General features: G+C 41.7%; 1 protein-coding gene across 1 annotated transcript; it reads left to right on the top strand.

Moving 5' to 3' along the window:
* Positions 1 to 35906: 35906 nt before the first annotated feature.
* On the top strand, positions 35907 to 37104 carry LOC138354976 (gastrula zinc finger protein XlCGF57.1-like). Its single transcript, XM_069309667.1, has one exon. It carries the CDS (start codon positions 35941 to 35943, stop codon positions 36982 to 36984), a length of 1044 nt encoding a protein of 347 aa, XP_069165768.1. The 5' UTR covers positions 35907 to 35940; the 3' UTR covers positions 36985 to 37104.
* The last annotated feature ends 34985 nt before the right edge of the window (positions 37105 to 72089 follow it).

The following is a 72089-nucleotide window of genomic DNA, read 5'->3' on the forward strand; positions in this document are numbered from 1 at the left end:
ATAGACACAGAGTTCCCCCATATTAACGGTAATTTGATGAAAGAATGTGAGTAGCCCCTCACTATGCTCTAGTTGCCCTTGGGAGATGGTGATCTCTGGAGGTGAAATACTCCGAAATTACCATCTCTTTTAAGGGTCTGAGCTGTAATGCAGAGGGTTGAAGGCGTACCAGTTATGCCGGTTGCTGTAAGGCTTCTGTGTTGGCTAGGGTTCGAATCTCCTGGTGGGAAAGTGTTCTAAGGTTGAATAATCTCTCTTGCGTGTTTAGGCAAGTTGTGCATTAGGCATTGACACAGAGTTCTCACATATTAACAGGAATTTGATGAAAGAACGTGAGTAGCCCCTCACTATGCTCTAGTTGCCCTTGGGAGGTGGTGATCTTTGGAGGTGAAATACTCCAAAATTACCATCTCTTTTAAGGGTCTGAGCTGTGGTGCAGTAGGTTGAAGGCGTACCAGTTATGTGGGTTGCTGTAAGGCTTCTGTGCTGGCTAGGGTTCGAATCTTCTGGTGGGAAAGTGTTCTACGGTTGAATAATCTCTCTTGCGTGTTTAGGCAAGTTGTGCATTAAGCACAGACACAGAGTTCTCCCATATTAACAGGAATTTGATGAAAGAATGTGAGTAGCCCCTCACTATGCTCTAGTTGCCCTTTGGAGGTGGTGATCTTTGGAGGTGAAATTCTCAAAAAATTACCATCTCTTTTAAGGGTCTGAGCTGTGCTGTAGTGGGTTGAAGGTGTACCAGTTATGCCGGTTGCTGTAAAACTTCTGTGCTGGCTAGGGTTCGTATCTCCTGGTGGGAAAGTGCACTAAGGTTAAATAATCTCTCTTGTTCGTTTAGGCAAGTTGTGCATTAAGCATAGACACAGAGTTCTCCCATATTAACAGGAATTTGATGAAAGAACGTGAGTAGCCCCTCACTATGCTCTAGTTGCCCTTGGGAGGTGGTGATCTTTTGAGGTGAAATACTCCGAAATTACCATCTCTTTTAAGGGTCTGAGCTGTGGTGCAGTGGGTGAAAGGCGTTCCAGTTATGCCGGTTGCTGTAAGGCTTCGGTTCTGGCTAGGGTTCGAATCTCCAGTTGGGAAAGTGTTCTAAGGTTTAATAATATCTCTTGTTCGTTTAGGCAAGTTGTGCATTAAGCATAGACACAGAGTTGTCCCATATTTACAGGAATTTGATGAAAGAACGTGAGTAGCCCCTCACTATGCTCTAGTTGCCCTTGGGAGGTGGTGATCTTTTGAGGTGAAATACTCCGAAATTACCATCTCCTTTAAGGGTCTGAGCTGTGGTGCAGTGGGTGAAAGGCTTACCAGTTATGCCGGTTGCTGTAAGGCTTCGGTGCTGGCTAGGGTTCGAATCTCCAGGTGAGAAAGTGTTCTAAGGTTTAATAATATCTCTTGTTCGTTTAGGCAAGTTGTGCATTAAGCATAGACACAGAGTTGTCCCATATTTACAGGAATTTGATGAAAGAATGTGAGTAGCCCCTCACTATGCTCTAGTTGCCCTTGGGAGGTGGTGATCTATGGAGGTAAAATACTCCGAAATTACCATCTCTTTTAAGGGTCTGAGCTGTGGTGCAGTGGGTTGAAGGCGTACCAGTTATGCCAGTTGCTGTAAGGCTTCTGTGCCGGCTAGGGTTCGCATCTCCAGGTGGGAAAGTGCTCTAAGGTTGAATAATCTCTCTTGCGCGTTTAGCCAAGTTGTGCATTAAGTATAGACACAGAGTTCCCCCATATTACCAGGAATTTGATGAAAGAACGTGAGTAGCCCCTCACTATGCTCTAGTTGCCCTTGGGATGTGGTGATCTTTGGAGGTGAAATACTCCGAAATTACCATCTCTTTTAAGGGTCTGAGCTGTGGTGCAGTGGGTTGAAGGCGTACCAGTTATGCCAGTTGCTGTAAGGCTTCTGTGCAGGCTAGGGTTCGCATCTCCTGGTGGGAAAGTGTTCTAAGGTTGTATAATCTCTCATGCGTGTTTAGGCAAGATGTGCATTAAGCATTGACACAGAGTTCTCACATATTAACAGGAATTTGATGAAAGAACATGAGTAGCCCCTCACTATGCTCTAGTTGTCCTTGGGAGGTGGTGATCTTTGGAGGTGAAATACTCCGAAATTACCATCTCTTTTAAGGGTCTGAGCTGTGTGAAGTGGGTTGAAGGTGTACCAGTTATGCCGGTTGCTGTAAGGCTTCTGTGCTGGCTAGGGTTCGAATCTCCTGGTGGGAAAGAGCTCTAAGGTTGAATAATCTCTCTTGCGTGTTTAGGCAAGTTGTGCATTAAGCATAGACACAGAGTTCTCCCATATTAACAGGAATTTGATGAAAGAACGTGAGTAGCCCCTCACTATGCTCTAGTTACCCTTGGGAGGTGGTGATCTTTTGAGGTGAAATACTCCGAAATTACCATCTCTTTTAAGGGTCTGAGCTGTGGTGCAGTGGGTGAAAGGCTTACCAGTTATGCCGGTTGCTGTAAGGCTTCGGTGCTGGCTAGGGTTCGAATCTCCAGGTGAGAAAGTGTTCTAAGGTTTAATAATATCTCTTGTTCGTTTAGGCAAGTTGTGCATTAAGCATAGACACAGAGTTGTCCCATATTTACAGGAATTTGATGAAAGAATGTGAGTAGCCCCTCACTATGCTCTAGTTGCCCTTGGGAGGTGGTGATCTTTGGAGGTAAAATACTCCAAAATTACCATCTCTTTTAAGGTTCTGAGCTGTGGTACAGTGGGTTATAGGCGTACCAGTTATGCCGGTTGCTGTAAGGCTTCGGTACTGGCTAGGGTTCGAATCTCCTGGTGGGAAAGTGTTCTAACATTGAATAATCTCTCTTGCGTGTTTAGGCAAGTTGTGCATTAGGCATAGACACAGAGTTCTTCCATATTAACAGGAATTTGATGAAAGAACGTGAGTAGCCCCTCACTATGCTCTAGTTGCCCTTGGGATGTGGTGATCTTTAGAGGTGAAATACTCCGAAATTACCATCTCTTTTAAGGGTCTGTGGTGTGGTGCAGTGGGTTGAAGGCGTATCAGTTATGCCAGTTGCTGTAAGGCTTCTGTGCTGGCTAGGGTTTGCATCTCCTGGTGGAAAAGTGTTCTAAGGTTATATAATCTCTCTTGCGTGTTTAGGCAAGTTGTGCATTAGGCATAGACACAGAGTTCTTCCATATTAACAGGAATTTGATGAAAGAACATGAGTAGCACCTCACTATGCTCTAGTTGCCCTTGGGAGGTGGTGATCTTTGGTGGTGAAATACCGTGAAATTACCATCTCTTTTAGGGGTCTGAGCTGTGGTGCAGTGGGTTGAAGGCGTACCAATTATGCCGGTTGCTGTAAGGCTTCTGTGCTGGCTAGGGTTCGAATCTCCTGGTGGGAAAGTGCTCTAAGGTTGAATAATCTCTCTGGCATGTTTAGGCAAGTTGTGCATTAAGCATAGACACAGAGTTCCCCCATATTAACAGGAATTTGATGTAAGAACGTGAGTAGCCCCTCACTATGCTCTAGTTGCCCTTGGGAGGTGGTGATCTTTGGAGGTGAAATACTCTGAAATTACCATTTCTCTTAAGGGTCTGAGCTGTGGTGCAGTGGGGTGAAGGCATACCAGTTATGCCGGTTGCTGTAAGGCTTCTGTTCTGCCTAGGGTTCGAATTTCCTGGTGGGAAAGTGTTCTAAGGTTGAACAATCTCTCTTGCGTGTTTAGGCAAGTTGTGCATTAGGCATTGACACAGAGTTCTCACATATTAAAAGGAATTTGATGAAAGCACGTGAGTAGCCCCTCACTATGCTCTAGTTGCCCTTGGGAGGTGGTGATCTTTGGAGGTGAAATACTCCGAAATTACTATCTCTTTTAAGGGTCTGAGCTGTGGTGCAGTGGGTTAAAGGTGTACCAGTTATGCCGGTTGCTGTAAGGCTTCTGTGCTGGCTAGGGTTCGAATCTCCTGGTGGGAAAGTGTTCTACGGTTTAATAATCTCTCTTGCGTGTTTAGGCAAGTTGTGCATTAAGCATAGACACAGAGTTCTCCTGTACTAACAGGAATTTGATGAAAGAACGTGAGTAGCCCCTCACTATGCTCTAGTTGCCCTTGTGAGGTGGTGATCTTTGGAGGTAAAATACTCCGAAATTACCATCTCTTTTAAGGGTCTTAGCTGTGGTGCAGTAGGTTGCAGGCGTACTAGTTATGCGGGTTGCTGTAAGGCTTCTGTGCTGGCTAGGGTTCGAATCTCCTGGTGGGAAAGTGCTCTAAGGTTGAATAATCTCTCTTGCGCGTTTAGCTAAGTTGTGCATTAAGTATAGACACAGAGTTCCCCCATATTAACAGGAATTTGATGAAAGAACGTGAGTAGCCCCTCACCATGCTCTAGTTGCCCTTGGGATGTTGTGATCTTTGGAGGTGAAATAATCCGAAATTACCATCTCTTTTAAGGGTCTGAGCTGTGGTGCAGTGGGTTGAAGGCGTACCAGTTATGCCAGTTGCTGTAAGGCTTCTGTGCTGGCTAGGGTTTGCATCTCCTGGTGGGAAAGTGTTCTAAGGTTGTATAATCTCTCTTGCGTGTTTAGGCAAGATGTGCATTAAGCATTGACACAGAGTTCTCACATATTAACAGGAATTTGATGAAAGAACATGAGTAGCCCCTCACTATGCTCAAGTTGTCCTTAGGAGGTGGTGATCTTTGGAGATGAAATACTCCGAAATTACCATCTCTTTTAAGGGTCTGAGCTGTGTGAAGTGGGTTGAAGGCGTACCAATTATGCCGGTTGCTGTAAGGCTTCTGTGCTGGCTAGGGTTCGAATCTCCTTGTGGGAAAGTGCTCTAAGGTTGAATAATCTCTCTTGCATGTTTAGGCAAGTTGTGCATTAAGCATAGACACAGAGTTCCCCCATATTAACAGGAATTTGATGTAAGAACGTGAGTAGCCCCGCACTATGCTCTTGTTGCCCTTGGGAGGTGGTGATCTTTGGAGGTGAAATACTCTGAAATTACCATTTCTCTTAAGGGTCTGAGCTGTGGTGCAGTGGGGTGAAGGCATACCAGTTATGCCGGTTGCTGTAAGGCTTCTGTGCTGCCTAGGGTTCGAATTTCCTGGTGGGAAAGTGTTCTAAGGTTGAACAATCTCTCTTGCGTGTTTAGGCAAGTTGTGCATTAGGCATTGACACAGAGTTCTCACATATTAAAAGGAATTTGATGAAAGAACGTGAGTAGCCCCTCACTATGCTCTAGTTGCCCTTGGGAGGTGGTGATCTTTGGAGGTGAAATACTCCGAAATTACTATCTCTTTTAAGGGTCTGAGCTGTGGTGCAGTGGGTTAAAGGTGTACCAGTTATGCCGGTTGCTGTAAGGCTTCTGTGCTGGCTAGGGTTCGAATCTCCTGTAGGGAAAGTGTTCTACGGTTGAATAATCTCTCTTGCGTGTTTAGGCAAGTTGTGCATTAAGCATAGACACAGAGTTCTCCTGTACTAACAGGAATTTGATGAAAGAACGTGAGTAGCCCCTCACTATGCTCTAGTTGCCCTTGTGAGGTGGTGATCTTTGGAGGTAAAATACTCCGAAATTACCATCTCTTTTAAGGGTCTTAGCTGTGGTGCAGTAGGTTGCAGGCGTACTAGTTATGCGGGTTGCTGTAAGGCTTCTGTGCTGGCTAGGGTTCGAATCTCCTGGTGGGAAAGTGCTCTAAGGTTGAATAATCTCTCTTGCACGTTTAGCTAAGTTGTGCATTAAGTATAGACACAGAGTTCCCCCATATTAACAGGAATTTGATGAAAGAACGTGAGTAGCCCCTCACCATGCTCTAGTTGCCCTTGGGATGTGGTGATCTTTGGAGGTGAAATACTCCGAAATTACCATCTCTTTTAAGGGTCTGAGCTGTGGTGCAGTGGGTTGAAGGCGTACCAGTTATGCCAGTTGCTGTAAGGCTTCTGTGCTGGCTAGGGTTTGCATCTCCTGGTGGGAAAGTGTTCTAAGGTTGTATAATCTCTCTTGCGTGTTTAGGCAAGATGTGCATTAAGCATTGACACAGAGTTCTCACATATTAACAGGAATTTGATGAAAGAACATGAGTAGCCCCTCACTATGCTCAAGTTGTCCTTAGGAGGTGGTGATCTTTGGAGATGAAATACTCCGAAATTACCATCTCTTTTAAGGGTCTGAGCTGTGTGAAGTGGGTTGAAGGCGTACCAGTTATGCCGGTTGCTGTAAGGCTTCTGTGCTGGCTAGGGTTCGAATCTCCTTGTGGGAAAGTGCTCTGAGGTTGAATAATCTCTCTTGCATGTTTAGGCAAGTTGTGCATTAAGCATAGACACAGAGTTCCCCCATATTAACAGGAATTTGATGTAAGAACGTGAGTAGCCCCTCACTATGCTCTAGTTGCCCTTGGGAGGTGGTGATCTTTGGAGGTGAAATACTCTGAAATTACCATTTCTCTTAAGGGTCTGAGCTATGGTGCAGTGGGGTGAAGGCATACCAGTTATGCCGGTTGCTGTAAGGCTTCTGTGCTGGCTAGGGTTCGAATCTCCTGGTGGGAAAGAACTCTAAGGTTGAATAATCTCTCTTGCGTGTTTAGGCAAGTTGTGCATTAAGCATAGACACAGAGTTCTCCCATATTAACAGGAATTTGATGAAAGAACGTGAGTAGCCCCTCACTATGCTCTAGTTACCCTTGGGAGGTGGTGATCTTTGGAGGTGAAATACTCCGAAATGACTATCACTTTTAAGGGTCTGAGCTGTGGTGCAGTGGGTTAAGGGCGTACCAGTTATGTCGGTTGCTGTAAGGCTGCTGTGCTGGCTAGGTTTCGAATCTCCTGATGGGAAAGTGTTCTAAGGTTGAATAATCTCTCTTGCATGTTTAGGCAAGTTGTGCATTAAGCATAGACACAGAGTTCTTCCATATTAACAGGAATTTGATGAAAGAACGTGAGTAGCCCTTCACTATGCTCTAGTTGCCCTTGGGATGTGGTGATCTTTGGAGGTGAAATACTCCGAAATTACCATCTCTTTTAAGGGTCTGAGCTGTGGTGCAGTGGGTTGAAGGCGTACCAGTTATGCCAGTTGCTGTAAGGCTTCTGTGCTGGCTAGGGTTTGCATCTCCTGGTGGGAAAGTGTTCTAAGGTTGTATAATCTCTCTTGCGTGTTTAGGCAAGATGTGCATTAAGCATTGACACAGAGTTCTCACATATTAACAGGAATTTGATGGAAGAACATGAGTAGCCCCTCACTATGCTCAAGTTGTCCTTGGGAGGTGGTGATCTTTGGAGGTGAAATACTCCGAAATTACCATCTCTTTTAAGGGTCTGAGCTGTGGTGCAGTGGGTTAAAGGCGTACCAGTTATTCCGGTTGCTGTAAGGCTTCTGTGCTGGCTATGTTTCAAATCTCCTGGTGGGAAAGTGTTCTAAGGTTCAATATACTCTCTTGCGTGTTTAGGCAATTTGTGCATTAAGCATAGACACAGAGTTCTCCCATATTAACAGGAATTTGATGAAAGAACGTGAGTAGCCCCTCATTATGCTCTAGTTGCCCTTGGGAGGTGGTGATCTTTGGAGGTGAAATACAACAAAATTACCATCTCTTTTAAGGGTCTGAGCTGTGGTGCAGTGGCTTAAAGGCGTACCAGTTATGCCGGTTGCTATAAGGCTTCTGTGCTGGCTAGGGTTCGAATCTCCTGGTGGGAAAGTGCTCTAAGGTTGAAAAATCTCTCTTCCATGTTTAGGCAAGTTGTGCATTAAGCATAGACACAGAGTTCTCCCATATTAACAGGAATTTGATGAAAGAATGTAAGTAGCCCCTCACTATGCTCTAGTTGCCCTTCGGAGGTGGTGATCTTTGGAGGTGAAATACAACAAAATTACCATCTCTTTTAAGGGTCTGAGCTGTGGTGCAGTGGCTTAAAGGCGTACCAGTTATGCCGGTTGCTATAAGGCTTCTGTGCTGGCTAGGGTTCGAATCTCCTGGTGGGAAAGTGCTCTAAGGTTCAATAATCTCTCTTGCGTGTTTAGGCAAGTTGTGCATTAAGCATAGAAAGAGAGTTCCCCCATATTAACAGGAATTTGATGAAAGAATGTGAGTGGCCCTTACTATGCTCTAGTTGCCCTTGGGAGGTGGAGATCTTTGGAGGTGAAATACTCCGAAATTACCATCTCTTTTAAGGGTCTGAGCTGTGCTGCAGTGGGTTGAAGGTGTACCAGTTATGCCGGTTGCTGTAAGGCTTCTGTGCTGGCTAGGGTTCGAATCTCCTGGTGAGAAAGAGCTCTAAAGTTGAATAATCTCTTTTGCGTGTTTAGGCAAGTTGTGCATTAAGCATAGACACAGAGTTCCCCCATATTAACAGGAATTTGATGAAAGAACGTGAGTAGCCCCTCACAATGCTCTAGTTGCCCTTAGGAGGTAGTGATCTTTGGAGGTGAAATACTCCGAAATGACCATCTCTTTTAAGGGTCTGAGCTGTGGTGCAGTGGGTTAAAGGCGTACCAGTTATGCCAGTTGCTGTAAGGCTTCTGTGCTGGCTAGGTTTCGAATCTCCTGGTGGGAAAGTGTTCTAAGGTTGAATAATCTCTCTTGCATGTTTAGGCAAGTTGTGCATTAAGCATAGACACAGAGTTCTCCCATATTAACAGGAATTTGATGAAAGAACGTGAGTAGCCCCTCACTATGCTCTAGTTGCCCTTGGGAGATGGTGATATCTGGAGGTGAAATACTCCGAAATTACCATCTCATTTAAGGGTCTGAGCTGTGGTGCAGTGGGTTGAAGGTGTACCAGTTATGCTGGTTGCTGTAAGGCTTCTGTGCTGGCTAGGGTTTGAATCTCCTGGTGGGAAAGTGTTCTAAGGTTGAATAATCTCTCTTGTGTGTTTAGGCAAGTTGTGCATTAAGCATAGACACAGAGTTCTTCCATATTAACAGGAATTTGATAAAACGTGAGTAGCCCCTCACTATGCTCTAGTTGCCCTTGGGAGGTGGTGATCTTTTGAGGTGAAATACTCCGAAATTACCATCTCTTTTAAGGGTCTGAACTGTGGTGCAGTCGGTTGAAGGCGTACCAGTTATGTGGGTTGCTGTAAGGCTTCTGTTCTGGCTAGGGTTCGAATCTTCTGGTGGGAAAGTGTTCTACGGTTGAATAATCTCTCTTGCGTGTTTAGGCAAGTTGTGCATTAAGCATAGACACAGAGTTCTCCCATATTAACAGGAATTTGATGAAAGAATGTGAGTAGCCCCTCACTATGCTCTAGTTGCCCTTTGGAGGTGAAATTCTCCAAAACTACCATCTCTTTTAAGGGTCTGAGCTGTGCTGTAGTGGGTTGAAGGTGTACCAGTTATGCCGGTTGCTGTAAGGCTTCTGTGCTGGCTATGGTTCGAATCTCCTGGTGGGAAAGTGCTCTAAGGTTGAATAATCTGTCTTGCGTGTTTAGGCAAGTTGTGCATTAAGCATGGACACAGAGTTCTCCCATATTAACAGGAATTTGATGAAAGAACGTGAGTAGCCCCTCACTATGCTCTAGTTGCCGTTGGGAGGTGGTGATCTTTGGAGGTGAAATACTCCAAAATTACCATCTCTTTTAAGGGTCTGAGTTGTGGTGAAGTGGGTTGAAGGCGTACCAGTTATGCCGGTTGCTGTAAGGCTTCTGTGCTGGCTAGGGTTTGCATCTCCTGGTGGGAAAGTGTTCTAAGGTTGTATAATCTCTCCTGTGTGTTTAGGCAAGTTGTGCATTAAGCATTGACACAGAGTTCTCACATATTAACAGGATTTTGATGAAAGAACATGAGTAGCCCCTCACTATGCTCTAGTTGCCCTTGGGAGGTGGTGATTTTTGGAGGTGAAATACTCCGAAATTACCATTTCTTTTAAGGGTCTGAGCTGTGGTGAAGTGGGTTGAAGGCGTACCAGTTATGCCGGTTGCTGTAAGGCTTCTGTACTGGCTAGGGTTCGAATCTCCTGGTGGGAAAGAGCTCTAAGGTTGAATAATCTCTCTTGCGTGTTTAGGCAAGTTGTGCATTAAGATTAGACACAGAGTTCTCCCATATTACACAGATACCTGAAGTCAGACATCTGCAGAAGCTGAAGGAGGCATTTGAGCAGAATTCTGTGTTGCGTTTCACTTACGAGATGGAGAAGAATGGGAAGCTGCCCTTTCTAGATGTAATAGTCATGGAAAGGAGCGGAGTTTTCCACACTTCAGTCTACACTAAGGAAACAAACATAGGAATGTGCCTGAATGCCAACGGTGACTGCCCGGACAGGTACAAGAGGAGTGTTGTTAACGCTTATGTTGACCGTGCTCTCAGCCACAGCTCAGAATGGAAGCAAGTCGACGAAGAACTCTGTAGGCTAAGGCAGGTCCTAGTCAACAACGGCTTCTCCAATGGTTTCGTGGAAGACATCATAAGAAGGAAAGTGAAACGCCATGCAACCTCTGAAGAGACAACTAACACAACACCTATACCCCCTATTAGACTATTTTACAGGAACTTCTTTTCCACAGCCCATAAAACGGAGGAAAGGGTCCTGAAAGATGTTGTCAGTATAAACGTTATCCCCACAGACAAAAATTAGAAGATACAACTGACGATTTACTATAAAACCAGAAAAACGGCCAGCCTACTCATGAGAAACTCTCCAGACACAAAGCAGAACGCTTTAAAAGAGACCAACGTCGTCTATGCCTTCAAATGCCTTCTTGGGGACTGTAAGCCTCAAAAAAAACAGTATATAGGCAAGACAACAACATCTCTTTCCAGGCGTTTAACGATGCATAAGCAACAGGGCTCCATTAAGGAACATATAATCTCTTCCCACAAACAAACCATCACCAGAGAAATCATCGATAGATACAGCGATAGCAGATGGCTGGACGTCGCCGAGGCACTACACATCAAGAAGTCAACACCAGCAATCAACAGCCAATTAATGCACAACTATATTCTACCCACTTCAAGACTCCGCTCCAATATAGAAGCATCAAGAAATATGGACCAATAGGCTTTCTACAATTACTTCCATTCAATACCCATTGTTTCGTGTTCTGTCTTGTGTTTGAATTTAATACCCATTGTTTCGTGTTCTGTCTTGTGTTGGAATTTAATACCCATTGAATACCCATTGTTGAAAGTTCGTTTTTTCACCTCATCCACCTCACCCAAATGTAGATATAAACCTCGAAGATGTGTAAGCTCTATTCAGTTTCAGTTGTGTGTTTGTAAACTAAAGTCTTTGAAAATGTAATAAGTTTGTAATAAGTATCCAAGAATGGCAGACTGTTATTTTCACTATTTTCATGTGTAAATCGGAGTACTGACTCTCTCTCTAGGTGTCTTTTCTTGGATGTACTAATAACAAAAACAGGAACCTCTTTAAGCACCAACGTATATACCAAGCCCACCAACATAGGATTATGCCTGAACGGTAGAAGTGAGTGCCCCCAAAGATACAAAGCCAGTGTTCTCAATGCTTATATTCGTCGAGCGCTTACCCACTGCTCTGAATGGAGCAACGTGAGTAGAGAGTTTGAAAGAGTAACTCAGGTATTGGTGAACAACGGATATAGCAACGCGGAAATAAACGCTGCTATAAGAAGACACTTGGACCGTTGGTATAATTCAGTACCTAGAACAGAAACCACAACACCCCCAATAAAATTATATTACAAATCAACCATGCACAGTGAACATATAAAAGAGGAAAGAATAATGAAAGAAATAATCCGTAAAGGAGTAAAAAGCACTACTCCTAACCAAAACATAAACCTGATAATATTCTACAAAACCAAGAAGACTTCCGAACTCCTTATCAAAAACAGCCCGAAGCCGACGGAGAACCCTCTACAGCAGTCAAGCGTTGTATACATGTACACTTGCCCCCACGAAGGATGTAACCTTCAATGTAAGTACATAGGTATGACGTCAACCAAGCTGACGAGGCGTTTGACATGCCGTCTTCAATCTGGTGCCCCTAGGAATCACATGAGACAAGCCCATGACATTACTCTGACAAGAGAAATGTTGAACAAGAATACTTGCATAATAGACAAAACCCAAGATTCAAGAAGATTACAAATTCTTGAGGCAATTCACATAAGAATAGAGCGACCTACCATGAACACCCAAATCACGGAACTATTTACTCTACCCACCATGAGAGTAAGGACAAGACAAGAACATATCGATGCCAACACAGAAGACAATGTCCAACATAACAGGCCAATTACACTGGATTAATTTTTGTGTTTAGATAGGAGATGCCTCGTATGGGCCAATAAGCCTTCTGCAGCCTCTATGTTTCACCTCACATTTATCCCTTATGTATCCCCCCATGTTTTCACCTTCATTGTATTATCACCTGACCAAATGCGGGTATAAAATCAACTAGTATTGTAAGATCTGTTCACTTGAGAATGAACCATGGAGGTTCGAAACGTCGTGCAAATTATACAAATAAGTGTAATACACTCTATAGTAAATCACTTCTTTTCTTCACCTTAAAAGTACGAAAATGAGTTTTGGAGAACTCCTATTTCAATTAAGCCCTGATGCTAAGAAAATAGTTAGAGGGATAGAAGCCCTAAACCAGAAAATAATAAATACAGAATATGCGGTCATATTCAATGAAACATGTTTGAAAGAAAACCTGCTGCCAGTATACACCATTATATATATATATATATATATATATATATATATATATATATATATATATATATATATATATATATATATATATATATATATATATTAAGAAAGTGAAGGAACAGTCTAGTGGGAATTAATGTGAATAGGAAATAGACCGAAATATGTTAGTATTAACAAATGAGCTGATGCGAGGGCTAGGTGGGTGTGTAACTATGTCTCCTTATGGCTGTAGTAACTGGACAGGATAATGACTCGCTAACTTCCATCTGTCGATAGGGAGGGGGGGGTGGTTGGACGTGTGGTCTCCTTAGCAGAGTGTTGAGCGGACTGGATAATGACTCGATGACCTCTGTCTGTCTGTCGCTCCCGACGATTGTGGTAAGGACTATATCCTATAATGGAAACATCAGTATTCAGCATGGATGTATGAGGGAAAATTATAATTATTATGTGAATACCTGCTTGCATGGATTTGATGAAAAAATGTAATACAGGTATGAGAAGTATATTGAGCTTACGTTTGTGCGATGCAACATTCCGACGATGTCCACCTCCAGGGTTAGACAGTTGTGCTGGTGTACAGTAAGGACACATCACTGTTATGTAAACAGAAATTGAAAAAGAAACATATTAATGTGTGGAATGTATTAGACTGGGTAATTAAAATAGTTTCCACATTTTATTTCACCTATGTGCATAAGTGTGGTTGCAATAAATGAACTGTTGAATAATAATAAAAATGATACCTACGGTTATCACAAAAAATCATCTGGCAGCGCTTACACTTGATGTCATAATGTCCTAGGGGTGGTTTTGCACGTCTCTCACATTCTAGACGACAGGGTTGATTAGGTGACGGTATATACAGCACCCCACACTTCATGCAAGCTTTTAAAGTTCGTCTTTCCATGACGTAGAGCGCTACCCGCCAAACACACACCGAAACTACGACGTTGGTACAACGTTCGAACAAGTTTTAACACTTCCTAACCAGTTATAACAACCAATATAGCAAGTTGTAACAACGTTCTAATACGTCCTAAACACGTTAAGCCAAGATGTAACAACTTTATTACAAGTTGTAACAAGCGGAAAATAGAGACAGTTTCGGTTTGTGTTTCCAGGGTATAGTGTGCAGAGATGTACACTCACAGTGAACCAACCTCTCGTTTATGGTGGACTGGGGAAATGTGAAGTGGGCAATTGTCGAGTGATTGATGACTCTCAGGTGCATGGGACGAGGGGAGGGTGTGACAGACTCCAGGTAGCAGTACTACTCCACTCTCACCCCCGCTCATCAAGTCGTCACACTGCTCCTGGCTGCTAGCCATGTGGTAAGGGCCTCATACCCTATGTGCTATGTGCCCCTCCCTATGCGTCTCTTCCTCCTCCTTTAGAGGTGAGCTGCAGGAGCAGGGATGGGGAGGGGGGACCTCCCCGTGTTTTCAAAATATCACACACCGCCCCCTTGTAGGTCATTTCCTCGCGACACGTGTCACTGGAAACACAGTTACTCAATGCTCTGTGTGTACGACATGAACTAATCGCATACCTTTTTAAACTATTTGATGTAAACCGGCTGGAACTCCTGCTGTGACATACAAATCTACCATCTCCTTTTGTTACGATTTAGGTGGTTGGCGCTGATATTGGTAAGATCCAACATTTATGGTAATATATACATGCAGTACTCCCCCATCTATCCTTTCTGCCAAACATCTTAACTCTCCTACAATATAACACCCCCACACTGCCAAAGGACTCCTGTCTGTCTGCTCTCCATCACCCAATTCTCGTGCCACCCCAACCACTTCACACCCCATTCACAAAAACTGCACACCTTAATACATCTCTCCCACATATGTGTTCTCACGATGTGTGGGAGGACCTCTCCTCCCTCAACATAGACCATCTTCTTCCCTACCTACTATGTTAATGATTATCTACTATTAATCTATATACACACACATACTAAACTCTACGCTGTCTATACATACTCATTCATCTTACACACCTGATCCTACACACCTGTTCCAATACTTATACCTTGTCAAACCCATTTCCCCCTTTTACCCCAGTGACGAGGCCCGTGCCACCCCTCGGGACATTGTCTGTCCCACCCCCCGCGACACTGCCCGTCCCACCCTCTCTTACTCTTTCACCTTTGATGATGTACACCTGACACCATACTTATCCCCCATCACCCTCTTACCCTTACACACACCTTTTACCCCCCTCCCCCCCGCAACACACAACGTCTCACGCGACGTCACCCGTCCCAACCCACACACTTTTGACTATGACCGAGTTCGATCCCTGAGCTTCCCGGCCCACACCTCGCTCACTTGCTCAGGTGTTTGGGACGGTCTACGTCTCAGTTTACCCTACTCACATCAGGTTCAAAAAGTTTGTCTGATGTTAAACAGTGTAGTTATTGCCACACGAAAGGACATGTAGTCCGTTATTGTTTCCAGTTGCATCCAGAATTAAGACCAAATGCCTTGATAGTGAATAAAAGATGGAAAGAGGATCAGAATTCTGAGAATTTTTGTAAGGGCAAGCAACAGTGGCTCGCTGGTTTCGCCCCTTTTATGTTCAAGGCCAAAATGAATGGAGTTTGGATAAATGGGTTCCAGTAGATATGTTCAGGGACACTGGAGCGTCACTATCTTCGATTACTTCTCATATGTTGTCTCAGGTCAAGAAAATTGACCTGAACGAGATAATGCTCATACAGGGAATTGCAGGAGTTGTTCAATGTGTTCCTCTTATGCAAATGTTCATTAAGTCCTCCTATATGCCTGGTTTGTGTACTGTAGGTGTGTGTGATACTTTGCCAATACTTGGAGTCGACATCATCCTAGGAAATGACATTGCTGGTAATGTGCGAAACAGTCATCTTCCCATAATGGTTGCAGATCCAAGTCGAGTTCTCTCAGAGGTGAGAGAGATTTCTCTCCCAAAATGTATCCCGCATGTGCCATCACCAGATCACAAGATGCTAAGCCCAAGTTTGATGATTCCAAACCTACAACCAGAGGGTTGGCTGGAATACCTCCAACGATAGAACCGGAAATCTACTTAGCAGATACTTTTTTAGTCCACTTGGATGAGGTTAGTGCAGTTGAGGAAATGTTGCTATGTAATGAAGCTGTACCACCTGTTAAATGTTACATTGGCCTAGTTAGAAAGGAAGTAGTTAAAAGGTACCCATCAATGCTTACCAGTATCATGAAAAAAAGCAAAACTTTAATATTATGAGACTAGATTCAAAGAAGAAAAGGCAACATGAAAAGCACATGGAAAACCATCTCTAATATCCTAGGAACTAAACAGCACTCACACAACCAGATAAATCTCTTTAAGGATGGCAATACATCGTCAACTGATTGTGAGATTTTTTTCTACGCCTACATCCCTTAGGAGGTGGACTACAAGTTTAAAGGCTGCTCACGGCAGTTAAGCATGAGTCCAATAGAAAAAGGAAAAGCGGGAGCAAACCGCCAGGCCTCCACCACTAGGGGTGAAAACCTGTCCACAATAGGCCGCTGGCTCCTCCTAGTTAAACAGGACTTTAAAACTAATAAAGGGTAACCGACGGGTTCTCACAATCAAATATTTATATTTGATGTGGCGCTATGAATTGGAATTCGAATTCCCAATGACAGCCGTCATATCAAAAGATCACCTCAACATTTAATCGTATAAAGCAGAACATAGGTGGAAAAGAATGGTTGAAGGGTTGACATCAAAGACCGTTTTCTATAACATAACAATTTATTAATAACAAGACACTAGCTACTACATTACCGAGTTTACGTTACGTCAATGTCCATCCAGTGGCACGATAACAAACAGCTAAATAGCAACCCTTGCTGTGCGGCTGCATACTGAACTAACTGAACAATGATACCCACTGATGACACAAGCTTGCCATCAATATTGTCACGGCTTCCCTGTAACAGATACTATAATCACAAGCTTAAGGGTCCTCCTTCCAAACAGGAGTGATCCCCCCGAAACTAGGCGGGTAGTCCAACTGTGACTCCCCCTATCACAACCAATGTGAACACTCTTTGCAACTCCCTACAAGAAGTTGCACTGTAAATAGTAAACAAAGTCAGGCAAGGTGGGATTCTAGGACACAGCTCCAGCAATCCCTAAGTTACTTTACTCTCATCACCAGACGATAAACAAAAGAAATTGCCTCAATCAATTACAAAATTGATTATGTGATTAATTACGTTAATTGACTGATCACAGCAGTCAGCAACAAAGTACTACGTTAATCACAACCACTTGTCTCTCATAGACAACAACATGATGGTACTCTACGTTAATCACTAACACTTGTCTCTCTTAACACAAACCATCTTGTTAACAATAACTCAAAACTCTCTTATATTACATCACACTTGACTCCTTGCAAGTATTCATTGAGTAATTCTTAATTAAGGTCAAACGGACCACTAATTACATCCCCATTGAGTTACGTTAACTAACCTTACCCTAACTTGGTAGCTTCTCAACGGTCTGTGTCAAAATTTACTTTACTAAGTGTTAATTACCCTAATTAACTCCGAGCAATTAATTAACTGTCACCAGGACCGATAATTAATCAAATACGTCTCACTCCGCACTGCCTAAGCAGGTCTCATCAAACACTGTGAATTCACGGAAGAGGAGTTAATTACCCTAATTAACAATGAGTGCATCTTAATCCACTGTCCTCAGACAGGATATGATTAATATAATGATTTAGGCTAGCTCCATGACCTCGCTTTACCGAGTCATCTGAGTCCTCACGACTCCAGACGTTAATTACTCCACTAATTATCATGAGCCACTAATTGCTATACCCCCGAAAGGTAATTAGTCCCGAGCAAATTACGTTAACACAAATACTGACAGACTCTAACAGATCCTCTCCCACTACGTGAATTCATGATGAGAAGGCTAATTACATAATTAGCTAGAGTGGTCAATTAGTAGTCACACGGACAATTAATTGCACCTGAGACGTATCTCACTCAAGTTCAACACTGTTCTCCTATAACAGCTCTCACTCACTCAACAGTAAATGTGCACCCCTTATCCAGTTAATTACCCCTTTAATTAACTCACTGAATTCTTAAGTCCTCAACACAACTTAAAGAAACAAAGTAATCCCAGTGTTACATAGGTCACACTTACTATGGCATGCATAACAACACAAATGCACTGCTCACATACGGTTGCGGCTACTGCAACTCGTTAATTACTGTAGCCCACACAGTAATGACACACGGTTGTGCAACAACAAGAGTATACCAATATTACTGCCCCCCCCTTATCTTGCAACCGTTGCAAAGGACTCCTTCAGCAAGACAATTTACGTTAATATAAAGCACCGTCGCTATGCGGACAGCTGGCACTAATTCTCTTAATTAGGCAATTAACAAATCAATTGCTTGCTCTCATTAAGTACTGTGATTTCCCCTGAATAATCAAAGAGGCCCCTTAAAGCCTCAATCACAGTTCCTAGGGCAGTAATATTGTATACCTGATAACAACACTGCACAAACCTACAGCATAATGATGCCGTCAGCATACCCCACATGCTAATGACATCATTAGGCAATCAGTCAGCAATCTCATCTACTGACTCACCACACAACACAGTACATAAAACCTGCAAATGAACACATAGAAATGACATTCACATAATCAATGAAAATTATATCACCAGATAAATGTATCCCTAACTACACAGACCTCAGGGTATCCACTGACATCCCTGCAACACTGGCCTGCCTACTTCTGCAATGGTATAATTTACATGCGGTACTCTATGGCATTAATCCAGTCTGACCGATTATATAGAATCGACAACTGGATCATTTATATGGTTGATCTCTACACTGACCGGTTACATACCCGAGTCAGTCTACACACTTATATATAGCTATATATATCTACAGTGTGGTACCGTGTACAACATCCATCTCCAGGTACCGCCCTACCAGTCACCTGGACGTGCCACTGACAGCTGTCTCTCAGCTGCTTCCCTAGCCTGGCAGGGCTATGAGACAACACAGCTTACTGTTACTCTATGACTATTGTATTCACGTTTACTCATTTCCTCACCAATCATTTCCCTGGTCACTACCTCACTGGTTGTCAACACTTAGCTTGCCCCTCGTGCGTCGACAAGATGTGGCTCTAGGATGTCCAGGGAAAGTGGCCAAAGCATGTGGCCAAAACATGTGGCCATCTCGTGGTCCTAAGTGGGTGGCCACGGGTAGCACGTGACGTCACAGCACCCCACCCGGGCTGAGCTGGTGCGCGGGGTGGGGTGGGGGTTTGGCCGGGGTGGCCTGGAGGGTGGCCCCCCCGGGCGGCTGGCCAAGGTGGGCGGCGCGGTTGGACATGGCGCTTGCCTCAGGCTGGCTGGCTGGCGCCCACCAGCATATACACGTGGATGGGAGATCACCTACACTCCCATCAAACCAGCATGCTCGCTCATACACTCGGGTGACAATGGTCGGCGGCGTCACCACATGGCAGACCAACTAGGTGGAATTCAAAGTCCAACAGGGGCCTGTAATAACACCTCACTTACACTGCCCTTATTCCACCAATTGTCCATTGTCCATTAACACTCGACAGGATACTCAGACATGAGGGATCAATCTGATACACTATGAGGCCAGCTGCCTCATGGGTTAACACTGTAACCATCTCTTAGTTTGTCTCATCGGCCTCAATTTCACGCAAATTGGGCCTTGACACAACCCAGGATGGTAGGAGTGCAATCCGCGATGAGTAACAAATGATAATACAGCGATTAACGGGGGGGTGGGGTTGGCAGCCCCACCCCCACCCAGCTACGTCTTTCTCAAGTCGCTGCCCAGCTCAAACTGAAGATTTGGCGGGCTAGGGGAACTCAAATGTCCCATCTCTCCCCCTTACCTATGTTGACCAATCAGCACTAAGCCGGCACTGTTCCCTCGTGCCGCTCCCAATCACAGCTGTTCGCGCCAAAACTTAGCTAGAGGCGGAGATGCCTAAACCAATCACAGACGGCCTCACCCTGCGGCGTCCCGTGATGTCACAAGGAGGGGGAGGCCTAGGACTGGCGCGATGTCTCACATGGTGTGGGGGGGCAACGTTCACCCCACTGCTCCCCCACCTCTAACGGTTTTAGTCAAGTATCCTCTCACACCACTTCATTCTCAACTCCCATCCTATTTTCACTGAAACAGGAAAAACTCTGTAACTCCTTTACAGAGTAATCACAGAATTCTGGCTAGTCCCAAATGATAGTCCTTAACAGGAGATTTCATCCAACACCCCACAAGTGTATGTTAGTTTGAAAACTTCTTGACTTGAGTCCCTAGAGCGACTAGTCTACTCTAGAAAACTAGGAAAACTAGCTGAGGAAATCTTCATTCCCTCACACTGATTTAGAAATGGCAAATGAATTTAATAGCTTCTTTTCATCGGTTAGTGCTAACCTTGCCAGAAAAATCCCACAGACTCAGACATATATTAACACATATCTCTCAGGCTGTGAGATTTTTTTCTATGCCTACCTTCCTTAGGAGGTGGACTACAAGTTTAAAGGCTGCTCACGGCAGTTAAGCATGAGTCCAATAGAAAAAGGAAAAGCGGGAGCAAACCACCAGGCCTCCACCACTAGGGGTGAAAACCTGTCCACAATAGGCCGCTGGCTCCTCCTAGTTAACCAGGACGTTAAAACTAATAAAGGGTAACCGACGGGTTCTCACAATCAAATATTTATATTTGATGTGGCGCTATGAATTGGAATTCGAATTCCCAACAACAGCCATCATATCAAGATCACATCAACATTTAATCGTAATATGCAGAAACATGTGTGGAATAATATGGTTGAAGGGTTGACAACAAAGACCGTTTTCTATAACATAACAGTATATTAATAACAAGAGACTAACTACTACATTACCGAGTTTACGTTACGTTAATGTCCATCCAGTGGCACGATAACAAACAGCTAAATAGCATCCCTTGCTGTGCGGCTGCATACTGAACTAACCTGAACACAGGTGTGCCCACTGATGACGCAATATTGCAAATCAAAGAAAAATATCACAGACTAAGTTACACCACAGCGAATGGTTACGTTATTGTCCATCAAGTGGCATTTGCAACACAGCTATTCAACAGTCCCTCGAGAGGTGACAGCAGGCTCCATCTTGCTGACACTTCGAGCTGACAACATGAACTAACTGAACAAATGAAGGATATCCACTGAAGACAAAGACACAAGCATGCAATCAATAGTGTCTCGGTTTCCTGGACAGCTACTATAATCACAAGCTTAGGGGTCCTCCCGCCCCCCAGGAGAGACCCACGTAACTAGGAGGGTAGTCCAACAGTGACCCCCCCCCCATCACAACCCAGTGTGAACACTCTTTGCAACTCCCTACAAGAAGTTGCCCTGTAAACAGTAACAAAGACAGGCAAGGTGGGATTCTGGGACACAGCTCCACAAATCCCTAGATTACTTTACTCTCGTCACCAGACGACAACCAAAAGAAATTGCCTTAAGTGATTAATTACGTTAATTGACTGATCGCAGCAGTCAGCAACAAAGTACTACGATAATCACAAACAATTGTCTCACACTAGACAACAACATGATGATACTCTACGTTAACCATTAACACTTGTCTCTCTTGTTAACAATAACTCAAACTTATATTACATCACACTTGACTCCTAGCAAGTATTCAGTGAGTAATCCTCAATTAAGGTCAAACAGACCACTAATTACATCCCCATTGAGTTACGTTAACTAAGCCTACCCTAACTTGGTAGCTTCTCAACAGTCTGTGTCAAAAAATTACTAGTGAGTGTTAATTACCCTAATTAACTCCGAGCATTTAATTAACTGTCACCAGGACCGATAATTAATCATCCATAAATACGTCTCACTCCGCACTGCCTAAGCAGGTCTCATCAAACACTGTGAATTCACGGGAAAGGAGTTAATTACCCCTAATTAACAAGAGTGCCATTAATCCACTGTCCTCAGACAGGATATGATTAATACAACGATTTATGCAAGTTCCATGATCTCGCTCTACCGAGTCATCTGAGCCCTCCAGACGTTAATTACTCCACTAATTAACATGAGCCACTAATTGCTATACCCCCAAAAGGTAATTAGTCTCGAGCAAATTACGTTAACACAAATACTGACAGATCCTCTCCCACTACGTGAATTCATGATGAGAAGGCTAATTACATAATTAGCTAGAGTGGTCAATTAGTTGTCACACGGACAATTAATTGCTCCCGAGACGTATCTCACTCAAGCTCAACGCTGTTTTCTCTCATAACAGCCCTCACTCACTCAACAATAAGTGTGCACCCCTTATCCAGTTAAAACTACCCCTTACTTAATTAACTCACTGAATTCTTAAGTCCTCAACACAACTTAAAGAAACAAAGTAACCCCAGTGTTACATAGGTCACACTACAATGGCATGCAACAACACAAATGCACTGCCCACATACGGTTGCGGCTACTGCAACTCGTTAATTACTGTGCCCACACAATAATGACATACGGTTATGCAACACACAGGAGTATACCAATATTACTGCCCCCCTTATCTTGCAACCGTTGCAAAGGACTACTGTGAACACACACTTACCTCAGCAAGGCAATTAACCAATCAACTGCCTGCTCTCATTAAGTACTGTGAATTTCCCTGAATAATCCTAGAGGTCCCTTAACCCTCAACACAGCTCCCAGGGCAATAATATCGTATAAACTGATAACAACACTGCACAAACCTGCAACATAATGATGCCGTCAGGATACCCCACATGCTAATGACATCATTAGGCAATCAGTCAGCAATCTCATCTACTGACTCACCACACAACACAGTACATAAAACATGCAAATGAACACATAGAAATGGCATTCACATAATCAATGAAATTTATATCATCAGGTAATTGTAACTCCAACTACACAGACCTCAGGGTATCCACTGACATCCCTGCAACATAATGATTATAATTATTCATGCTGGTACTCCATCGCACTAATCCAGTCTGACAGATTATATAGAATCGACAACTGGATCATTTATATGGTAAATCTCTACACTGACCGGTTACATACTCGAGTCAGTCTACACACTTATACATTATAATACTACAGTGTGGTCCCGTGTACAACATCCATCTCCAGGTACCGCCCTACCAGTCACCTGGACGTGCTACAGACAGCTGTCTCTCAGCTGCTTCCCTAGCCTGGCAGGGCTATGAGACAACTCATACCGGGAATTTCCACCAGTACTCATTACACTGTACACAATGATAATTGTACTCACGTCTACACCTCCTCATTTCACTCATTTCCCAGGTCATTACCTCTCTGGCTGTCAACACTTAGCTTGTTCCTCGTGCGTCGACAAGATGTGGCCCTAGGCTGTCCCGGGAAAGTGGCCAAGTGGCCCAAGGGGGTGGCCAAGGCATGTGGCCACCGCGTGGCCCACAGCGCCCCTCCCGAGCTGAGAAGGGCGGGGGGGGGGGGGGGGTAGCCGGCACGCGGGTGGCCTGGGGTAGCCGGCGCGCGGGCAGGCGGGGTGGCCGGGCCGGGCCAGGCGGGTGGGGTGGCCGGGCGGATGGGGTGGCCGGGCCGGGCGGCCGGGTGGGGTGGCCGGGCCGGGCAGCCGGGTGGCCCCTGGGCATACACACGTGGATGGGGAATCACCAACAACCCCATCAAACCAGAGCCTGCCTTGCTCTACACTGGGGTGACAATGGCCGGCGGCGTCCCCACACTGACGCCGCCTGGCGGAATTCAAAGTCCAACCGGGGCCTGTAATCTCACCACAATTACACTAGGAGGCCCTGCCCGTATTCCGCCAATTGTCCATCAACACTAGACAGGTTATTTGAACCACCTGCTACACCATGAGGCTCTGCCAGCTGCCTCATTGGTGCCCACTGTCTCTGAGGCTATTTTACTGGTCCTTCCGTACCTCATCGGCCCCAAATTTCACGAAAATTGGGCCTAGACACAACCCGGGATGGCAGGAGTGCCATCCCTGCTGGACAACATGGCAATGTCCGCGATTAACGGGGGTGGAGGGGGGAGACTCCCACCTCCACTCAGCTACATCCTCGTCCACCTGCTACCCCGCTCAAACTGACGATTTCGCGGGCTAAGGAAGCTCAAAATGCCCATACCTCCCCCCCCCCTACTCTGTCTTGACCAATCAGCACGAAGCCGGCACTGTTCCCTCGTGCTGCTTCCAATCACAGCCTGTTCGCGCCAAAACACAGCTCGGAGCATACGTGCCTAACCCAACCAGAAGCCTCACTCACGCTCAGGCGTCCCATGACGTCACAAGGAGGGGGAGGCCTAAAGACAGTGGCGCAATGTCTCACATGGTGGGGGGGGGCAACGTTCACCCCACTCTCCCCCACCTCTAATGGTTTTAGTCAAGTATCCTCTAGCACCGCTCACTTTCCACTCCCATCCTATTTCACAGAAACAGGAAAATCTCTGTAATTCTCTCTACAGAGCAATCACAGACTTCTGACTACTCACAAATGATAATCCATAGCAAGAGCTATCATCCAACACCCCACAAGTGTATGTTAGTTTGAAAGCTTCAGTCTCTAGAGTCCCTAGAGCGACTAGCCTAATCTAGAAACTAGGAAAACTAGCTGAGGGAATCTAGATTCCCTCACACAGGCAGCTATCCAAACTCTTCTCCTTTCACCAGTCAGCCCGACAGATGTTGTGTCCATCATACACTCACTAAGAACCAAAGCTGGGAACATCAGTGAAATCCCATCCATTGTATACAAGAGCGCCTCCCATGCCCTTGCGCCACCCATAGCTCTGCTGTTCAACAAATCTCTAGTGTCATACCTTCCCTGATATCCTTAAAAAAGCAAGAGTAACGCCAGTTTATAAAGGAGACTATCCGGCAGACATAAATAATTATAGACCAATATCAAACCTACCCATACTATCAAAAATATTTGAAAAATTATCTACAAACAGCTTTACTCCTACCTCGTAAAATTCGACATACTCAGCCCCTGTCAGCTTGGCTTCCGCTCTCAAAATAATATTAACGATGCAATTATTAGTCTCCTGGATATAATTTACTCAGCCCTTGACAAAAATGAGTTTCCGATTGGACTCTTCATTGACCTGAGAAAGGCCTTTGATACTGTTAATCACAACTACCTCTTACGTTATCTCCATCATTATGGAATCCGAGGCCTTGCCCTGGATCCAATCCTATTTTAGTGGCAAACACCAATGAGTAGCCATTAATGATATAACCTCTCCCACTCTACAAATTACCGTTGGAGTGCCACAGGGCAACATCTTGGAACCTCTCCTATTTCTTATATACCTCAGTGATCTGCCTAATGTCTCTAACATTCTTAAACCTATATTGTTTGCTTATGATACTACCCTCATCTACTCAGACCCCCAACCCACACACACTAAATAACGTTGTGAATAATTAATTAAAAAAGTCCACTTATGGATGTCAGTCAGCAAACTAACACTAAATACAGAAAAGACTTACTACATCTTATTTGGAAGCAAATCAACAAATGCAATTCTGCTTCAGATAGATAATGTTAACATCAGTAATAAAAGTGATGGAAAGTTTCTTGGCCTATTCCTAGACAACAAACTCGACTTCAGCACCCACATACAACACATAACTAAGAAAGTCTCTAAAACAGTTGGTATATTCTCCAAAATCTGATATTATGTACCTAACTCCGCTCTCACCTCACTATATTATGCACTAATCTATCCCTATCTTAATTATGGTATCTGTGCATGGGGTTCAACCACTGCAAATCACCTCAAGTCCATCATCACCCAGCCAAAATCTGCTATCAGAATAATAACAAACTCTGCTTTCAGACAACACTCAGCCCCCTTGTGTAAATCCCTAAACATTCTAAGCATAAACTCTCTCCACACATTCTCTTGTGTCAATTACATTTACAAAACCCTGTTCTTAAATGGAAACCCTACTCTGAAACTCTCCCTGGACAGATATAATAGGATCCATTATCACCACACCAGAAATAAATATCTTCTTGATATCACCAGAGTCGAACTTAATCTGTGAAAACACTCTATGCATATAAAGGGACATAATCTATGGAACTCACTCCCTAATGAAGTGAAAAGCTGTACAACTTTTGCCTCATTCAAAAACAAAACTAAAAAGTACCTAATTTCATTGTTACGAACCCGACTATCTGTCCAAGTATGGAGTAGCGATATCAGCGCCATCTGTGAGTCTGCTCTCTAACCCCACAGTGCGTGCATGCTGACCAAGATATTGACTAGACCGAGAATCTGTTCACTTAAAGATATAATCACTGGAGCACTAGCTCTGGACAGAAGAGCCTCCATTAGCAACAGGTGGACCCATTGTGCAATAAACACCATCAAGACATTCGATATAACAAACACAGTCACTGAGAGGGGTATCGACGACATACATGCAGACTTTGTTATGCAAGCCCCTTGGGAATCTCCTCCAGCAGACTTTAAGATTATGGTTATTGAAGGAAAAAAGAACCAGACAAATCCTCATCTGCTACGTAACATTGCACAGATGCATATAGGAGCAAACATGGCATCCGACAGCTTTACTTACTTCACAGATGGATCAGTAGACCAGCAGGGACAAGAAACCGGAGCTGCAGTTAAAGCAGGAAACTCTGTAAATAATTGGAGGCTCTCAAATGGGTGTTCGACTGTACAAACAGAGATGCTAGCCATTCAAAAGGCTTTGGAACATGTTCTTGCTGAACACCGACAACATGTTATCATACATACAGATTTGAGAACCGCCATTGAAACATTGCAACAAGAACACATATGTGATAACATACATCTGATCACAAATGTCATATCATTAATGCAAACAAACGACAAGGCCGACGGGTACTTATCAACTGGGTGCCAAGTCATGTGGGAATAATAAGAAATGACATTGCAGACAAAGCTGCAAAACTTGCAACTAAGAGAAGAAATGTAGACATTTACATACCAAAGAGTCTATCACAGATTAAGAAAGTAATTAGAAACAAAGCAATGCAAAAGATGTACAGTGACCACAACACAGCAGTTGCAACATCAGGATCTGTGGGTTGGTACAAGAATTCAACCAACTACGAACCACTTAGTTTAGTGAAAGGGAACAGTAGAGCAACAGAAGTACACTTACATCACATCAGGCTTGGATACCCATGTGCATGGGAAATAGGCTTACAGGTTCCAGAAGATGAGAGGAAATGTCAGCACTGTGCAGAAATGCCCGACAGACCACTGGAACATTATCTAACACAGTGCACAGTTACAAACCCATTAAGATTTCAACTTAGATTCAACAGAGCAGAAGAAGTTGTTAAACACATGTGGCAAAATCTTACTGAAGCGACCATACGAGTCATAAATACTCATACTCCGCCGAAGTAAAACAGAAACAAGCAACGCTTAGTGGGCCAGCCAGAGGTTTAGGTCCCGCGCAGGAATATCCCTGCAAAAAAAAAAAAAAATCGGACGTCATATGGACGACGCCATCTAGTGGTAACCGCCTGATTCCTGTAAATGGCTCAAGATTCCTGCCTTGGTTAACAAGTGAGGTCGTAGTGGGTGACCTCCGGTGATGTGGCGATTCAAGACCAGTGCCATCTGTTGTGCTACGAACATAATGTCAATGCCCGAGGGAGTAAGTCTTGCTTCCTGGTTTCTCCAGTAAAATAAAAATAAAAATAAAATGTTTATTCAGGTAAGGTACATACATACAAGAGATTTTACATAAATTGATCGATTTATAGATAGAACTAGTACATACAATGCCTAAAGCCACTATTACGCAAAGCGTTTCGGGAGGGAAAAACATTAATGACTAAAACTTAATACTAATTGAGTATAAAGAATAAAATGTGTTGAGAACAAATAAAAATAGAGATAAAAAAAGGGGAAAACATGGCTGAAAAAGCAGCACAAATACAATTAAGTCGACAAACAGCGTTGATTAAAAAAAAAAACAGACATGGGATGACAATAGAGGGGTAAGGTAGGTCAACCCGTTCTCGCAAATTTAATAAGTCAATATTGACTTATTAAATATGTGCATAGGTGACATACTTAACATAATAGATACCCTTAAAAAGATTCATAGAAAACACCGACCTTACCTAACCTTGTTAGTATCTTAAGATAAGCATCTTATTGCTTCGTAATTACAATTATTACCTAACCTATAATAGGTATAGGTTAAGTAATAATTGTAATTACGAAGCAATAAGATGCTTATCTTAAGATACTAACAAGGTTAGGTAAGGTTGGTGTTTTCTATGAATCTTTTTAAGGGTATCTATTATGTTTAGTATATCACCTATGCACGTAGTTAATAAGTCAATATTGACTTTACGAATTTGCGAGAACGGGTTGTACCGGTTACAGGGAATTTATTAGGTAGTGCTTCGGTTTTATCTTAAACTGGTTGAGAGAGGTACAGTCTTTAACATGGTTGGGAAGGTCATTCCACATTCTGGGTCCCTTTATTTGTAGAACATTTCTAGTTTGATTAAGTCGTACTCTTGGAATATCAAAACTGAATTTATTTCTGGTGTGGTGCTCATGGGTTCTGTTACAACCTTCAATGAATCTTTTGAGGTCAGGATTGGCATTACAGTTCAGCGTTTTATATATGTATAATACACATGAGAGAATGTGCAGTGACTTAATATCTAACATATTCAGAGATTTGAGTAGGGGTACCGAGTGATGTCTGGGGCCAGAGTTGGATATTGTCCTAATAGCAGCTTTGTGTTGAGTAATTAGAGGACGTAAATGATTTTGTGTAGTAGAGCTCCAAGCACAAATACCATAGTTGAGATATTGATAGATGAGGGAGTAATAGAGTCACCAGGGCAGGGCGGGGTACATAACATCTGATCTTAGAAAGAATGCCAACAGTTTTTGAAACTTTTTTTGATATATTTAGAATGTGTCCCTGGAAATTCAGCTTGTGGTCAATGAGAACGCCAAGTTCAAGTACCCTATAACTGATGACGTGTCTGTGTCCACAGAGGTGACGTGGGGCAGCAGTGGTAGTGAGGACGGCAGTCTACCTTGGGCAGCCTAAACCCTCGCAACTTAGTCCCGCCTGACGAGTAAGTGAGCCACCGCCGACCAGGAACAGTGTAGTTTCTGCTAGTTGAGCAGCAGTGGAAAAATTTGGCGTATCCCGGGACTGACTAAGGGAAGAGGTGACTGCCAGTGAGGTGCCTGTTGAGGAGCGTTACTAGCCCGTCGCTAGAGGCTCCTGCCAGGGGTGAGATACCCCTGTATTTGTCTGTGTGGTATGGTATCTGTGCATGGGGTTCAACCACTGCAAACCACCTCAAGTCCATCATCACCCAGCAAAAATCTGCTATCAGAATAATAACAAACTCTGCTTTCAGAGAACACTCAGCCCCCTTGTTTAAATCCCTAAACATTCTAACATCCACTCCCTTCAAAGAAAGGGAGTGGGAAATGAATGGATGTCGAGGGCACTTGGTGTCAATTGCCGGTTGGAAAGATATTGCAAATCAAATGCAATATCTTTCATAGACAACTGGGAACACTTCTATGGAAGAATTGAAATGTATGCTCGTGATGGGGTGCATCTATCAAGGGCTGGGGTTGTTGCTGTTGCGAATTCGTTGGAACCAGTGGTTAGAGGTGTTTGTTTGGGTTTAAACTGTTAGTAGATAGTGATATGGGAATTGATTTGGAGGAAGGAGGTAATAAAAGTATCTGTTTGTGGGAGAAAGGAATTGGCAAAATGATCAGGGAAAGAAAAGGGCCTCAAAATAACAATTCACTTAGGGTATATTACACTAACAGTAGAAGTCTAAGAAATAAAATTAACGAATTAAATGCTCTTGTATGCACAGAAAAAATAGATATTATTGCACTTACCGAAACGTGGATGAATGTAGAAAATAGAGAACTATTAGCTGAATATCAAATAAATGGATTTAAACTATTTCACCCAGATCGATATATTAGACGAGGAGGGGGGGAGTCGCCATATATGTTAGGGACAATTTGAAATGTAGTCTCAAAGAGGGAATGAAAACTGAGCCACACACAGAAACTATTTGGATAGAATTAAACGAAAAAGCAAATAATATTATAATAGGAGTTATATATAGGCCACCAAATTTAGACAGAATGGAGCAAAGCATCTTTGGGATGAAATATCTAGAGCATCTAGATCTAACAGTATTTATGTCATGGGTGACTTTAATTTTAATGGAGTAAACTGGTTGAACAAAACAGGGAATAGTGAAACAGAAGATTTTCTAGAATTAATTGACGATTGCTTTCTTACGCAACACATTAAGGAACCAACGCGGGAAAATAATATTTTAGATTTAGTGTTAACTAACAGGGAAACACAAATTAATGACATCGAAATAGGGAGTGAGCTAGGGAACAGTGATCACAAAGAAATCAGATTTAGCATAGAATGGAATAGACCTGTAGGAGAAAATTCTGTTAAAGTGCCAGATTTTCGAAAAGCTGATTTTAATAGCCTAAGAAATTTTTTGGCTCAAATAGATTGGAAAGTTTTGGGTATGGGGTGTGGGCCGGTCTTGGAGCGAGACATGAACCCAGTGATAGGTGACGTAAAAGGGGATTTTGATGTGGATTCAATATATAACTTATTTAAGAATATTCTAAACAAAGCACAGGAACGTAGTATACCATACAAATTGAATAGATCGAATACTAATGACCCAAAGTGGATAACAAAGAATTTGAAGAACCTTATAGGTAAAAAGAGAGCTTGGTACAAAAGGATTAAGAATGGGGAAGCCAGTTTAGAACAGGAATTCTTACAACTAGTTAGAAATGTTAAAAAAGAGATTAGGAAAGCAAAAAGAAACTATGAAGTTCGCATAGCAGAGCAAGCAAAAACAAATCCTAAAGGTTTTTTTCAGTTATATCGAACTAAGACTAGGGTAAGGATAGGTCCATTAAAAACTGAGACAGGTCAAATAACGGATAATGACAAGGAGATGAGTAGTATTTTTAACAAATATTTTATATCTGTATTTATTAAAGAAGAACTTAACAATATGCCTTCTGCCGAACAAGTCTATGTGGGTGTGGATGAGGACAGGTTGACTAATTTAGCAGTTACCAGGGAGGATGTAATTAAACAATTAGTAAAACCAAAAACCAAACAAATCCCCAGGGCCGGATGAAGTGTTTGCCAGGGTGCTTAAAGAATGCAAAGAGGAGCTTTCTGAGCCACTGTCTACCATATTTAATAAATCAATAGAGTTAGGCAGAGTGCCAGTCATGGAAGGTAGCTAATGTGGTACCAATTTTTAAGAAAGGAGATAGATCACTTGCGTCAAACTATCGGCCAATTAGCCTAACGTCTATTGTGGGAAAGTTACTTGAATCAATAATTGCAAATACAATTCGTCTTCATCTTGAAAAACATTAATTAATAAATGAGTCGCAACATGGTTTTACAAATGGCCGTTCATGTTTAACAAATTTGCTAACTTTTTATTCCAGCATAGTTGAGGCAGTTGATAGTGGTAAGGATTGTGATGTTGTGTACCTTGACTTTAGCAAAGCTTTTGATACAGTGCCACATGAAAGACTAATTAAAAAATAGAGGCTCATGGTATTGGGGGTGCTATATTAAGTTGGATTAGGGCATGACTATTCCAAAGGAAACAAAGAGTTAGTATAAATGGGGTTAAGTCAGAGTGGGATAATGTTGTTAGTGGAGTACCTCAGGGCTCTGTCCTGGGACCTCTGTTGTTTATAATATATGTAAATGATTTAGATTCAGGTTTGAGTAGCAACATCTGCAAATTTGCAGATGATACAAAAATCGGTAGGGAAATTAACACGAAAGAAGACTCGCTATCATCCCTAAATTTACTCTTTACCTCACCTCCGGTGATGTGGCGATTCAAGACCAGTGCCATCTGTTGTGCTACGAACATAATGTCAATGCCCGAGGGAGTAAGTGTTGCTTCCTGGTTTCTCCAGTAAAATAAAAATAAAAATAAAATGTTTATTCAGGTAAGGTACATTCATACAAGAGATTTTACATAAATTGATCGATTTATAGATAGAACTAGTACATACAATGCCTAAAGCCACTATTACGCAAAGCGTTTCGGGCAGGAAAAACATTAATGACTAAAACTTAATACTAAATTGAGTATAAAAATAAAATGTGTTGAGAACAAATTAAAATAAAGATAAAAAAGGGAGGAACATGGCTGAAAAAGCAGCACAAATACAATTAGGTCGACAAACAGCGTTGATTAAAAAAATAGACATGGGTTGACAATAGAGGGGTAAGGTAGGTTACAGGGAATTTATCAGGTAGTGCTTCGTTTTTATCTTAAACTGGTTGAGAGAGGTACAGTCTTTAACATGGTTGGGAAGGTCATTCCACATTCTGGGTCCCTTGATTTGTAGAGAATTTCTAGTTTCATTAAGTCGTACTCTTGGAATATCAAAACTGTATTTATTTCTGGTGTGGTGCTCATGGGCTCTGTTACAACCTTCAATGAAGCTTTTGAGGTCAGGATTGGCATTACAGTTCAGCGTTTTATATATAAATAAATAAATAAATAAATAAATAAATAAATGTTTATTTAGGTAAGGTACATACATACAAGAGATTTTACAAAGAATGATGGATTTATAGATAGAACTAGTACATACAATGCCAAAAGCCACTATTACGCAAAGCGTTTCGGGCATGAAAAACATTAATGACTAAAGCGTAATACTAATTGAGTATAAAGAATAAAATGTGTTGAGAACAAATTAAAATAAAGATTAAAAAAAGGGGGGAACATGGCTGAAAAAGCAGCACAAATACAATTAGGTCGATAAACAGCGCTGATTAAAAAAACAGACATGGGTTGGCAATAGAGGGGTAAGGTAGGTTACAGGGAATTTATAAGGTAGTGCTTCGATTTTATCTTAAACTGGTTGAGAGAGGTACAGTCTTTAACATGGTTATCTTCTTGAGGTTATCTTGAGATGATTTTGGGGCTTTTTAGTGTCAACACGGCCCGGTCCTCGACCAGGCCTCCACCCCCAGGAAGCAGCCCGTGACAGGTGACTAACACCCAGGTACCTATTTTTCTGCTAAGTAACAAGGGCATAGGGTGAAAGAAACTCTGCCCATTGTTTCTCAGCCGGCGCCTGGGATCGAACCCAGGACCACAGGATCACAAGTCCCGCGTGCTGTCCGCTCAGCCGACCGGCTCCCTGGTTGGTTGGTTGGTTGGTTGGGAAGGTCATTCCACATTCTGGGTCCCTTGATTTGTAGAGCATTTCTAGTTTCATTAAGTCGTTACTCTTGGAATATCAAAACTGTATTTATTTCTGGTGTGGTGCTCATGGGTTCTGTTACAACCTTCAATGAAGCTTTTGAGGTCAGGATTGGCATTGCAGTTCAGCGTTTTATATATGTATAATACACATGAGAGAATGTGCAGTGACTTAATATCTAACATATTCAGAGATTTGAGTAGGGGTACCGAGTGATGTCTGGGGCCAGAGTTGGATATTGTCCTAATAGCAGCTTTGTGTTGAGTAATTAGAGGACGTAAATGATTTTGGGTGGTAGAACCTCAAGCACAAATACTATAGTTGAGATATGGATAGATGAGGGAGTAATAGAGCGTCACCAGGGCAGGGCGGGGATACATAATATCTGATCTTAGAAAGAATGCCAACAGTTTTTGAAACTTTTTTTAGATATATTTAGAATGTGTCCCTGGAAATTCAGCTTGTGGTCAATGAGAACGCCAAGGAATTTGCCATCTAATTTGTTATAAATTTGGGTATTGTTTATTCTGAGATTTATTTGATTAGAGGATTTATTGCCAAACAGAATATAGAAAGTTTTGTCAATGTTATTAAGGGTGAGCTTGTTGGCAGTTAGCCAAAGATGGACTTTATTTAGCTCTGTATTTACTGTGGCATTTAGAGCAAGGGGGTCAGGACTGGAGTAAATGAAGGTTGTGTCATCAGCAAATAGAATTGGTTTGAGGTGTTGGGAGGCATTTGGAAGGTCATTAATGTAGATGAGAAAGAGGAGAGGGCCAAGTATGCTGCCCTGAGGAACACCGATGTTGATGGGTAGGATGGGAGAAATTGAATTATTCACAGAAACGTACTGGAGCCTGTCAGTAAGGTAAGATTTGAGGTATTGCAGTGAGTGTCCTCTGACTCCATAATGATGTAATTTAAGAAGAAGGTTTTGGTGGTTGATAGTGTCAAAAGCCTTACACAGGTCCACAAATAACCCAACAGGGAACTCATTTTTATCAAGAGCTGCATGAATCAAGTTAATCATACTAATAAGTGCATCGTTAGTGCTTTTTTTGGGTCTGAAGCCATATTGACAAGAGCTAAGTATATTGTATTTGGCTAGATAGGAGTAAAGCTGCTTGTATATTAGTTTTTCAAATATTTTTGACATGTTAGGCAGGAGTGATGTAGGTCTGTAGTTAGTTAACATCTGTGAGATCACCACATTTGTGGACAGGGGTTACTCTCGCTTTTTTTTTAGAATATTAGGAAAGGTTTGGAGTTCAAGTGACTTGTTGAAGAGCAATGCAATAGCAGGGGCTAAAGATCTGGAGGCTTTTTTGCAAATTAAAGTTGGTATCTCCTCAAGGGCACTAGACTTGGTTTTAAGGGAAAGGATTATCTCATTAACGTCAGTGGAATTAGTATCATTTGCAAGGGATGACCCAATGGAAGAGAAGAACCTATTGAACTCAAGAGCAGTGTCAGAGGCTGAAAGCAAACCATCATTATTTGATAGGAGTATTGGTTTGTTATTTAAAATCTTCTTTGATCCCAATATTTGAGAAATTGTACTCCATGTTTTCTTAATATTGCCCTTTGTGTGGGTAAATTTGTCTTCATAGTATTTAATTTTGGCTTTCCTAATTATTTTAGATAGCAATGATGAGTAATTCTTTGAGAATTCTTTGGAGACGATTCCTAACCTATACTTCTTCTCATTCTTCCTATACTTTGACCCAAATATCAGAGTAAAAAGGTTATCGCGAATAACCGAACTCAACTGCGGGCTCACACTTGCCCGTGCTTCATGGATATTTCGTTATGAGTAGCTAAATCTAAAACGAACAACAACAACTTTCCTCATCACAATCGACTTGAGAATGGTCCAGGACGGACCGAAACGTCGTCGTCCCTTCACTTTCTAGTGTGTGGTCTGGTCAACATGTAAATACTATGCTATGTATCTTCACAAACCCAATCTACCTTCTTGTATATAAATAAATAAATAATAAATAAATAAATTAAAATGCGGCCCTGGAAATTCTGCTTGTTAACAATGTCACATTACACAACAAATTCACGAAAGAATTTACCATCTAATTTGTTACTAATTTGGATATTGTTATTCTCATATTAAATTGATATGAATATATTTGTTTGTATTTTATTTATGTATACACGAGTTTTTACATTCTTGTAGAGCCACTATAGCACGCATAACGTTGCGGGTAAGTCCTTAATCCTAGTTTTACCTGGAATTCAACCCGCCAAATCGGTTAACAATCAGGTACCCATTCACTGCTGGGTGAACAAAGGTTACAATTCAGGAATTGCGCCTAGTCAATTCTCCCCGGCCAGGATACGAGCCCAGGCCAATGCGCTCGCGAAGCGCCAGGCGAGTACTTTACCACCGCCATTAGGACTAATAATTATTACCAACCAAAATACAGGTTTAATCAATGCTGGAATTATAAACTAATGGAACCGTCTACTCGTCGAATCCGTAAATGCCAAAACTCTTAACTTAAAATACACCTGGTAAATCGCATCAAAACAAATTGAAGGACCTTCGACAAACCGCCGGCTTCCTGTCCTCGTCAAGGTCCCTAGTGCAGTAGTGATTCTCAAGTAAACTCATGTTGTGCATCCGCCAAGGGAGAACTGATTCCTTAAAAAAGTATACAATCGTAGGGTATTTTGTATGAAGAAAGAATTCCAAGTACATTCTTTAATTGGAAAAATGAGAACAAATATGGGTGATAAATGTAGAAAACAAGTAATAAGCAAAAAATAATAAGTAGGAAAAAAAAATATTAAACCAGAAAAAATATTGGAATGCTTGTATGAGCGTCGAACGCCATTTTGTCAGGAACAACTGGTGTGTCCAGACTCGAGCATAAAAGAAGATGAAGACTCACCAGTGTCCAGAGTGTGGGAAGGTATTCACTCGTCTTGGAAATATGAAGACTCACATGTTAGTGCACTCAGACGACAAACCTCATGAGTGCTCAGAGTGTGGGAAGAGATTTAATCATCATCGACATATAAAGACTCACATGTTAGTGCATTCAGGTGAGAAACCTCATGAGTGTCCAGAGTGTGGGAAGAGATTCAGTGTTCTTGGACATGTGAAGCGTCATTTGTTAGTGCATTCGGGTGACAAACCTCATGGGTGTCCAGAGTGTGGGAAGAGATTCAGTCAGCTTGGAAGTATGAAGACTCATATGTTAGTGCATTCAGGCGACAAACCTCATGGGTGTCCAGAATGTGGGAAGAGATTCAGACAGCTTGGAAGTTTGAAGACTCATATGCTAGTGCATTCAGGTGATAAACCTCATGGGTGTCCAGAGTGTGGGAAGAGATTCAGTTTGCTTAGAAATATGAAGACTCACAGGATAGTGCATACAAATGAAAAACCTTTCGAATGTGCCGTGTGTGGCAAACAATTTAAGCACCGTAACAGTATAATACATCATAAGTTAGTACATTCAGGTGATAAACCTTATGAGTGTCCAGAGTGTGGGAAGAGATTCAGTCATGTTGGAAGTATGAAGACTCACAGGATGGTGCATACAAATAAAAAATCTTTTGAATGTGCTCTATGTGGCAAAAAATTTAGACACCGTAGAACTATAATACTTCACATGTTAGTACATTCAGGTGATAAACCTCATGAGTGTCCTGAGTGTGGAAAGAGATTCAGTCGGCGTGGATATATGAAGACTCACATGATGGTACATACAGATCAAAAACCTTTCGAATGTGCTGAGTGCGGCAAAAAATTTAGAGAACGTGGAACAATAATTCGTCACATGTCAGTGCATTCAGGTGACAAAAGTTATGAGTGTTCAGAGTGTGGGAAGAGACTCAATCATCCTGGAAGTATGAAGAGGCACAAGATGATACATTCAGCTGATAAGCTAAACACTTTGAGTGTGGGAGATGATTGAGAGAATGTTGAAGTGTAATGAAACACATATGAGTACACTGACTTACCTTTAATATAATATATAATTTGGAGTTTAGCTTCATCATGAACACAAAATATTGTAGAGGTGACCCACGTGTTACAACAATAGTACAGTAATTCACCTGGAACTGTCGTCGTAGGGAGAGGAAGGGCTGGTAGGGTAGGTGGAGCAAGTCTAGGCTCCTCAGGAAGGGTAGGACAGAGGGAATCAATGCCTCTTAGGGGTCCTATGGGCACATATCCTAAGTGCCAGTGGTGCCGGGCAGGCGTCGTCCGCGTTGGGTCACATGCAGTTCAAATCTGGCCCACTCGGCCTGCGCGGGCTGCCGCGCGGGTAGGCCGTGCGCCGTCGTCGTCCACCAATCAGGGCACAGCCCTGCCTATACTGTAAAATGTCTCCTTGGCGGGCACTTTGAATGTGGTTCCCTCTACACTCCTCCCGTCCCTATAGAACAATGGGTATGTTGGAGGGAAAACGTTTCACTATATACAACATGTCTTTTTTGTAAAAAAGTCTGGTTTCATGAATGGGTCCTATTACAATTATTACCCGTATTATCTTTGCACTATACACGAACTGTTTCAACATTGCATACACTACACTATTCCCTTTCCTTTTTTTTTTTTTTTTTCTTTTCAGCTTCACTCTTAGGAATTTGTCCTAACAATATTCCTCGCACCGAAGCGCTGCTCCTTGAATGTGAGTCCTTTGACAGAGCAACCCTCTTCTCACATCTCACCCCCAGGATCCCAAGGGAAAGCAATTGGATCTATGCCTTCCAAGAACTGACCAAATGCTAGTTCATTCTTTATTTTCTTCTGAGCCCTCCTTTCCACATTGTGTCTTAACGGGCCCCACTTCCTGTGAGAATTTTGCTTTGCTTCCTGATCCAGACCTGTTTGTTCAGTAGTGGCATGGTCCCGAATTGCCACTTTTGTCCTGCATTGGATTCCTGAAGGAGCCTCACTTGACGAGTTCTCACTTAGCATAACCAAACTCTGTTGGTTGTATGTGTCTGATGTGCTAATGTCCATGTCCCCCCTGTCAGTGTGAGCCGAGATGTCTTCCACACCTCTAGACAATATCTGGTCAGCATCTTGCTCCGATGCCCCTCCTTGGCCTGTTATGCACTGGGTCGGAATTAGACCGAATGAGCCGACCCGGCAGCGTTTAAAGACGAATTCTGGTCCTTAAATGAAACATGTGGCTTGTTGCCCGAGGTGTCCCCGTGCTGGCGGACTGCTTCCTCATCCCTTTCGGATTCCTCACAGTCCCGAGCAAAATGACCCTCTTTCCCACACCTGTAGCACTGAACAGGTCGCCTAGGGGATGGGCTACGGCGATGCTGTGGTGACATAAGAGCAACTGTAAGGTGCCTCAAACTCTCACACACCTGGTCCAATCTCCCGTTGGTCTCTGAGATGCCTGCTACCAAGGTGTCCAACTTCGCCTCCACGCCCCTGGAAGATAAAGGATGCGAGCCCGCACTCGATGGTCGGCAACTGTTGATTCCAAAACCTGAAGAGCTGGTAGCCGGTGACGTGCCTGGGGAGCTGGGGAGGGCGAGTGTCGAGCGCCGAGAAGCGTCATTACTCCTGGGTGGCCGCTCATACTGGGAGTACCTTCCCACTGCATTCACTCGCACTGCTGGACCTTGGGGCACTCGGTGATGGGAGTCGTATCCTTTGGAACCTGAGGAACCGTGGATCGCTATGGCATTGTGCTGGAAGGTTTGGGCCCGATCGATAGCCTCCTCCATGGAGGAGTTCCTTGCATTGGAAATGTATCCTGCCAGACTCTTATCCTGTAATCCCTGGCCAAATCTCATTACTGCGATTTGTTCCACTTCCCACCGTGGCAAATGTTTGTAAGCCCGATGAGCCAAGTGGTGGGCCCTATCTGCCCAATCAGCAATATCCTCTTCTGGTTCCTGCTGGGCCTGGTTAAACTTCATCATGGCTACATCCAGAACTTCCCTATCGCCAAATCGCTTGATCATCTTATGCATCATGCGAATATAATCGATCGACGGTTCTCTGTCCAGTAAGCGATTGTAAAAATCACTTGCCTTACCCTTGAGGCACCATCCTAACTGTGTCAATGACGTAGGCCCGCTCCAGTCCTTTTCCGAGGCATAAGACGTGAAGCGGCGGTAGAAGGTGGCCCAATCTGACTTCCCGTCATAGTCCAATGCCCGAGGTGGTGTGCGGAAGGTCTCCTTTTGTTGGCGATAACCTGTCCGCCTGCTGCGGGATAGAGAGGCATCCGAATCGGAAGTCAGAGAGCTGTGTGACGAGTGTCGAGCTGTCCGTCTCCTTGATCGAGCCGATCGATGGCGGGAGGGGCTCCCCTGCCGAGTACCTTGCTGGCCACTAGCCCTGGAGTAAGCTGGTGACTGAGGTCGACGTCCACGTTGGCTGCTGCTGGCGGCACCCCTAGAGGAGTGGCGGGTTCCCATTTCGCTGGACGAGGACGATGAACGACTTCCTGCCCCCTGACCTAAGGGCCCGGAGCCCTGTTGGGACGGGTCCACCTCAAACGATATAGCAGCCATCAACTCGGGTTTGGCCCGAAGGCGGTTGATATCATAAATGTTGTCCTCCGTGATCACATGGTGACGCCGAAACTTGATAATGCGAGCGGCCAATTTATCTCCTACACCCGGTAGCAGCTGCAGCTCAGCAGCCGAAGCAGAGTTTATCTTGATTAGAGCCATTGTGCTGGTGTCGAAAGTTAAAGCTCCGATATCGTGCCACACCTGGTAATAAGCCTTAGATCTGGGGCCAGGCACCTCACATGTATACCACCCCAAACAGAAAAACAAAACAAAAAAAACACAGACACCAATAGCCACACTTAAGGTTCCAATGTTCAGAGATAGAGATAAATGTTCCACAAGGAAAAATAAGCACTGCACAGTCAATAATGTAAATGATGGGGCCAGGTGGGTTTCAAGCAACATAAAACACTGCACACTTAATTGGTACCTAAATCACTTGAGGCTTAGACAAAAACTGGGCACTTACTGCACTTGCAAAACTGGAAAATCTGATGACAGGCACTTTGAGGAACTTTAACAAGCAATGTGCCTGATTTTCATAAGCACTGGGCTGAGGGTTCTCAAAAACACTTTTTTCAGGTGAACGTGTGGAACTGTGTGCAGGGCGGATCACCATCCACCTTAAATCTGGTATGAACACAAACTCACTGGCTCACTTAATGTATCTCTTTCCCTTGAGCCGTTACTTCTGTAGAAAGCCCAGAACAGGTTACGTCTAGCTAACAGTAGAAATGAGAAAATAACAGACCTGTAGCAAGCACCCTGCAGAGCTGGGACCAGCGTCGCTGTAGTAAACACGCTGGAGACGGATGCGCTCGGGAACGACAGCCTGAAATCCTCCGCGAGCGGATTCGTAAACAATACAGGTCGGGTATGCTCATGAACGGTGGCCCGTATTCCGTGTGAATGGTGGTACTCGTCTCCCCTTCTTCAAAGAACTTGGGGACCGCGGGAATCGGTGCTTGGGGGACAAGACAATAAAATGCAACAAATCCGGAGAAATAATCCGTATAAAACACTGATAACTGGAACTTATGGAGAATCTTGGGGGATTGCACGAGATGTGGAATAAAACATATGCACACAAAAAACAGGGGTTGAAATATCTTGGGCACCGCTATTGAACAACGAACCGAAGAACATCTATGGTGCAACCAAAGCCAGTAATTCGAGACTGGAACCGTTGAACACTATCTAAGACGTCTTGACTGAAGTCGGCAGAACGATGATGCAGATATCTTGGCGAGGTCCTCTTGATCACCGCGTGGGAACGTTTACTCACTGCGCCAATGTAGAGGTGACCCACGTGTTACAACAATAGTACAGTAATTCACCTGGAACTGTCGTCGTAGGGAGAGGAAGGGCTGGTAGGGTAGGTGGAGCAAGTCTAGGCTCCTCAGGAAGGGTAGGACAGAGGGAATCAATGCCTCTTAGGGGTCCTATGGGCACATATCCTAAGTGCCAGTGGTGCCGGGCAGGCGTCGTCCGCGTTGGGTCACATGCAGTTCAAATCTGGCCCACTCGGCCTGCGCGGGCTGCCGCGCGGGTAGGCCGTGCGCCGTCGTCGTCCACCAATCAGGGCACAGCCCTGCCTATACTGTAAAATGTCTCCTTGGCGGGCACTTTGAATGTGGTTCCCTCTACAATATTGTGCTATCAGAATGTCAGTTGGATGTTCTACAGAGGTAATTATGTATACAGTATTTTGTTTCAGAAATACACTTCATGATGACAGGTAAAGATCTAAAGGTATTTTATTATTTCGTTCTTTAGTGAAATTTAGATGCTTCTCATATACCAAGCAAGAGTTAGAAGAGTTGTCAGTGTAGAAGTTAAATGTTATTAAACCAAGCAAGAGTTAAAGAAGTTGTCAGTGTAGAAGTCTGATAATCCTCATAGACCAAGCAAGAGCAGGAGAAGCTGTCAGTGTAGAAAAACTCAATATTGCTCATTAGTAAAGAAATATTTATTTCTTCTAGTAAAGATAAAACAAAGTTTTAAATATGTTTTTTCTTCATGTCTTTAAATATTAATGTTCTTTCTATATCATTATCTTTAGAAATTCATTTAAATTTTAATATACATAATCTCTGTACTTATAAATCTTTTTGTTGTGATATTATTTAGCATTGGAGCTGGTTAAAAACATCAAATTAAAAATTCAAATTCAAATGTTTATTCAGGTAAAAGTACATAGAAAATGAGTTACAAAATATAATGTTGGATTTATTGATAGAGCTAGTACATACAATACCTAAAGCCACTAATATGTTGCGTTTCGGGCAAGGTGTGGGGCTGCCTAACTTTATCAGCAATGCTATAATTGTTTGCCAAATACTGTACATTAGCAAGACTCAATTAGCATGACTGCTGGGGACTGACTAGCATTACCAATGGTACAGTGGTAAGACACTTGTCCGACGCTTCGCAAGTTCTTTGGCCTGGGTTCGTGTCCTGGCCAGGGAGGATTGACCAGGTGTCAATCCTTAACTGTAGCCTCTGTTCACCCAGCAGTAAATGTGTACCTGGTTGTTAAATTCGCGGGTCGTAATCCGAAGAAAATCAGGATTAAGGATCTGCTCGAAACGCTATGCATGCTATTGGCTTTACAAGATTTTAAGAATTCTTGTATTATATAAATAAAAGAAAAACAATTATTCTGAATTAGCCTCACTGGCAATTACATTAGTTTTTCTAATCAACCCATGGTGATCATGGGTTCTGCTCCATCTGTCAAGAAAGAGTATTAGATCTGTATTAGCATTTAGGAATAAAGTTTGGAACATGTAAATTGCACAAGAGAATATGTGTAAAGTGAGTAATGTTTAGCATGTTTAGGGATTTTAAAAGAGGGTCTATGTATTTTCTAAAGATAGAGTTTGTTATAGTTCTGATTTTTGCTGGGTGATGATGGGCTCGAGGTAATTTGAATTGGTTGAACCCCCATGCATGGATACCATATAATAGGGATAGATTAGGGAGTGATATATTGAAAAGGAGCAGAGTGGAGAACATAATATCTGATTTTTTTTAATATTCGAACCTATTATAGGTTTAGACCTAATCCTGTTTACTGTATGTGGGTGCTGAAGTTTAGTCTCTTGTTTATGTATATACCAGTGAACGTTTCATTATTTTTAATCCTAATGTTGACATTGTGTATCTGAAAGCAAAATTGGTGTGATGATTTACTTCCAAATTAAATGTAGTAGGTCTTTTCTGTGTTTATTGTTAGTTGTTGGCATAAGAGAACTCTTGTTAATTTGTTATTTACAATGTTATTTAGTGTATGTGGGTTAGGATCTGAACAGATGAAGGTAGTATCATCAGCAACTATCATTGGTTTAAGGAAGTTTGAGAAATTTGGTAAATCATTGATTTACCTAATATAAGGTAAATAAATGATTTACCTAATATAAGAAATAGGAGAGATCCTAAGATGCTGCCCTATGGAATTCTTACGGTTTATGGTTGATTGGGTGATGTTATATAAGAAAGAGTAGAGATCCTAAGATGCTGCCTTATGGCACTCTTACGGTTTATGGTTGATTGGGTGATGTTATGTCATTGATATGTGCATATTTGTATCTGTGATTTAGATATGTTTTAATAAACTGAAGAGCAAGGTCTCAGATACCATTATGATATTTAACCCTTGCATACATATATGACGTAGGGTGCTGGCCACAATTCAAATGGCCCACGGCTTCATGGGGTTCACATCAGCTTCCTCAGGGCTCTTGTCAACAGATGCCATGTTTAAAAAAATTGTGGCTGTTAGTACATTCAGGTTAAAAAAAATCTCGGGTATGACTAGCCACATTATTATGTGAGCAACCTAAGCTGGCACACGCAGCATGGGCTAACAGCACTGCTGTTCAGCTTGTGACCACAGCATCGCCTAAAAATGTCAAAATAAATATGTAACTGCTATTATTTAGCAATGACATTATTACAGAAGACCCCTGACTGATAAAAATGACCAGGATTGTGATAATAACAGAATTCTTGTGATAATTAGCGCTGTGTGGGAGGAGTGATGCTGAGGGAGGTAGCATTGTCTGCTTAATCTGTGTGGCCACCTGTTGTCTGCTGAATCTGTGTGGCCACCTGTTGTCTGCTGAATCTGTGTGGCCACTTACCATAGCAGCTTAGTGGTTCGCTATGGTGAACACAAATGTAGGTACATGTGTATAACATATGTATTAGTGTAATAACAGTAAAAGGAGTATGTTGGGAGATTTTTTTTTATTATTATTATTTTCTACCACAGACGTGGCCACACATTTACAATGCTAACCAGCATATATACATTTTCTTCTGTCCTCCATGGACAGGGTTAGAGAAGTGTTAAACATATAGTTCAAGGGTTTATTGAACACTCAACCACAGAAGCTGATTCGGTGCTTTTAAAATGTTAAGCTAACCTACATACGTAAATACATAGATTCACAGATTTACGTATGCCCTACATAAAGTGTTAGATGTGTCTTTTACATAGTGTCATTAATGTAAATTCATCAAAGGTGAAATGTAATTCTGATCAGCTTCCATATATACTTTATACCCATACATATACATACATACACACATATACATTCATATATACACACACAGGCATTCACATACATTTGTCTCATATACTCTGACAGGGTGAGGTAGCTCATAAAGAAACTAGTGTGCAATTAAGCACTTAATCACTGAAGGTGATGAAGGTGCTTTTACAAGCTCAGGTTATATAGTTACATTATATACATTGTATGATAGATATATTACATGGTCAATCTTGGATACAAGTCCAATATATCATCAAGTGTTCCAGTACTCATATAGTAATTACAGAGTTCAGCATACCTTAGCCCAGGAGGGCGAAAGTCAGTCAGTATGGGACATTCTACAATTGGGAGGAGATATTTGGGTGACAGAGGTGGCATCGTCTGCATGACTTGCCATGCTGTGTAGAGGGTGGGCCACCATAGAAGATTAGTTGTACAGTTGTGGTGAATAGAACATGTAGATACTTATATATATATACTGTATATATATATATATATATATATATATATATATATATATATATATATATATATATATATATATATATATATATATATATATATATATATGTGTGTGTGTGTGTATATCACGAAAATAAACACGTGATTAAGAATGTGACAATGTCAGACCACGGAGGAAAAATGAAACAGGAAATTTCCTTAAGTACTTTCGTATATTAAATACATCTTCAGAAGGTCACAAGGTCTTCAGAAGGACCTTCTGAAGATGTATTTAATATACGAAAGTACTTAAGGAAATTTCCTGTTTGATATATATATATATATATATATATATATATATATATATATATATATATATATGTGTGTGTATATATATATGTATAAGATGAATAGGAAAACCAGGTATATACTGAACATCTTGTTTCAGATTCTTTACTTTAAAATGCATAACGTTTCGAATACTTCTCGTATTCATCATCAGATCTAAAAGAAAAAACAGAAATCACAATCAAATAACTGGTAAACAAAGAACTCATACTGAATATAATTGCCTATCAAAGAAAGGAAAATGCTTAAAAAACAAAACACTTAAGCGCACTTAAAGTGATCAATACCAATAAAACTTATTAACTGTCACATATATAAAAGCTAATTTAAAAATCCAATGAACTACAAGATGAATTTTATAACTACTAAAACAAACCATTCTATTAAACTTACGTGAAGTGATCAGAAGTGAAACTTGATACCTAACACATAGATACTATACACTATAACAAATATTTATATAATGACTACAAATCTACAAAAAATGTATATAAAATACAAACAGAATAAACGACAATTATAAAGTACTAACCAAAATCTTATAAAAAACTCAAATATTAAATAAAATTAAATACCAAAAATGTATTATATATCCTAAATAAAAGATTATATTAATGTACAATGTCAAGACTTGAAATAAGTAAGAAAGGGCAAAGACATGGTAAACTAAACAAAATTATAATAAAATTAACTACCAGAATGAACTATAAATCAGATTACAGGGCCTACTGTGCACTATACAGTGTACAATTGAACAGCTGAAAGGTTGCTATTTAACAGAGGCCGCAGCTCCTTTATATATAAGGATTCCATTACTCTCAAATCTGACTGGCCATTCATACAAGTGTCCAGAATTTTAAAATCAGATTCCAGCAGAGAATGATCAAACTCATAACAATGGTTTCTAATCTCCGAAAATGCTGGTTTAGATTTCCGAAGGGAACATCGATCATAAATATATATGTATATATATATATTTTTTTTCTGTGGCTTGTTTTCTCTGGCTTGTCAAGCTTGAACTCACCAGCAACAGTGCCAGTGAGGGAGGCCTACCACCTTAACGGCCGGGGCGGGATGGGGAAGGGCGGCGGAGGGAGGCGTGTGAGGGAAAGTGAACCTTAAAGTAAGGCGTCACTAAAAACACCCGCTCACCGGTCAGGCGGAGGAGGCTGGTAGTGGCCGCATCTCCCCTCACCACCACACCACCCCACCACCTCCCTCGTGGGCTCAGTGAATGATAGTGAACAATTTCTGTCTGTTTAGTGTATACTTTGCGGCCCCAACATACAAAGTGAATACCATGTATATATAGTGCCATTGTGAAATATACATCTCAAAGTGCCAACTCCGATACTCAGTGCCATACACACCACAAAGTGTCAACCCCAGTTTATAGTGTCATACATATAACAAAGTGCCAACCCTATATTCTCAGTGTCATACATACCCTGGTGTACATATATATGAATGTATATTGTGTATAGCCTACTCGATACCATGCCTGCCTCCCCCCCAAACCGACCCCATCCCCCCCCCCCCCCCGCACCTCACTACCTGAGCTGACCCTCGCCCCACTGGCCTCCACACCCAGCTGCGGCCTCCACACCCAGCCGTGGCCTCCACACCCAGCTGATGCCTCCACACCCAGTTGATGCCTCCACACCCAGTTGATGCCTCCACACCCAGCCGCGGCCTCCACACCCAGTTGATGGCCCCACCCCCAGCCGCGGCCTCCACACCCAGCCGCGGCCTCCACACCCAGCTGATGCCTCCACACCCAGTTGCTGGCTCCACACCCAGTTAATGCCCCCACACCCAGTCGATGCCCCCACACCCAGTTGATGCCTCCACACCCAGTTGCTGGCTCCACACCCAGTTGCTGGCTCCACACCCAGTTGCTGGTAGTTGCTTGGCCATGACCCAGTGTGTTTGCCCCCCTCTATAGAACAATGCACAGTTTAACTCTCCCAACCGAGTTGAAATGGAAGGGGTCCCAGCGGTCGGGCAGGACTCCACAAGCCTTGAGGTACCAACAACTGCTCCTAAAAGAGGTTTTTGCCGAGTATGCAACAAAAACTCCAACGGTGGTGTTATCCGCTTTCACACCGTCAACGAGGTAAGATGCAGTGGTTCCCACCAGCTTCCAAAGGGAAGCAATGGCCAGCTGCCATTGACAGTTAGAGAAGAGACTCCCATTAACCTAATCTCATCTGAAAGCCTCACCCAAGCGATCATAGCGACGTCTGCTAGAACATTACCACACATCCCAAAAGCAGCCCGCCCAAATGCAGCAGCCAAACTCTGTAATCTTCTGAAAAGGGCCAATGATGCCCCGGAAAACATTCAAGCGTGGCATAATGTCCTTCTGTTTGGCAATGTATGCCTCACCGTCCCTCCAAGGAGGGACAAATCACTTGCTTCCTCGGTCCTGAGGGCGATAAATGAATACCCAAGGGGGGACAACCTAGTTCGCCTGCCTCTCCGAGCAAAACACATCCACCGCAGAAATGGTAAAACAACGTACCGGAAACGTTCAAAATCAGAGCACAAATCACCAAGAAAATTGAAGAGGGAAATATCGCAAGTGCTATTAGAGTCCTCACCAGTGACGAGAAAATTGCTCCTCGAAACTCAGCCACAGCACGGGCCCTGCAAAGCAAGCACCCACCCAGAGCCCCTCAAGGTGACAACATCGTTCCGCCATCAGCCGACACCATTTCAGACCCATTAATCGTTGGTGAATCTGAGGTCTACAAAGCAGCCCTTTCTTTTCCACCTGGGTCAGCAGGCGGCTTTACAGGGTTAAAACCTCAACACATCAAGCAAATGTTAAATCCTGCGGTTGGTGATGCTGCACAAGATCTTCTTATGGAACTCACAAGGTTCGTCAACATGTGCCTGGCTGGTGAGATACCTGAGGTCATCAGGCCTCTCTTTTTTGGTGCCTCCCTCTGTGCTCTCAAAAAGAAGGACGAAGGAATCAGCCCAATCGCTGTTGGCAACACTCTCCGACGCCTGATTGCCAAGGCTGCTACGAGGGTAGTCAGCCAGCAAGCGGCTGAATTGCTCAAACCAATCCAGCTAGGATTTGGAATCCCCCAAGGCTGTGAAGCGGCTGCACATGCAGCACGAGCATACATCACCAACATTTCTGAAGAAAAGTCCCTGCTCAAACTGGACTTTAAGAATGCCTTCAACATGGTAAGAAGAGATGCAGTACTTTGTGCCGTACATCGCCATTTCCGGCCCCTCTACCCGTTCATACTATCGTGTTACAGTGGTGAGTCAAAACTGCTCTTTGGTGAACATGAAATCAGATCATGTGAAGGTGTTCAGCAAGGTGATCCTCTTGCTCCCCTTCTTTTCTGCTTAGTCTTAAAAGAAATCACCGAAAGCTTGTCCAGCGAGTTCAACATCTGGTTTTTGGATGATGGCACTATAGCTGGCACCGTAGACCATCTCTTGGCAGATATCAGGAAAATAAGGGAGCAAGAAGTAAGCCTGGGTCTTGTCCTGAACCCTACCAAGTGTGAAGTAGTCTCTTCCAACCCAGATATCGTAGCTAGAATAAGGTCTGTCTTGCCTGGCGCCCATGTCATTAGGGCCGAGAACAGCACCCTCCTTGGAGCCCCCCTCGGGTCTAACGCCATTGAGGAGATTCCTTGACAAGAAAATCGCAAACCTTAGGAGGATGGAAGACAGAATAGGTGACATCGATGCCCACGATGCTTTTTGTCTCCTCGCCAAATGCCTATCCCTTCCGAGGCTAACCTACTTTCTGAGGTGCGCCCCATCTTACGGCAGCCGAAAGCTTGAAGAGTATGACCTCTTACTGAAGACCATGCTGGAAAAAGTTGTTAACCTCTCCCTCAACGAATGCCAGTGGAAACAAGCCACTCTTCCTGTTAGGCTCGGTGGCTTGGGTGTCCGCACTGCTACCCAAATTGCTGTCCCAGCCTTCCTGTCTTCCTCCTCAGCATCAGATGACCTGGTTAAGGAAATTCTACCTGACACCCTGAGTGATGTAGCGGGGATACAGGACCCCCACTACACGGAATGCGACATGAAATGGGGTGCCATGGCAGACCCAGCACTCAGACCAGCCATGCCGAAAGCCAAGAAACAATCCAGCTGGGACAGCCCCATTGTAGACAAAGAAGCCACAGCTTTGCTGGAGGCAGCAACAACCCCCAGTGATCGTGCACGCCTCACAGCTGTGCAGGCTCCCCATGCAGGGGACTTCCTTTTGGCAGTCCCTATGTCTGCGACAGGCACACGTCTTGATCTGCAGGAGCTCCGTATTGCAGTCGCTCTCCGTCTTGCTGCCCCTATCCACACTGTTCATAGGTGTATTTGCGGCGAGGCAGATGCTGACGAATATGGATTGCATGGCCTGCACTGTGGAAAATCTGGTGGTTGGCACACTAGACACGACGAAGTCAATGACATCATTAAAAGAAGCCTTGCCTCTGCTCAGTGTCCAGCGGAGAGAGAGAGCCCCGCAACCTACAAACCGTGACTCTGTTAGCTTTGCCGGCCGACCAGACGGAATCACACTGCGACCGTGGAAGGGTGGCAGACAGTTGGCATGGGACTATACTTGTGTATCCACCCTGGCAACCACATACATCAGCCTCTCTGCCGGCACAGCAGGAGCCGCGGCGACACGCAGAGAAAGAGACAAGTCAGCCAAGTACAGGCAATTAGATCATCGGTACCACTTCGTTCCAATAGGGTCTGAGACCCTAGGCCCATGGGGAGAGAGTGCAAGAAGGTTTCTTAAGGATCTTGGTTCCAAGCTCATTGACTTCACAAGAGACCCTAGAGCAGCAAGTTTTCTCTTTCAGCACCTCAGTGTCGCGATCCAGAGGGGGAATGCTCGCTGCAGCCTCGGTTCCTGCCCGGCGTCGGAGGAGTTCAAGGAAATCTGCAGCCTCTAGGAAGCGAACTTTTCTTGTGTCCTCTTAATGTTAATTTTTTTGTATAAAATCAGATATGTAACTGTATAGCCTTGCATAATATAGTGTACACCATAAAAAAAAGGGGGGTGGTAGGAGAAGCGAACACTCTTACGTATTCAGAGTTAAATGGCAAGTTTTTCTCTGAATGCTCTGTGTTCCCTTCTCTGAGGCTGTGGGTCCCAATAATTGCACCAGAGGTGATACCCTCTGATATATATATATATATCAAGGTGGTATATATATATATATATATATCAAGGTATATATATAGAGGTGATATATATATATATATCAATATATATATATATATGCAACAATGATCACAAAAACACTGATCCAAGTATGCAGAATAACCACATGTGAAAAATAGAAAATGCTTAACGCGTTTTCGGCTAATTCGCCTTCATCAGAGCAAAGTAGAATGAAGATAAGATTGCTGATCAGACCTTTATATCCGCCTGGGCAGATCACCTGACCACCAAAAATAAGTGGAGGAAAGAAAGAAGGTAACTGCAGAAGGCCTATTGGCCCATACGAGGCAGCTCCTATTAATATCTCCAAGTGCCATACGTGTTAAATGATTGCTATATTGTTTTGACGTGCTATATTGAGGCTTAAATAGGGATCCAACTTGTACATACCGGGGCTCACATTAAGGCTGTTGCTTCAATGTTTGATCAGAGCAGACTCGATCACGTTTCGTTCAACAAAATCCTTACTTTTAATAATACATTTTGCCCCTTTGAAGTCGATAGAATGATTACATAAGCTGGAATGTAAATACAATGCACTGGATTGCTGGGCTGTACGAATAGCATATGAATGCTGTTTTAAAAGCGAGGAAAAAGATTTACCTGTCTGGCCGATGTAAACACATGCACACTCATTACAAGGGATGGAATACACACAACCTGCTACAGACGAGGGCGAGTTCTTAATTAACATGGACTTAACTGTATTATCATTTTTGAACACTAGATTAATATTAAGGTTCTTCAGGGCTGGGGCAAGATTTACTAGACCCTCAGAATATGGTAATACCAACGAATTTTTCAGTTCTGGTTTAGACTTAGTAGTCTGTTTGTAGAAAGTCCTTTTTGCTTGACCAAACGCAAGATCCAAGATCGATTTTGGGTATTTTAACTTCTTCCCAATTTCAAATATATTTGCTATTTCTTCGTCGAAAAATTCCGGACTGCAAACTCTCAGTGCTCTGAGAAACATACCAGAAAAAACTGCCCGCTTGACCTGAACATGATGATTTGAATAGAAATGTACATACGAGCACACATTGGTAGGTTTCCTATACACATTGAATTTGAAACTCCTACCAAATCTATGAATCATGATGTCTAAAAAAGGCAGAACACCATTCACTTCGTTCTCAATTGTGAATTTAATTGACGGAACCAGCGAATTAATTTGATTGAGAAAATCAGTTTCGTCATGATTAACCGGCCACAAGCACAAAATATCGTCAACGTACCTGTACCAAAGCAAATTTGAGGGTAAAATCCTGGGAAGGATAGTTGTTTCGAAACATTCCATGTACAGATTGCTCAAAACAGGGGAGAGGGGATTACCCATCGCCATGCCAAATGTTTGTTTATAAAATGAATCATTAAAGCTGAAATAATTATCTTTAATGCACAATTTTATAAGTTCAATAATGGTGTTAGTAGGCAAAGTTAAATTATACCTTAGGAGTAGATCCCGTAAGAATGACAACAGATCATCAACAGGAACCCTAGTGAACAGAGCCGTCACATCAAAACTCACAAGTTTAAAATCATAATTTAATTTCAAACTAGACAACTTGTTAACCAAGTCCAAGTTGTTTGTTCTTTTGAGTGGATGGGCGCGGGAATTCCTTGATTGCCTCAATTTTCTTCTCTAGTGGTTGGACCCCTGCTGCTAACACACGGTGTCGCAAGAAATCTAGCTCTGGAACATGGAAAATACACTTCTCAGAGTTGAGCTGCAAGCCGAAGTTGCGCAGACGGGTGAGAAGGAGTCGGAAGTGTAGCAGATGTTCTGTCGGTGATGTACTGGCAACCAGCAGATCGTCAATGTAGGCGTAGCAAAAAGGAAGGTCCTTAACCACTTGGTCGATGAAGCGTTGGAATGTCTGGGCTGCATTCCGTAGACCAAAAGGCATCCGGACGAATTCAAACAGTCCAAAAGGTGTTGTGATCGCTGTTTTCGGAATGTCTGCCGGTTTCACAGGGATCTGGTGAAATGCCCGCACAAGGTAAATTTTCGAAAAAACGGTTGCGTTGCTCAATTCCTGTGAGAAATCCTGGATGTGTGGTATTGGGTAGCGATCCGGTAGAGTACGAACGTTGAGAGCCCTGTAGTCTCCGCAAGGGCCCCATTCCCCTGGGGCTGTTTTCGGGACCATATGGAGAGGTGAAGACCATGGACTGTTCGAAGGGCGGATTATTCCTGCCTCCTGTAGCTTATTGAATTCAGCACGTGCTACCATCAGTTGGTCCGGTGCCAGGCGGCGTGGTCTGGCGAAGGTAGGTGCTCCCGTTGTAGTAATGTGATGCGTAATCGTATGTTGCACCTCTGGTCGAGGGCTGGTGGGTTGGGTCACATCTTTGAATTCATCCAGGAGTGCTTGAAGTTCTGTAGATGCGACTGGGGTGACGATGTTAACTTGTGTAGAGGTACTAGGGGAGGCTCGAAGTACTACACCTGCGGGATCCACAATAAGTCGATGGTGTTGCAGAAAATCCCATCCAAGAATGGGTTCTTCCACATCCGCTATGAGGAAAGTCCATGTAAAGCGACCCAGAGAGGCGAAATCGAGAACCAGGGTGCAGGTCCCATATGTACGGACGGACGTACCATTGGCAGCCCGTAAGTCCAAACCAGGAGTGTGGCTCGGTTTGACCAATGGTGGAGGCAACACACTAGCTGCTGCACCTGTGTCAACGAAGAAACGGCGTTTGGTTATGATGTCAGATATGTGGAGCAGTGTAGTGTTTGAAACGGCAGGGTTACTGGCCGTTAACAGTCCCCGCCGAAGTAGTTTCCCGACCAGGAACAAGGAGCCCTACAGTTGTGGGCTTGGTGTCCGAACCTCTGGTGGTAAAAACAAAGCTCTCCTCGGTGTTCTCGCTGTCGCCTAGATCCTGATACTGGATTCGCTTGGTACGTCTTCCCTGGGCGGAAGAAACGCCGGTTCTGGAGGACGTCGAGTTGTTTGGTGTCTGTAGTCTGCTGTGTAACACTGAGGTGGGACAGCGTAGCGTTATCAGACGTCGTATGAAGCCTATCTGCCAGTGTAGCCAGCTGGGCTAATGGGGTGTCGTCAGCCATACTGAATAGGGCAGGTTGAATGTGTTTTGGACAGAGTTGTATCCAGAGTGATCTCACAATCTCGCTGGGGGCTGGACCAGTTGTAGTATGCATTACATACTGAATATGCCGCAGAAGCTGGGCTGGTGTTTTGTCTGCTAACCTTTTGTCAGTGAGGAATTGATCCCTTTGTTGAATGCGGCGTTTCATCGCTGCCTGTAGAAGAGCGGCCTTCAATGCGGTGTACGTCCTGGTGTCTGGTGATGGTGCGGAGATGACAGCGGTGGCAGTGTGCATAGCCTCCGACGGAAGTGTTGGCAGGGTACAGGCATATCGGGCTTTCTCAGTCGTAATTTCGTGGTGGTCGAACATAGCCTCCATCTGCATGAACCAAAATTCTGGTTCATCTGCATTGTATGCTGGAAACCTGGTAGATAAATCCTATGACGAAGATCTAGTTTGCGACTAAGTGTTCTTTTTCACTCACTGGGTCACCAATGTAACTGGTTCTATTGTTACATAAAGTATCGTGACAATAAACATAGACACTAAGAGAATATATATATATTTAGTCGAGTATACAGAAGTATGCAGGTGATACCTTGGTGAGCAATGCTGTGAGTTGAGCGCACTGAGAGTCGGTACGGTATCTCGCAAGTGTCTCCTCTAGACCACACTTGAAAGTGGACTAGTTAATATTTGCTACTCTGCAGCTTATATGCTCGGGCAACACCTCACTGTGTTGCCCGGGCAACACCTCACCTCATTCCACTCCAAAGGTTGACAGGAATATTACAATGCATTTGGAGCGAGTATATTATTGGGATAATCTACCCGCTACAACGTCTTGTGAAAATTGCGAAGAATTGTTTAGTCAGAGTTGATTTGTTTTTTGTATTGAGGCTGGTATTTTCTAAATTGATTCCATGTATGTCTAACAATCCTGTGAGATGGGAGTATTAGGTAAACTTATAGCTAGTTTTTTATCTACTCTGTGTAATATTCCATATAGAATAGGGTTGCAGCACATTGCTGTGTATACCTAATCTTCTTAATAAAAAAATCAGTAATAAAGATTTTAAATTATAGTTTGTATTATTACAAACACTGTATTATCCTTATTAAATCATGTTGACCATGGATCATTAAGATCTCATGTTGATATGTAATAGTCATATTTCTTTTGAACTGCTAATCCATGCTAATCATTCATTGAATTGTGCATTATGTCTCAATTTTTCACTTCCTTGGATATACTGTACATTACAAAAAGATAGGATAAAAATAAACCCGTAATATTTCTTTCATTATATTTTTTATTTAAATAACTGCATCAATATTTTTACAGTTGACAGGATTTGTTTTACCATACAGGTGCATTTTTTTATAAAAAAAAAATGGTTTATTGTTACACACAATGGTGCTACAGAGCCTTCCCAGCTTGGTGCCTTCTTTTAATACTTACTGATTAAAAAATAAATAATAATAAATAAATTTTATTCAGGAAAAGTGCATACAGTTGATTTACAAACATAATGTTGGATTTATAGACAGAGCTAGTACATACACTACCTAAAGTCACTAATACTTATAGCATTTCGGGCAAGGTGTGGGGGAAAAACACTAAGACTAAAACTTAATAGTAATCGGGATTAGGTATAAATTGTGTTGAAAGAAGGAATAAAAAATACAAAAAGCACAAATCAGCAATTGTACACGTTGGTGAACAGCATTGTTTAAAAAATAGCAAGACATGGGTTGACATTTAGGGGGTAAGTTAAGTTACATGGAGTTAATTAGGTAGTACTTGGTTTTACTCTTAAACTGGTTGAGAGAGGTACAGCCTTTGACATGATTCGGGAGGTCATTCCACATTCTGGGTCCCTTCATTTGTAGAGCACTTCTAGTTTGGTTACACACAGCCAAATTGTGTAACAGGAAGAGGTCTTGAACACAAATTTGTTCCATGCTAAATGTAGAAGAATCAGCTGAGTATTCCTCAAATAAAATAAGTTGCTTCAGCTTATAAGGTAAATAAAATAAGCATTTTTCAAATAAGTAGCTGCCTCAACTCACTGCCTTACTGCTACATAGCCTTCCCGGCATGGTGCCTTCTTTTGATAATTACTTGTTCCACACCCAAGTTGTATAACAGGAAGAGGTCTTGGATCCCTACTTCCCTCTCTCTTTTCTAATAGTCCATATAGTCATAATTATAGTTTTAAGTATTCAATGAATAAAGTTTTTTATATTTTAACTCTTCTCTTTACCCAACATCATTTGTGCAGCATATTTGTATTTTATGTCTCACCCAGATTTAATTTAAAAATAAACCAAACTAAATAAAGTAGAAATGGGTATGTATAGGTAAGGTACACCCTTACTACTAGGTGAACAGGGGCATTTGGTGATAGTAAATGATCCCATCAGGCAGGGCTCATCACCATCTCTCATATTTCATGTTCACCAGTGTTTATTTACTTAATAACTACGGGTATAATATCTTGCTATTATAAAACTAATTCTAATATCATAAAAGACATATTTACTCATAGTTTCAAGCAGAGAATGCATATATAACTAACACGAAGGACTCCTTTTCACGATATTCAATTTTTATAATCTTTTGTTTATGTTCCAAAATCTTAAAATCGATCCCAGTGTTATGTAGTAGAGAAAAATTTAATTATATCCAGTTTACGTAAAGCTACGAGTAGTCGAAACCACACTTAGATCCCGGATCAAACTTATGAAGGTTTTTCGACTTAGTGTAGCTACCTGAATACCGACGTAGCTGCCACGAAGGCGCTAAGAAGGAAAACATTCATAGCTAAGATGAAAAACCTTCGTAAGACCTTCGGGAATCTAGCCCCTAGTCTTGCTCCACACCCACCCAACTGGGCGGCAGCTTTACAGTCATGTGCATGCATTACCGCCCGGATTATGTTTATCACATCACTAAACTTCATTTAATAACTAACTATATGCCTGTTAAGTAGAAGATTTTAATTATTAATAGCATTATATTGTCGTTTTAATATTAAACACGTATGTGGGAACCGATCTAGCTGTGAGATTTATATTTAATTTATATGAATTTATATAGAATATATATTTACGTTAATTTATATATTTCGATAGCAATTGGTATGATGTTAAGTGGACTAGCTGTATTTCTTCAATAATCTCACAAATCGATCCTTACACATTAGGGAGGATTTATATTATATTTATATATATGCAGCCAATCAAACTACAGTATTAAACTACATATATTGGTATACATTGAGGAGATTCCTTATCTTATTGTACAGCAGGCATAGTCCGCCAGGTATAAAAATTATCCTCATTTGAGGCTAGTTTTCATCACCCAGTAACTGATGTATCAAGTCTTGCTTCCTCTTCTTATAAATAAATAAATAAATATGTTTATTCAGGTAAGGTATATACATACAAGTGATGTTACATTAATGGATTGATATATAGATAGAGCTAGTACATACAATGCCTAAAGCCACTATTACGCAATGCGTTTCGGACAAGAAAAACATTAATATCTAGAACTTAATACTAATTGAGCATAAAGAATAAAAAGTGTTGAGAACAAATACAAATAAAGATAAAAAAAAGGGGGAACATGACTGAAAAAGCAGCACAAATACAATAGGTTGACAAACAGTGTTGATTAAAAAAAAGAAAATAACAGACATGGGTTGACAATAGAGGAGTGAGGTAGGTTACAGGGAATTTATTAGGTAGTGTTTAGTTTTTATCTTAAACTGGTTGAGAGAGGTACATTCTGGGTCCCTTGATTTGTAGAGCATTTCTAGTTTGATTAAGTCGTACTCTAGGAATATCAAAACTGTATTTATTTCTGGTGTGGTGCACATGGGTTCTGTTACAACCTTCTATGAAGCTTTTGAGATCAGGATTGGCATTATGGTTTAGCGTTTTATATATGTATAATACACATGAGAGAATGTGCAGTGACTTAATGTCTAACATATTCAGAGATTTGAGTAGGGGTACCGAGTGATGTCTGGGGCCAGAGTTGGATATTGTTCTAATAGCAGCTTTGTGTTGGGTAATTAGAGGACGTAAGTGATTTTGGGTAGTAGAACCCCAAGCACAAATACCATAGTTGAGATATGGATAGATAAGGGAGTAATAGAGAGTCACCAGGGCAGGGCGTGGTACATAATATCTGATCTTAGAAAGAATGCCCACAGTTTTTGAAACTTTTTTTGATATATTTAGAATGTGTCCCTGGAAATTCAGCTTGTGGTCAATGAGAATACCAAGGAATTTGCCATCTAATTTGTTACAAATTTGGGTATTGTTTATTTTGAGATTTATTTGACTAGAGGATTTATTGCCAAACAGAATATAGAAAGTTTTGTCAATGTTAAGGGTGAGTTTGTTGGCAGTTAGCCAAAGATGGACTTTATTTAGCTCAGTATTTACTGTGGCAGTTAGAGCAAGAGGGTCAGGACTGGAGTAAATGAAGGTTGTGTCGTCAGCAAATAGAATTGGTTTGAGGTGTTGGGAGGCATTTGGAAGGTCATTAATGTAGATGAGAAAGAGGAGAGGGCCAAGTATGCTGCCCTGAGGAACACCAATGTTGATGGGTAGGGTGGGAGAAATTGTATTATTCACAGAAACATATTGGAGCCTGTCAGTAAGGTAGGATTCGAGGTATTGTAGGGAGTGTCCTCTGACTCCATAATGATGTAATTTAAGAAGAAGGTTTTGGTGGTTGACAGTATCAAAAGCTTTACGCAGGTCCACAAATAACCCAACAGGGAACTCCTTTTTATCAAGAGCTGTATGAATCGAGTTAAGCATACTAATAAGTGCATCGTTAGTGCTTTTTTTGGGTCTGAAGCCATATTGGCAAGGGCTAAGTATATTGAGTTTGGCTAGATATGAGTAAAGCTGCTTCTAGATTAGTTTTTCAAAAATTTTTGACAAGTTTGGCAGGAATGATATAGGTCTGTAGTTGTTAACATCTGTGGGATCACCACATTTGTGGACAGGCGTTACTCTCGCTTTTTTTAGAATATCTGGAAAGGTTTGGAGTTCAAGTGACTTGTTGAAGAGCAAAGCAATAGCAGGGGCTAAAGATCTGGAGGCTTTTTTGTAAATTAAAGTTGGTATCTCCTCAAGGGCACCAGACTTGGTTTTAAGGGAAAGGATTATCTCATTGACGTCAGTGGAGTTAATAGGCTTTAGGTACAGAGACTGTGGATAGTTACCTGTAAAATAGTCCTTAATGTCAGTACTGGAAGATGGAATATCATTTGCAAGGGATGAACCAATGGAAGAGAAGAACCTATTGAACTCAATAGCAGAATCAGAGGCTGAAAGCTGACCATCGTTATTAGACAGGAGAGTCGGTTTGTTATTTAAAGATTTCTTTGATCCCAATATTTGTGAAATTGTGCTCCAAGTTTGTTTGATGTTGCTCTTTATTTGGGTAAATTTATCTTCGTAGTATTTAGTTTTGGCTCGTCTAATTATCTTAGATAGCAATAATGAGTAATTCTTTGAGAATTCTTTGGAGACAATTCCTAACCTATACTTCTTCTCAAGGTCGTGTTTTTTGTTAATGGATTTAAGTATTCCCTTTGTAAGCCAAGGATTGTTAAGCCTTTTGCTTGTGACTTGTTTTGTAAGCCTAGGACAGTGGGTGTTATAAAGGCTAAGAGTTGTTTGTAGAAAAGATTGCACTGCTAGGTTGATGTCCCCTATGTTACCTAACTCTGACTCCCAGTTGACATTATCAGCAGCAGTTATAAAATTGTTTATAGCAGTTTCATTGTGCAGCCTAAAGCTTAACTCCCTTGTTTCTAGAGGTGGTTTGCTAATGTTAGTTAAGAGAAATGTGGGGTAATGGTCTGTAGTGCTATCGGTGATTATACCTGAAGTAAGCAGAGAGGTTATGTTGGTCAAGATGTGATCTAGAGTCGTGGCAGTGCTATCAGTGATTCTAGTAGGTCTAGTGATTAAGGGTATGAGGAAGCAGGAATTCATTCAGTTGAGGAAGCTAACAGCAGTAGGGTGTTCTGGCTCGCAGAGGTCAATATTAAAGTCCCCTGCGATAATTAGGTGGTTTTTGTTCAGTCTGTTATCAAGTATTAGATTTCTAAGGTTTGAGTTGAATTCAGACACATCAGTGTTGGGAATTCTATTGACTGCGCCCACAGACAGGACAGACTCGGCACCCTTGACTCTGAAGCTGGCGAAGATATACTCCCCATAGCAGTCTCTAGTTCTAATTTCTTTTAAGCATGTTAGTTCTTGGTGGTAGTAAAGAGCAGTGCCACCACCTCTCTGAAGTTGACGACAGTTGTGAATTGCTGAGTAGTTAGGCATGTTAAAGAGTTGAGTAGTATCCTCTTTCAACCATGTTTCAGTAAGTATAATAAAAGAGAATTTGTTGCCAATAGTTTCAATCAAGGCACTAACATCATCGAAGTGTTTACCTAGGGATCTAACGTTCAAATTGATTACAGAGATATTGTGATTATGAGTTAATACATTGTTTACATCATGTGCTGCAAAATATCTGCAATTTAGATCATTAAAGTGATTATTGTCATAGATAGTGGATAAGAGGTTAAGTTCTGGGTCTATACTTGTCTGCATAAAAAAAGCTGATTGCAGGAAAAACAAGGAAAGAAAGGCAAATTACAAGGCAGAAATAAGCTATAAAATAGGGAAAAATATATACACAATACTATACAAAACAAACACAAAATGAAAAAAAAAAAAAAAAAAAGTTAGCTTACAAGGGGCTTAGGGGTACAATGGAGTAAGGGAGTATGGCTAGGCTAGGCAACCTAGGTAATAAAAGAGATTAAAGAAAAAAACATTCTTGTTCCTGTCAAAGGGCGCTTGCTCTAAAGCCAGAATCCTAATATATGACAGCTATATCAGAGAAAACATTGTATAATGAATCATAAGGACCAAGGCTTAATTATCTTTTTTGAGTCGATCATTTGTGTTCTCACCGGTTCGCCCAATATCTACTTAACATTAATGGCCAAAAATGATTAGATAAACGGGTTTCGGTAGGACACTTTCCTTGATTATGTTGACAGCGTGTTGATAATGGTAGAGCACTAATATGATCTCCATTACACTTCGTCCGAGAGAAATTATAGGAGCTGAATTTGCTCCCCTGCGCCTCTGGTCTTAACAACAATGGCTAACCTCTCTGTTAAATATGGGAGTGTCTGTACTATGGGGGCCTAGTATTATCTGGATGTAGGGGCAATAGTAAGTATTAAGAGTTATCAGTATGGGAGATCTCAAAGGCCCGGCCCCAAATAAATCTATAAGCAGTGCTGAATACTTGGCTACACACAAGGTCAGTCTAGAGGTTGATCTAAGATCTCTTACACAGGAAGAACTGATACTCCCTTACTTCACTTACTTATTTATTAACCCCTTTAACAACCCCCCATATACATTCTCACCAATAACAAAACAATAATAACTTTACCACACTATCTTACGTTAAAAGCCTTGGTCCACTTAAGCAGGATACAAGATTTTACACTGAACACAAGCTAGGGTAAAGTTCTACTAGGGAAACACTTGAAGCTAGAGTCAGCTTAGGGTAGGGAGACCACGTGGTTCCACTGGAACCCCCCCCCTTTGAATAACTAGTAATATAAACCCTAAGAACACCTACTACACACAAAGTATAATACTCTGCACGTAGAACACGTGTATGCCAGACAATGAAGATTGTACACAGTATATTTAGCTGGAAATAAGACACAGAAATAAGAAACGAGGAGGAAGGGTAGGAGGATCCTGTCCACCCAACGCCAGCGCAGAGAAGAAGGAGTCTCTCTGTCTCCTTTCCCCCAGCTGGCTCGCTGCCGGCAGACTGCTCAACTAATCGTACCGCAGCCCTATACCAAGTTTACTCAGGTTTACTTTACAAATAATTAGAAAGTATTAGTAAACATAGTTGGTGCCTATGTTATTATTTAATAATCAACCCCAAGCTCAGTCTTTAAATGCTCTTTGAGAAACACGAATAGTCTTACGTCTGGCAGGGAAGATACAAACAATTGCAGCTCGTGATGCGTCCAACTATACTATAAGAAAGTTTAATAGCTCAATTTTGACCTCTGGTTTCTACTGAGGAACCCAGGGTCGTAACACTCTCCCACTCACTGACGCCTTGGCACTTTGTCCAGATATCAGTAACTGATAGAAGGGTCACATTTACTTTATTTTGATACTGATAATTAAGTTAATTCAAATGAGATGTTTTTATGATACAAAAGTCCAAAGACAGTATTTAAGAATAATTCCCAACACAATAGTTGGTGAATTTATAATAGTATGTGGCAATGATATCCTGTTTTCTATTGATGGAAAACTCTACTACAAGCTACATTTTCTATGGGTAACTTGTATATACAACGCAGCAGCAATATTATCTGCCTGTTGAAAGTGATATTATTAAATGGTGTCGGGTTTTCCGACATAATTCCTCGGAGGGGCTGCTCACGGGTCGCAGTATTATTTAGAACAGACGAACACCGATACTTCTCCTTCGAATTATTAGATTACTTAGATGTTAGAAGTTAGTAATCACACATTTGTGTGTCTGTTCGTACAGGAAAGATGTCCCATACTCGAGTTGCAGGGGTTAGAAGTCTAATGCGATTTCATTTCCCTGTTAACTCTTGAAAGGCTAAAATTATAGCCAAAATACATATTATTTAACCCAGAAGACTGAATGTGATCAAGTACTACAGTCAAGTATGATTCAGGGACTGCAGTGAGATCAGTGACATTAGATATAACTTGAACTTTGTTCAGGTAACTGGTCACTGATATATAAACACTGAGGCCCATGGAATACATCTTGAATAAATAATAAATGTATAAAAATCAGTCGTCAGATTTATTGGAGTTTAATTTAGTTAATTGATCAGAGGATTGAATAGCCCATCCTTAAAGTCAAGTATGGTTCTGAGACTGCAGTGGATTCAGTGACATTGGTCGCAGTGACTTGTAGCTGTTTAGGCTACTGTTCACTGATTTGCCACTGAAGCCTCATGAACTCATCTTCAGCTTTAAATGATGATATTAAGATCAACCTCTGTTGGTATAGTCAGCTGTAATCTCCTTAGTATAATGCTACTGGAGAAATATTATCAGCTGACAAATTTAGATTTCTACTGGTATTGTTTATCTGCAGTCATAGGTCTCCTCAGGCTTAATACTGGGCCTGAGAGTAATTTGCCTCCTGCAGAATTTAGCATGGTTATGCCCTGATATTTAGTAGGGCTACCAATGAATCGATGGTAGTAGTCTGTACCTACAAGGATACCGAAGTCGGTGAGGTGATCAGACTTAATATTATCTGTCAATTTTATTCCTCTATTTCTCAGGAATTTGGCTGTTACTCTCAGACCTTGAACTTGCAGGTCTACTGGTATTTTGTCAACCACAATGGCTTGTACTTGACAGACATACCTGCCTAAATGTAGTGATGGTTGTACCACCTGGTAGACTTGAGGTCCTGTATCAGTTAGAAACCCTGAGATGTTGATTGTCGTCTGGGCTACAGGCTTTAATTGTAGTTCATCTGCCAACTTTTTAGTGACATGTTCTCTGGGACCCTTGGTCAAACAACCCACGGGTATGGACCTTGGCCCTCTTATTCTGGATGGTAATTTGGGCAGTAGGCAAAGTCGTATTACCTTTAGACTTTGCCGATTGGACACTCTTTGTTTGTTGCACCTTGCAGTACTGTACTGTGCTGGGAATGCTATCTTCCACCTTGAGTCTTGAATACGTTAATTTCGTATGTTTGCACAGTGCTGCATGGTGCCTACCTCTTCTACACCTGTTGCAGGTGTTGAATTGGGTATCACAGTAGTCTATGTTGTGTGACTTGAGACACCTTGAACATCTCCCTAATTCCTGGAGTCACTTAATACGAGTGTCTCTGGATAATTAGCACAACGGTATGTTGAATGTTTCTTTTTGCAGAACATACATGTCCTCCAGCCTACTGTACGTTTGGAAGTTACCGGTTTGGGTGAACTAGTAACAGTAGGCTTGAAGGATTCTGCTGCATTGTCAGATTTTCTGCAACTTGATGTCAGTGTAATTGACTGATGTTTATTTGGGGTAGTTGTTTTACCCTTTAATTGACTCTTATTATCTATTTCTGAAGGCTTGCATGAGGCTTTAACTTCCTCATTTGCTCGTCGTTTGTTTATGATGCAATGTAAACCTTCAGTGATGTCTTGTACTGTCAGGATGGTGTTACGTTGATGTGCGTATTGCTAGCTAGCATCTAATATATATCGCTGGACAATTTTCGTTGAAGGACTACTTTGGTCATTCATTCACTAGTAGTTATATCAACCTGAAGACTGAATGTTCTTAGTAGTGACTCAAACTCCATGCTGAAGGATTGTAATGAGTCAGCAGTCTGATCAGGTTGAGGTAAGTCCAGCAATTGTAGTACTAGATGTATGACAGTTTTCTCATTGCCAGCATTGTTCCTTCGAGGCTGGACTGGGAAGTTAGTGCTATCGCTATTTTCATTAACATTTTCTACTACTGGTTCAGCTTCACCTCTAATTTTAGTTTGGAGGCATGTTAACTTAGTAGCCTCAGGTATTGGGGTTTCAGAATCCACAGAGACTGTGGATAAATTGTCTGAGAACTGCTTAATTTCTGGTAGTATAATATTGGGTGAAGCTGTAGTGGGTGAAGCTTTATCCTTGTTGATTAAAGAATCTAATCTGGGTTGACATTTATTCTCAAAAAGATCCAGATTATCCATAACATTATCTACTTTATTTGATGTACTTGCTAATTGTTCTGTTTCAATTATCCTGTGTAAGTACTCCAACCTGGCTTGAGTTTCTTCTTCATATTGTGCTAGGTCAGACAGGAATGGTTCCACATCTTCAACTACTATGTCGTCGTCGTGGACCTGATTTTGGTAAGATTTCCTATTTGCGTTCAATATATGCAATTGGGATTGAATCTGTAATAGTGGAATTTTCAACCGACGATAATTAATTACAGGCTCATATAACAATTGTTCATATTGGTCGAGATCTCTTGTCAGTTGACGTTTACTTGCTACTAAAGCACGCTTTGCTTTCTGTGGATTAGTCATGGTGACTTGTTAATTGGATAGTACTAGCTCATAAATTGTGAGCAAGTACTGACGGTAGCCTAGGGTAAAATTCTGCTATCACTAGGCTATAATCCTACCTCTACTAGAGGTTAGCACTTAAAATTAATACACATTATATATATATATATATATATATATATATATATATATATATATATATATATATATATATATATATATAAACCAGTGTCACTGGAAATACCTTTAGGCTCGCTCCTCAATATCACCCTAGGATGGTATAGACACTAATTAATCACTCAAAGGTGCAATGATCATAAGTAAATTATTATATATACACAACTCAACTCGAGCTGGTAAAATTACGCCCAAAATAAGGTCTGCACCATTCATTAATGGTGCTACGTTGTTCAATATAGTACTACTAGACTATGGTAATAATGGGACTAGGATGAACAATAAATAGTTCCACTAGTCAATGGTAATATCCTACCCTGTTGTGGGTTGGCAATTGGTAAACATTGTATTGAGAACACTAGTGCAATATATATTAAATAATTCTCTATTTTGGAGAAATAATATACACAATTTTTTATAATAGCCTCTATGAAACTTCTAATATTATCAAGAAGTATTAAATATTATTAGTGACCTCGCAAAATTAACTCCACAAAATTCGTGGATAATCTGTCGCGAAATTAACACCACGAAGTCCGTGAATAACTTTGTGAGGACACAGCCACTAATTTAGCTGGCTTCAATATAAGCGCTGTCACTTCACAGAAATAACACGCCACCAAATCGGTGGGTGACCATAACACCGCTGATGAGGCTGTGCTGGGCTGAGGGGTTCGTGAGCTCGCTCGAGGCAACTGCTGCCGGTCTTTGACTGGCTTTGTAATATTCACTTATTTATTACACTAGTTTATTTAATTTGATGACAATCTAGCTCTCTAGACCATCTAGGTTCGAAACACCAAATAATCTAGGTTCGAAGGACCATATAATCCGGTTTCGAAGGACCAAATAATGTGGGAACCGACCTGTGAGATTTATATTAAATTTATATGAATTTATATAGAATTTATATTTACGATAATTTATATATTTCGATAGCAATTGGTATGATGTTAAGTGGACTGTATTTCTACAATAATCTCACAAATCGATCCTTACACATTAGGGGGGGTTTATATTAAATTTATATATATGCAGCCAATCAAACTACAGTATTAAACTACATATATTGGTATACATTGAGGAGGTTCCTTATCTTATTGTACAGCAGGCTTAGTCCATTAGGTATAACTAGGATGTAGATACCAAATTATCCTCGTTTGAGGCTAGTTTTCATCACCCAGTAACTGATGTATCAAGTCTTGCTTCCTCTTCTTGTTCCTGTCAAAGGGCGCTAGCTCTAAAGCCAGAATCCTAATATATGAGATATATCAGAGAAAACATTGTATAATGAATCATAAGGACCAAGGCTTAATTACCTTTTTTGAGTCGATCATTTGCGTTCTCACCGGTTCGCCCAATATCTACTTAACATTAATGTCCAAAAATGATTAGATAAACAGGTTTCGGTAGGACACTTTCCTTGATTTTGTTGACAGCGTGTTGATGATGGTAGAGCACTAATATGATCTCCATTACACTTCGTCCAAGAGAAATTATAGGAGCTGAATTTGCTCCCCTGCGCCTCTCGTCTTAACAACAATGGCTGACCTCTCCCACTCACTAACGCCTTGGCACTTTGTCCAGATATCAGTAACTGATAGAAGGGTCACATTTACTTTATTTTGATACTGATAATTAAGTTAATTCAAATGAGATGTTTTTTTTATATAAAAGTCCAAAGACTAATGTATTTAAGAATAATTCCCAACACAATAGTTGGTGAATTTATAATAGTAATCACAATATCTCTGTAATCAACTTCAACGTTAGATCCCTAGGTAAACACTTCGATGATGTTAGTGCCTTGATTGAAACTATTGACAACAAATTCTCTTTTATTATACTTACTGAAACGTCGTTGAAAGGGAATACTACTCAACTCTTTAACATGCCTAAGTACTCGGCAATTCACAACTGTCGTCAAATTCAGAGAGGTGGTGGTACTGCTCTTTACTGCCACCAAGAACTAACATGCTAAAAATAATTAGAACTAGAGACTGCTGTGGGGGGTATATCTTCGCCAGTTTCAGAGTCAAGGGTGCCGAGTCTGTCCTGTCTGTGGGTGCAGTCAATAGAATTCCTAACACTGATGTGTCCGAATTCAATTCAAACCTTAGAAATCTTATACTAGATAACATACTGAACAAAAACCATCTAATTATCGCAGGGGACTTCAATATTGACCTCTGCGAACCTGAACACCCTACTGCTGTTAGCTTCCTCAACTGTATGAATTCCTGCTTCCTCATACCCTTAATCACTAGACCTACTAGAATCACTGATAGTACTGCTACGACTCTAGATCACATCTGGACCAACATATCTCTCCGCTTACTTCAGGTATAATCACCGATAGTACTACAGACCATTACCCCACATTTCTCTTAACAAACATTAACAAACCACCTCTAGAGATAAGGGAGTTAAGCTTTAGGCTGCACAATGAAACTGCTATAGACAATTTTATAAATGCTGCTGATAATGTCAACTGGGAGTCTGAGTTAGGTAACATAGGGGACATCAACCTAGCAGTGCAATCTTTTCTTCAAAAAACTCTCAACCTTTATAACACCCACTGTCCTATGCTTACGAAACAAGTCACAACCAAAAGGCTTAACAATCCTTGGCTTACAAAGGGAATACTTAACTCCATTAATAAAAAACATGACCTTGAGAAGAAGTATAGGTTAGGAACCGTCTCCAAAGAATTCTCAAAGAATTACTCGTTATTGCTATCTTACCAAATCTATCTTATAAATTTACCCAAATAAAGAGCAACATTAAAAAAACCTGGAGCACAATTTCACAAATATTGGGATCTAAGAAGATTTTAAATAACAAACCAACACTCTTGTCCAATAATAATGGTCAGCTTTCGGCCTCTGATTCTGCTATTGAGTTCAATAAGTTCTTTTCTTCCATTGGGTCATCTCTTGCAAATGATATTCCATCTTCCAGTACTGATATTAAGGATTATCTTACTGGTAATTATCCACAGTCTCTGTACCTAAAGCCTACTAATTCCACTGACGTCAATGAGATAATCCTTTCCCTTAAAACCAAGTCTAGTGCCCTTGAGGAGATACCAACCTTAATTTACAAAAAAGCCTCCAGATCTTTAGCCCCTGCTATTGCATTGCTCTTCAACAAGTCACTTGATCTCCAAACCTTTCCAGATATGCTAAAAAGAAAAGCGAGAGTAACCCCTGTCCACAAATGTGGTGATCTCATAGATGTTAACAACTGCAGACCTATATCAATCCTGCCTAACTTGTCAAAAATATTTGAAAAACTAATCTACAAGCAGCTTTACTCTTATCTAGACAAACACAATATACTTAGCTCTTGTCAATATGGCTTCAGACCCAAAAAAAGCACTAACGATGCACTTATTAGTATGATTAACTTGATTCATGCAGCTCTTGATAAAAATGAGTTCCCTGTTGGGTTATTTGTGGACCTGCGTAAGGCTTTTGACACTGTCAACCACCAAAACCTTCTTCTTAAATTATATCATTATGGAGTCAGAGGACACTCCCTGCAATACCTCAAATCTTACCTTACTGACAGGCTCTAGTATGTTTCTGTGAATAATTCAATTTCTCCCACCCTACCCATCAACATTGGTGTTCCTCAGGGCAGCATAATTGGCCCTCTCCTCTTTCTCATCTACATTAATGACCTTCCAAACGCCTTGTTACGACCCTGGGTTCTTTAGTTGGAAACCAGAGGTCAAAATTGAACTAAATAAACTACCTTGTAGTAGTGGACACGCTTGTCGACGTGTAATTGTTCGTATCTTCCCTGCCAGACGTAGACAATTCTTGTTGCTCACAAAGCATTCAGATTCTTGAGCTTGTTGTGGATTAAGTAACATTGTTATAAGATTAACTATCCTTAGAACGAGTACAGTAACAATAGGAGGCATAGGGGAAAATGTTTTAATGTGTATAGCTGCACGATCAATTAGGCTCCTCCCGGCACCACACGAATGCGGGAGGCTGATCTGGGCTGAAGCGGTCTTCTCTGGTGGCTGGCTGTGGTGAAAGGAACCTCCTCTCCTTCCTCTTCGTTTCCTTATTTCTGTGTCTTGTTCAAGATAAGTATATACTGAGTACATTATTCAATCTCTGGCATACTCATGTTCTATGTGTAGAGTAGTATATTTTGTGTGTAGTAGGTGTTTTTAGAGTTTATATTACTAAGTATTCTAAAGGGGGTTCCAATGGAACCACATGGTCCCTCTACCCTAAGCTGACTCTAACTTCAAGTAATTCAATAGTAGAGCTTTGCCCTAGCTTGTGTTCAGTGTAAAACCTTGTATCCTGCTTATGTGGACCAAGGCTTTTAACGTAAGATAGTGTGGTAAAGTTATTATTATTATTGTTATTGGTGTGAATGTATATGGGGGGCTGTTAAGGGGTTAATAAATAAGTACATGAATTATAAGAGTATCGTTCTTCCTGTGTAGGAGATCTTGATCATTCCCTAGACTGACCTTGTTGTGTAGCCAAGTAGTCAGCACTACTTCTAGTTTTCCTTGGGGGCCGGGCCTTACTGATCTCCCCAAATAGATACATCTTTATTCTGACTGACCTTACCCCTGAATAGCACTAGATTCCCAATAGTACAGCACCCCTTATATTTAACACGCCTCCCAACACCTCAAACCAATTCTATTTGCTGACGACACAACCTTCATTTACTCCAGTCCTGACCCCCTTGCTCTAAATGCCACAGTAAATTCTGAGCTAAATAAAGTCCATCTTTGGCTAACTGCCAACAAACTCACCCTTAACATTGATAAAACTTTCTATATTCTGTTTGGCAATAAATCCTCTAATCAAATAAATCTCAAAATTAACAATACCCAAATTTGTAAAAAAATAGATGACAAATTCCTTGGCATTCGCATTGACCACAAGCTGAATTTCTACGGACAATATATAAAAAAAGTTTCAAAAACTGTTGGCATTCTTTCTAAGATCAGATATTATGTACCCCGCCATGCCCTGGTGACGCTCTATTACTCCCTCATCTATCCATATCTCAACTATGGTATTTGTGCTTGGGGTTCTACTACCCAAAATCATTTACGTCCTCTAATTACTCAACACAAAGCTGCTATTAGGACAATATCCAACTCTGGCCCAGACATCACTCGATACCCCTACTCAAATCTCTGAATATGTTAGATATTAAGTCACTGCACATTCTTTCATGTCTATTATACATATATAAAACGCTGAACTGTAATGCCAATCCTGACCTCAAAAGCTTCATTGAAGGTTGTAACAGAGCCCATGAGCACCACACCAGAAATAAATTCAGTTTTGATATTCCAAGAGAACGACTTAATCAAACTAGAAATGCTCTACAAATCAAGGGACCCAGAATGTGGAATGACCTTCCCAACCATGTTAAAGACTGTACCTCTCTCAACCAGTTTAAGATAAAAACGAAGCACTACCTAATAAATTACCTGTAACCTACCTTACCCCTCTATTGTCAACCCATATCTGTTTTCTTAAACAACGCTGTTTGTCGACCTAATTGATATCCCGTTTTCTATTGACGGAAAATTCCACTACAAGCTACATTTCCAATGGGTAACTTGTATATACAACGCAGCAGCAATATTATCTGCCTGTTGAATGTGATATTATTAAATGGTGTTGGGTTTTCCGACAACGTACACATAGGCGAAACGTCCAAAGCTGGTGTCTGAAGTGGTTTAGTTAGTTTAGTTAATAATAATAATAATAATAATAATTTTATTTAGGTAAGGTACATACAAAAGAGATTTTACAAAGTTTGTTGGCTTTATAGATAGAGCTAGTACATACAATGCCTAAAGCCACTATTACGCAAAGCGTTTCGGGCAGGAAAAACATTAATGACTAAAGCTTAAAACTAATGGGTAAAAAGAATAAGATGTGTTGAGTACAAATAAAAATAGAGGTAAAAGAGGGGGGAACATTGTTGAAAAAGCAGCACAAATACAATTACAAATTATTACAGAAAATTACATTCAAACAGCGTTGATTTGAAAAACAAAAAAAAAAACAAAAAAACATACATGGGTTGACAACAGAGGGGTAAGGTGAGTTACATGGAATTTATTAGGTATAGCTTCGTTTTTAACTTAAACTGGTTGAGAGAGGTACAGTCTTTAACATGGTTGGGAAGGTCATTCCACATTCTGGGCCCCTTGATTTGTAGAGCATTTCTGGTTTGATTAAGTCGTACTCTAGGAATATCAAAACTGTATTTATTTCTGGTGTGGTGCTCATGGGTTCTGTTACAACCTTCAATGAAGCTTTTGAGATCAGGATTGGCATTATAGTTTAGCGTTTTATATATGTATAATACACATGAGAGAATGTGCAGTGACTTAATGTCTAACATATTCAGAGATTTGAGTAGGGGTACCGAGTGATGTCTGGGGCCAGAATTAGATATTGTCCTAATAGCAGCTTTGTGTTGAGTAATTAGAGGACGTAAGTGATTTTGGGTAGTAGAGCCCCAAGCACAAATACCATAGTTGAGATATGGATAGATAAGGGAGTAATAGAGAGTCACCAGGGCAGGGCGTGGTACATAATATCTGATCTTAGAAAGAATGCCCACAGTTTTTGAAACTTTTTTTGATATGTTTAGAATGTGTCCCTGGAAATTCAGCTTGTGGTCAATGAGAATGCCAAGGAATTTGCCATCTAATTTGTTACAAATTTGGGTATTGTTTATTTTGAGATTTATTTGATTAGAGGATTTATTGCCAAACAGAATATAGAAAGTTTTGTCAATGTTAAGGGTGAGTTTGTTGGCAGTTAGCCACAGATGGACTTTATTAAGCTCAGTATTTACTGTGGCATTTAGAGCAAGGGGGTCAGGACTGGAGTAAATGAAGGTTGTGTCGTCAGCAAATAGAATTGGTTTGAGGTGTTGGGAGGCATTTGGAAGGTCATTAATGTAGATAAGAAAGAGGAGAGGGCCAAGTATGCTGCCCTGGGGAACACCAATGTTGATGGGTAGGGTGGGAGAAATTGTATTATTCACAGAAACACATTGGAGCCTGTCAGTAAGGTAGGATTTGAGGTATTGTAGGGAGTGTCCTCTGACACCATAATGATGTAATTTAAGAAGAAGGTTTTGGTGGTTGACAGTATCGAAAGCTTTACGAAGGTCCACAAATAACCCAACAGGGAACTCATTTTTATCAAGAGCTGTATGAATCGAGTTAAGCATACTAATAAGTGCATCGTTAGTGCTTTTTTGGGCCTGAAGCCATATTGGCAAGGGCTAAGTATATTGAGTTTGGCTAGATATGAGTAAAGCTGCTTATAGATTAGTTTTTCAAAAATTTTTGACAAGTTTGGCAGGATTGATATAGGTCTGTAGTTGTTAACATCTGTGAGATCACCACATTTGTGGACAGGCGTTACTCTCGCTTTTTTTAGAATATCTGGAAAGGTTTGGAGTTCAAGTGACTTGTTGAAGAGCAATGCAATAGCAGGGGCTAAAGATCTGGAGGCTTTTTTGTAGATTAAAGTTGGTATCTCCTCAAGGGCACCAGACTT

The sequence above is a fragment of the Procambarus clarkii genome, chromosome 65 (genome assembly GCF_040958095.1).
Source record: "Procambarus clarkii isolate CNS0578487 chromosome 65, FALCON_Pclarkii_2.0, whole genome shotgun sequence".
NCBI classification, from domain to species: domain Eukaryota; kingdom Metazoa; phylum Arthropoda; class Malacostraca; order Decapoda; family Cambaridae; genus Procambarus; species Procambarus clarkii.

What these genes read in the sequence shown, in the direction of transcription:
- LOC138354976 (XM_069309667.1), top strand. Translation starts at nt 35,941, where the DNA reads ATGAAGACTCACCAGTGTCCAGAGTGTGGGAAGGTATTCACTCGTCTT.